General features: G+C 41.9%; 2 protein-coding genes and 1 long non-coding RNA gene across 3 annotated transcripts; 1 reads left to right on the top strand and 2 right to left on the bottom strand.

Annotated features, from left to right (window-relative positions):
- Nucleotides 1–2,424: 2,424 nt before the first annotated feature.
- On the top strand, nt 2,425–4,063 carry LOC145424052 (uncharacterized). The gene is made up of 2 exons (XR_013905004.1): nt 2,425–2,786; nt 2,818–4,063. It is a non-coding gene; the product is annotated as an uncharacterized LOC145424052 (long non-coding RNA).
- Nucleotides 4,064–5,170: 1,107 nt separating this feature from the next.
- LOC113017356 (neoverrucotoxin subunit alpha-like) lies at nt 5,171–36,909 on the bottom strand. The gene is made up of 5 exons (XM_080294563.1): nt 36,861–36,909; nt 36,185–36,257; nt 22,539–22,585; nt 21,782–22,390; nt 5,171–13,252 (listed from the first exon to the last, which is right to left on the bottom strand). The coding sequence occupies exons 1-4, from the start codon at nt 36,907–36,909 to the stop codon at nt 21,843–21,845; spliced, it is 717 nt and encodes a 238-aa protein (XP_080150689.1). The 3' UTR covers nt 5,171–13,252; nt 21,782–21,842.
- Nucleotides 36,910–49,401: 12,492 nt separating this feature from the next.
- Nucleotides 49,402–53,230, bottom strand: LOC113029020 (G2/M phase-specific E3 ubiquitin-protein ligase-like). Its single transcript, XM_080299711.1, has 6 exons — nt 53,097–53,230; nt 52,785–52,999; nt 52,387–52,654; nt 52,088–52,242; nt 51,633–51,871; nt 49,402–50,357 (listed from the first exon to the last, which is right to left on the bottom strand). Exons 1-6 carry the CDS (start codon nt 53,220–53,222, stop codon nt 50,107–50,109), a joined length of 1,254 nt encoding a protein of 417 aa, XP_080155837.1. The 5' UTR covers nt 53,223–53,230; the 3' UTR covers nt 49,402–50,106.
- Between the last annotated feature and the right edge of the window lie 18,859 nt (nt 53,231–72,089).

The raw sequence follows: 72,089 nt of genomic DNA on the forward strand, positions 1-72,089 counted from the left end.
CCTACAGGGTTCAGGACTGAAGCTCGTGTTTGCTGCAGTGGAGAGCCCACAGTGTACACTGGGAATGCTCAGGTCAGGATTCAGTTTTTTCTGCTGATGACTATTTAAAGCCTGAATCACATCAATAAATGGCTTACTCATATGATTGTCAAATCATCTTATATCTAACCAAAAGGTCCTGTATTTTATTACTTTGACACCTCCTAATAGTTACCCATCGAACATATATGTTCAAGTCTCAGCCCAAAAATATGAATCTGATTTTTTTTCCCCTGAATCATCTGTGTACCCTCCTGGTTGGAGCGCTAGCAGCCTTTATCAGTGAATGCAGCTTTAAATGAAATTGCTCCCCCTGAGGGCACTGCATGTCTAAGAGACCAAACAGATACAGACCTGAATGAGACACTTGCTTTCTAACTTTCTTTAACTGTCTCTGAGAGATACATTTTATTATTAAATACACTTCATTTCTCATAGAAAATGTAGAGTTGTGCTATATTAGAAAAATCTAAATTGTATTGATTGACAAAGAAATTGTTTTAGAGTTTTTATGGGTCAGCTATTGGTATTGTTGAAATAAACCTCTAATTTATACAGAAATGGCACAAGTGAGACTTTTTCATGGGACTTCCAACTAAGCTTGTTCTGCTAGACCTGACTGCAGCATTGAAAACTGTTGATCACAGTAGAAATACAGTGAACACAGATAATATATTAATACAGTTAACATTCTCACACATTAACATTAGTCATGTAGTTTCACAGGGTCCTCTGCTGGGACCAATCATTTTGATGTTACACATGTTTTGTTTCATTTCTGCAAACTAAATGTAGAAAGTGACATTAAAACGTATTCAGTTGAGTTACTCTCCAGAGTCTCAGAGTCAGATAAATGGAGACTAAAGATTTAGTCTATATTGATAATAAATGTTTGTTACATAATGATGAAGCAGTTAGACAATGAAGGACTTAAATCATCCCGCAATTCTTCAGCTAAGACACCTGAGTTAGAAAACATAAACGCTGCAGTTGTCTTTACACGCATGAGCAGTCAATGTGCGACCTGCGTCTCATCACTGCCTGCATACTTTATTTATGTGTGTGTGTGTGTGTGTGTGTGTGTGTGCGTGCGTGCGTGCGTGCGTGTACAAAAATAACAACGTCACTCAGAGCAACGGGTTTTTCCCTTTTCTACATCTGCATGTTCTCGGAAAGAGCTGTGGTTTTTCTTCTCTAAATCTAACTGTTCTCTGAAAACAGGAAGTGGTTTCTAGCTGAATAAGTTCATCACAAAAGTTATTAGGTGAAAAGTCACGTAGACATGTAGATTGCTTAGTGATCAATAAAAAGCACATTTCATGAAGCTGATCACATTATATAAAAACAATTTCCCCTTGACAAGGATGTAGACTACAGACCATAACTGTCAGGCTCAGGAGAGACTCGGAGGCAGACCGTCACTAAGGTTCACAATTTTATTTACACATAGACACCAGGTGCGGGTATATACAAGTGAGGGGGCACAGGAAGAGGGTCTCCGGGGAACACAGGCACGGGAAGGGAACGGCTATATACACAATCCACTGAAGCTCAGGTAGCTTGGGCTCCGGTCTTTAGCTCACCGAACGGCTGTCCTCAGGCTGGCGAGAAATCTGGCACAGAGAGGAAAGGCAGGTAAGTAGTGGCACGACAGAAACTCGGAAAAAGGCTCAGATAGGTGATGACACTGACGAGTGTTACACAATAATCCAGCGAGGAAGCACTTTCAGCAGCCGCCTTAAGAAGTGAGTAAGATGATTGTTTGCAGGTGTCCGAGCCAGGCTGGACCCCAGTGCTCCATTATAAACCAACATTAAGACAAGACAGACAATACACTAACTAAGAATAGTACAATATATACATATATATACATATATATATATATATATATATATATATATACATATATATATATATATATATATATATATACATATATATATATATATATATATATATATATATACATATATATATATATATATATATATACATATATATATATATATATATATATATATATATATATATATATATATATATACATATATATATATATATATATATATACATATATATATATATATATATATATATATATATATATATATATATATACATATATATGTATACATATATATACATATATATACATATATATACGTATACATATATATACATATATATACATATATATATGTATACATATATGTATACATATATATACATATATATATGTATACATATATATATATATATATATATATATATGTATACATATATATATATATATATATGTATACATATATATATATATGTATACATATATATATGTATACATATATATATATATGTATACATATATATATATATAAGGATGCCACTTTCTTGGTTGCTCTTTTTACCCCACTGGTGGATGAGCTGCAATGGTCTCCATTTGTCCCATATGTGTTTACTTCTTCTTCTTCTTTTGCATATTAAACACATTATTCTGTTTCTATGTATTTGCTATGATTTGCTATTTGTTAAGTAACATTGCTTCACTCACTATGCCGGGTTTGTGTGTGGAAGCATTCAGTTGCTGGCAAATCAAACATTCTGCAAATGAAGCTGAATACTCAGTTACATGTTTCTTTACATTTTATTATGTTACAGATTAAGTCATTTGTTCTTACTTTGTTTGTCTTTTCAGTCTTCATGAGGGTCAGGTGTGGGGAAACGCCCGCCCGGCATTTCCTCATTTTAAAGTCCTGATGATGTCACACATGACATCAGCAGGTCAAACCAAGTGGAGGGGTTTGTTTGTCCATAGAGATGCTTCCTTTTGTTTGTTTTAAGGTTTAAATGGATTTGTTGAATGTGTTTCTTTTCATCAATACTGCCATTTAGTTGTGTAAATGTGCATGTTAGAAGTGTGAAGAGGTTTTGTGTTTAGAAATGTATAGAAACCAATCATTTACTGACAGCATGTCTGATGGAAACAAGTGCAGATTATGTATGAAGTCTAACTGCACACAGTAACTGTGTTACAATAAGGACTTAACAGCGCCCTCTGCTGGAGTGTTTCAGTACTGCGCTAACTAGAATACACCACCTCCTCCTCACACCACCTGCTACAGCTCTACTCTTCTATGACTACAGTCATCCACAGCACTGATGTGAGGTCACATGGTTCATATGTAAGGAGCACAGCTGACCTCAGGTCAGTTTAATGACTGTGAGCAGCAGCTGTGTTATTGTCACTGTGACAGGGAGACACTCTCAGACACAGCACTCATGTCAGCTTGTTCTCATGCAGGAGGATCAGGAGCTCCATGTTTGTCTTTCTGTTTGAATCATGATGTGTTTGTGCCATCAGAGTCTGTCATGAGTACTCAGGGTTTCACAGCAGCTCTTCTGGATGCTGACGAGGACTCCAACCTCATGTTTCACCTCTCTGAGCTTCTGATGTCTGTGAACACTCGTGTTTCTTCTCTGGGCTCATCTGGACAAAAACACCTTTCTGTGTTTGGCTGCAGCCTCATTCTGACTGACAGGAAGTGTGTTATCCATGAGCTGCACTTCTGTGAGGAAGTTTCCTGCTGTGTTTCCTGTATGTGGACAAACACGAGTGTTCCAGCTGAGGACTTGGTTCCTTCCACCTGTCCATACAGGACATCACGCTGTCTGCAGCTCTGTAAATGCAGCTGCAGGTCCTTCCACGTGCTGCTCTGTATTTGTGCAGTTTGTAGTGTGTCCTGGGAAACGTAGCACACATGGTGTTCTTCTGCTGTTTCCTCCTTTCACTGAGTGTGAAACACTGACGCTGTGCTGTTGTTCACAGAGGGGAGCTGATTCTAGCTGCAGCTGGACTCTGTCATCTAACTGAATGTGTTGGTGCTGATCACGGGGCTCTGAGGGGGGAGCAGCAGGAGGACTCTGGATGCTGACGTCAGTGTATCTGTGGAAGCTCCCACAGCGTGTCTGTCATTCAATATTGTGCTGTATATTGTATCTATGCAAAGATGAACAGACTGTGTGTTCACTGGTCTCTGTGCTGCAGCTCTGATGTCATCATCACTCCCTCCTCCACCCTCAGCAGTCCCAGCATGCTGCTGTGGTGCACCCCACCCTCACTCTACTCCTGAGCCACAGACCACACCCTCCACCTCAATATACACCACAGTTTTCTCTGCTGTGGAAATGAGATCAGGAGGAAATCATGATTATTATTATTTAATAAACGCTCACATTAATGTGGGCTTATTTGTTTCATATTAGAAACATTAGTTGAGTGTTTTTAGTATAAAATGGTGAAAGTCCCTCTTTTTGCTCCTCCCCTCACCTGTGGATGGACGCTGCTGTTACCGTGGTGACAGCTTGGATGTGTTTCAGTCCTGCCTGGTTATCACTGCAGGAATCTTTCACATTTATTACAGGTAATAACTCTGATTTTTCTGTGTATTATGAACCAAATGTATCCTGATACACACAGAGATGGATGAGCAGAGGTTGTTTTTGCAGTTTATGTAGTTACTATGGACTTAATGCAGACATATTATTAAAATTAGGGCTATAACAGTTGTATTGATGTATAGGTATCTGTGGAAGCTCCCACAGCGTGTCTGTCATTCAATATTGTGCTGTATATTGTATCTATGCAAAGATGAACAGACTGTGTGTTCACTGGTCTCTGTGCTGCAGCTCTGATGTCATCATCACTCCCTCCTCCACCCTCAGCAGTCCCAGCATGCTGCTGTGGTGCACCCCACCCTCACTCTACACCTGAGCCACAGACCACACCCTCCACCTCAATATACACCACAGTTTTCTCTGCTGTGGAAATGAGATCAGGAGGAAATCATGATTATTATTATTTAATAAACGCTCACATTAATGTGGGCTTATTTGTTTCATATTAGAAACATTAGTTGAGTGTTTTTAGTATAAAATGGTGAAAGTCCCTCTTTTTGCTCCTCCCCTCACCTGTGGATGGACGCTGCTGTTACCGTGGTGACAGCTTGGATGTGTTTCAGTCCTGCCTGGTTATCACTGCAGGAATCTTTCACATTTATTACAGGTAATAACTCTGATTTTTCTGTGTATTATGAACCAAATGTATCCTGATACACACAGAGATGGATGAGCAGAGGTTGTTTTTGCAGTTTATGTAGTTACTATGGACTTAATGCAGACATATTATTAAAATTAGGGCTATAACAGTTGTATTGATGTATAGCAACTTGAAATGCTCCCACAAATGGCTCCACAGCATGTAAAAATATAACAAAAGCTCTGGCGGACTTGGTTCTGTGGTCAGTCTTAAAGGGTGAAGTTAAACTCTGTAATCTTCACTGTGTCACAGAGTTCAGTGAGTCCCGTTATTCACAGTATCAATCAGATCATCAGAGAACAGCTGATCAGCAATCAGTGGTGCCAACAGCGCCTCCTGTGGTGAGAGGATGCAATAATGCAATGTAGCATTTTTCCACTCAACACTTGCAGTCATGGAAACTGTCTGTTGGATCTGTGTGACGTTGCTTTCTTGGTTAGAGTTCCTCACAAATGTCCAGATGATTCTTCTAATGAGGCGTCGACCATGTTTGCAGCTCTTTGGAAGAAAACGTCGCCCTTTGCCATCCTTACTTTTCTTTGACTTCTTCAAATGCAGCTGAACTCCAGCTGGTATTTTCTTGGACTTTGCAGCTGTTTCTGGTCATCAGTTCATTCCTGCAAACCTCTGAAGCTGAACAACAATGATGCTGCATTGCTGGCTGATCCCAAAAGGTTGATTCTGTTCATCTGGATGTTTTCAGAAACGTTTGCTCACTGATCAGGTGACTTCTTCAGTCTCAGCTGACTGCAGCTTTACAACCTTACAAACAGCACATTTGTACAATGACTGAAAGCAGCAGCACCTGATATATATGATACTAATATAATACATATACATATATAATCCATACTAATGATGAAGGAACTGAGCTCACAGTCCATTGTTCATTCAGTGAACTACTCAGTTTATTTTGGGCCTCAGAAATGCTCACTCTGTTAGTACATCACTGTCAGCAATAGACTCATTCTGCTGTGTGAACAGGAACACATGTGACATCATTTCCTGTTTATTTTTGATGCAGCGTTTTATCAAATTAGAGCTGCATGAAAAACAAAAACAGCTTCTAAAAGTTTGACATCAAAGCAAATCTAATGTCTTTCACCAAATTCCAGCAGAATCTTCACCAGGACCATAGTGATAGATGTGATAGTTTTCATGTTTCATACAAACTAAAGTGATACACCTCATATGCATTTTATTATTATTCAGGACACCATTACAGACGACACTACATTCAGTGCTGTTTCATTGTTTAATGTTTTATATTAAAAAAATATTATAATATTAATAATATATAATAATATTTGAGCCAGCCTGGCTCGATGTGCATCCCTGAACCTGTGCAAATGTATTTTTTTATTATTTAATTTTATTCTCAAAATATTTTATATTTCCTGGGGGTGGAATTCCCCTAGGTGGCACTGTCATTTTATTAATTTAATAACCCAGCTGACCACTTGCTCACATACTTGGTGGTGGTCGACAGGATGCACATTTGAGATTGAGGGTTGGTCTTGTAAATTAATTGTTTTATTTTGGCAGAGAGCATAGTTCACCTGTTTTGAAGACCTTTTTAAAGTGATTGATTGTAGACAAGACAGCAGCATTTAGGTTTAGGAGGAATATTAACATGATTTTAGCATTTTGCAACCCTAATTTTCCCTTGCTTTTGGTTGCTCTAGCGCAAGAGGAACTGCAGCAACTTACGGACTTGGTGGCACAGTTAAGAGCAGATAATGAGCGGATGCTTCGGGATGGCAGCACTGGTCTGGTTTCTGGTGGAGCGGCTTCAACCTCCTCTGTAACTGCTGGGTGTTTGCCAGGTGTTCGTAGTCAGGCCACTGTTCTAGAGCGGTTGGTGGTGGTGCCTAGGGACCGTAAATGCCCCATGTTTAATGGAAAGACATGCATCAATATAGCCAAATGGGTTGAAGAGGGTTCAAGCATGCATGTGTGCCCAGCATCTGTCTGTTACTAGAAGAAGAGAAACAAGAAAACACCCACTAATATTCCCTAAAATGTAGTGTTTTGTTTGTTTTATTCAATTCCAAATATTGTGTAACAAGACGAAACTGCAAACATGAACGCAATTTTTTTCTCACTGTTAACTATCTGAAGCCTTTCAGTTTCAGTTTTATTTGTCATATGCAAGTTAGCACAGGGTCAACATTGCAATGAAATATATTTGACGAGCAGAAGACTCAGCAGTACAGTACAGTACAAAATAAACAGCTCTTTCTGGTACGCCCTTTCTCGCCAGACACGTGGCAGCACTTTTGCTACAATTTTGTTTGTATTTAACAAAATAAAAATGCAAGCATAAGAGTACACATTAGTTTTTGAATGCAAGTGAAAAATGTTTTTTTTTCCAAATAAATCTCCCACTGAACTAACACAGCCAATCCCTAAACGCGTTTGCACTCTCTTGTCTGAACCGTGGTAAGGAGACCTGTGGCTAATACTTATGGGTTCCATGTCGGGCTTGTAGCCGGGAACTAGCTTAACTTTGCTAGCGAGAGACAGAGAGAGAGAGGCGTTGAAAGGCTGCTCCAGCAGAACTATATTGTTTCGGAGGAAAACACGTACACAGTGTACAGTCGAGTCTTTACAGCTTACTTACAACTGGGCTCGTCGAGCACTCTTTTTGGTTGCAGTCGTCATTATTATATTCACATGCTTCCATCTCCCGTTTCTGCTCGGTAGCACCTTGTACATTTCGACTTTTCTCCCTCCCTCAAGCTCACAAGCACACACAGCGGGAGGGACAGTCTCACACAGTCTCCCTGCAGCACGGACTACACCGCCCATGAGGCTACAGTCTTAAAGGGCCATGCCTGTAACACTCTGCCGCAAGTTTGAGATCCCTGATCTAGGGGGAGAAGCAAGAGAGGAGATCAAGTTTCGCTCTAATTCAGAGGAAATGGACCCTGCTCGGGTGTTGACTATTTTGAAGGAACTGTATGGTAATGCGCAGTCACATGTCACCCTGCAGCAGGCTTTTTTTTCCAAGGAGACAGCAGGAGGGAGAGACTTTGCAGGAGTTCTCATTAGCACTAATGGCTCTGATGGAACCAGTTAAACAAAGCACACCTGATGGCATGCGCGGTGCAGAAGTGCTTCTCCGGGACCAGGTGTGGAAGATGTTGTTGACAGAACCCTCCGCAGGGAGCTCAAACAAGGGGCATGAGCTACAGGAGCTCCTAAAGCACGAGGAAGAGCAGTTAAATCAGCTTGTGCTTGTGCGGCAGGTGATTATCACCCCCCTGCTAGAACCTTGTGAGCTGCAGAGCCACCGTTCAGGTGGGGAGTTCACTGGCTCTCCAAACAATAGGATTGGCAGGTTAATACCATCTTTGTTAGATTTTGTATTGTTGATTGTCATTTATGCTTAGAAATATTTAACCATGTATGCTTAGAGGTGTATAATCAGTTGTGTAGTGGTAGTCTGTGTGATCTTTAACAGACTACAAAGCCTTGGTGTGTATTCCATACTAGAATGCACACCCACAGCCAGGGAACATGGGAGAGATCCTATCTTCTCCTTATTGATATATGGTATAGCAAACACATGTATATCTCTTTAAGTATAAGAGCCTTTTGTTCAGATGGACCCGCTAGACTCCTGGCACCAGCTTTGGGGAGTCTTCACAGGGTCACATCTTGACCACACACACACACACACACACACACGCACACACACACACACACACTGTACTCTTTGTGTGTATGTAGACGTCATATGTTAATGAACCTATGCATATTCATGTAACCTCAATAAAAGAACAGTGGTACAGGAGAACGGAAAGAGCAACTGGGGTCAAGCGAAGGAACGACGCTCTGTCCGGTCTCTCCCATGCACGAGTAACATGAAGAGCTTGCCTACTTATGTCTTGCTTTGCGGTGTAATTATATTGTCTTCAACGTTCCAGCGGATAGGTACAAGCTACAAACCTATCATCTGTGTTCAGGGCCGGCCCGTGGCATAGGCTGTACAGGCAAATGCTAAGGGCGCCATCCATCAGGGGGCATCACGCCGAAGTTCAAGCTACAAACCTATCAATCTTGTCCAAAGATTGATGTTGTGATTGGTGGGGTATCTGTCCCCTGTCTGGTGGATACTGGTTCCATGGTTTCCACCATCACCGAGGGTTTCTTTTTGGCGCATTTTGCCCCGTGGGGACAGGAACGTCTCCAGTCGTATATATATATTGGTTTTTTAGAGCTCAGTGTACTCCTGTGTGGCAAGGAAAGGCCCTCTTGTGGGATCCTCATAGTTAAGGACCCTCCTGATACCAAGCCCTCTGTCCCTGGTATCTTAGGAATGAATGTAATCCATTGCTGTTATCAAAAGCTGTTTGGGGCTTTTGGTGGCTCCTTGTTTAATTCGCCTTATGTGTCACAGGCAGCGAGACCAGTTCTGGAGGCCCTACATCAGTATCACCAGTCTGCATCCCAAGCCCCAGAGGACATGGTCGGTACCGTCAAGGCACGAGGCCTGTGTGGCATGCGGATACCTGGTGGCATCATGCAGCTGGTGGCAACCACATGTTCTCAGCAATTGTCAGGTCAGGCTGTGCTTTTAGAGCCTCCTAAGTCCAGGTTGCCGGCTGGGCTGCTAGCCTCTCCATGTTTGATCCAGATGATCTCGCATGACATGCCTCTGCTTGATGACATACCCGTCCGGCAGAGGTACAGGCGAATTCCTCCTTCTGATAATGAGGCTGTCAGGACCCATATCAACCAATTTTTGGAGGCCCAGGTAATTAGGGAGAGCAACAGTCCTTATGCCTCTCCCATTGTTCTGGTCCGCAAGAAGGATGGAAGCCTCCATCTGTGTATTGACTATCGCTGCTGAATAGCAAAACGAGGAATTATGCTTTCCCCCTAACTCGCATCGTGGAAATTCTGGTTTTCTACCGTCGATTTGGCCAGCGGGTCCAACCAGGTGCCAGTTTCTGAGCAGGATAAGCCTAAGACCGCTTTCTGTACACCGTTCAGCTTGTTCGAGTGGAATCATATATCATTTGGGCTGTGCAACGCTCCTGGTACATTCCAGCGCCTGATGAAGAGGATGTTGGGGGATCAGCAGTGCCATTGTGTTCTCCTCATCAGTCTCTCGGTATTTACAAAGGTTTGAGGTGGTACTTGCATGGCTGCAGCAAGAGGGACTCAAGGCCAAGCTGGAAAAGTGTGCCTTCTTCCAGCAGAAGGTCTGCTATCTGGCCCATGTCATCTCCCGTGAAGGGGTTTCCATCGATCCGGCCAAGGTTGATGCAGTAGCCAAGTGGTGACGTCCTTGTTTTGTGTCAGAGCTGAGGTCATTCCTGGGCTTCACTAGTGTTAGAGGAAAAATGATTCTATGTAACTTTACCTTCTTTTAAATGTACAAGCTGTGTTCAAGATAAGTAGTTTAGAAGTGTCTTTCAGATTTTCCCAGCAAGGACATATTGTTTCAGATTGTTTTATCTTTCTCCCAGCTCTCTGCTGACGAGACTAGCGCCACATATGGAGTTGTTTATTTTATCTGTTTATTATTTTCTTATCCTGTTCTCACTGTCTTTCCTATAAAAAGTGCCAAGCCTCTGTTCACGACGTGAGTTGTTCTCAGCAGCTCACCCGTGTACACGTTTAGCAAAGAAAGTAACTTTGTCTCATTGTGTCTTTATTTCTCCTGGGTTTTTTACAGAGTTTTCCCCCAACATTTCTTGGTCCTTCGGAGCCGGAGCGCCTCCATCGTGTCCCATCTCCGTGACCAGTCCACGTTGTTCGCCTGTCGACAGCTCACACACCAGGTGTGTGATAAAAGACCAAGAGCGTTAAATTCGGGTCTTGGCCAACGTCTTAGAAAGCGACCCACGGTGGTGGGGCCCGATCGAGGTGGACCAGACCCGGCGACACTGACCAGGTAGATACAGACACACTGACACAATCTTGCGTAAAAGCGCATTTTAAATTCAGGGAATTTAAAATAGCGGAAGTAGCTCGTCGACTGGTAGCTCTGGGAGCTCGTTGACTGGTAGCGTAGCTCGTCGACTGGTAGCTCTGGGAGCTCGTCGACTGGTAGCTTTGGAGCTCTGGGTAGCTCCCCTAGCTGGGTCTAGACTGGGTCTAGGGAGTAAGTAGCTCTGGGAGCTCCCCTTATCATTAGGGTTCCGGTCGCGCGCGCGTCGAAGCTGTGAATGTGTGTGTGTGTGTGTGTGTGTGTGTGTGTGTGTGTATTGTTTTAATTTACGGAGCAAGCTGAATTTTCACGGTCCAATAAGAGACTGAGCTGCTTCTACTGTGTTTTCTTTTACTGCTGTTCACTGACGTGCTGGTGAGTTGAGAGAACGGTCGAGTTCCGTCTCGTAAAGTTCACACCGCTTTCGGAACTAGTCCGAAAGTCAAAGGGCGTGTGAACAACCACTCTCGTCTCTAATACCAGCGAAGGTGATAGCAGCTGTATCGTGTATATATACACGATAATAGTAATATGTATATTACTTAAACAAAAATAAGTAAATACATAAATAAGATGGGTAATCAAGCAAGTGAAATTAAAACTCACTCCTGCTGACGAGCAGTGGTGAGAAAAGAAAAGTCCAGACGCCGGACAAAAACAGTGTCTGTAAATTGAGAGATTTAAGAAAACAAAATATAAACAGTCAGAAGAACAGAACTCAACTGCCAGTTTAGTAAAACCAGAAGACGAGACACTGTGCAGTGCCCACAATCCTTTTAGTAAACCATCACTCACTCCTGCAGCCGCATCTGCAGCACCACTCATATCAGGAAGAACATAATAATCCCTTATTAAGTGAAAACTAGAGATCAACGTAGTTTGAGGTAGTTTAAAAGGGTTGAAAACAGACCCCACTGAGTAGATATAAATATAAAAAGTACGAAATAAAGATAAACAAAGGGAAAATTACAGTAGAAATTATCTTTAGAGTATTTGAAATTAATAATAGCAAGGATAACAACCTGTAAAGTGATATTATCAATGAAACACAGTTGGCATGATGACCATGCCCACAATGTATAAAATGAATATAAAGCAAATAATTCACACAAATATTTTAATAACATAAATAAAGTATATTAAGGCTGTGTCACTGTTCAGCCAAGGACAGTGTGTGAAAAGGTAACTGTCTCCACCTTGGGAAAAGGATGATACTGCAGATCACCTGAAGCCCTTGATGGATACAAAATAAAATATAAATAATATAATAGAACTGCCTGGTCCGCCATGCAACAGAGAGAACAAATGTGACCGCAGATTGGATGAATTCTAAATGATCTGTTTGCTGAATAAGATGATCATAACTAACAAATTGGCTCAGTAGTAGTATAATGGTACACACTAATAAAATATTATAATATGCTATTGCTGTTATATAAGACAAAGAGGATAATATTAACAATGACATAATATTAATATGAAGAGGCACCTTAGTCGGTTATGATGTGAGGTGGATAATTGTTAAGCAGTAGTCTGCATCAAGCTTAAGGTTTGCTGAAACTCAGTGTAATGACATGTGAGATGAAGACAATACAGAGAATAACTAAACTAATGAAGTGCATAGAGGCACTTGACCAGCTTGAAACCTATCATTCTAGCATGACACATTGCTGAGATATAGAGCACACCTATAATAACAACCAATAAGCAAAATCCTGTAGACAACAGCTAAAACTACAGGATTGAGAAGCTGAATTAAATATGTAGACACTGCTAAGCATGTTACACATTTTCTTTTCTTTTTATTTATCTGTTTCTTTTCGAGCAGAAGCTGCTGTAACACACCCAAAGAAAGACTCTAGGTCTGACCAACCGTTTCAGTCGTGGGCAAAAAGATGTCAGTCAATAAAATTCTAAAAGATAATTTATTGACGAAAAATATATCAAGAGATAAAAGATAAAACAGTCCAGTGTCCCACTTATGAATTGTATAAAAACACACAGTCCCAAGGCCAGAGCCAGCTATGCCACACAGCCAAGTTACACTCCACATGTTGCCTTTAACAGGGTTAGAAGTTGTCCTTGGAGACCCACCACCCTGCAAGCATATAGTCAGTGGTCACTCAAGCCTCTGCAATCCTGCTGCCTTTAGGCTGTGGCATATAATAGGCCCTGGACTGCACAGAAAGACAAAACGACACACTTAATATAAAATTCATAGCACAAAACCCATCCATCCCAAACATATCTGATTTCATCACATTACATACCTGCACAGAGAGACAAAACGAAACAGCAGTGTTTGTAGTGTGGGCTATAAGTAGACCAGTGTATCAGTGCAATCAAGTACACCTGCCTCTAATTAGTCCAACCCCATTCCAGCCATTGGCTCACCAAAAATGTGACACACACAAAACCACTCCCAACCCAGTGCAACTTGACACAATAATATGGAGCTGAATTAACACAGGCACATTAGTCTACCATGTTACAAGCTGCATGCTATTACAAGCCAACATATGCAGACTTCTGCCTTGTTCGGGTGGCAGCATTTTTTCTTTTTTCTTTTGTGTCCTGACACGTTTATGTTTTTGTTTTTGTTTGATTATTTTGTTGGTTTTGGAAACAAATTTAAACGAACTTGTGACAATACTTGAGAATCACACTGACACAGTGATTAGGCATATGATTGGAAAATGCCTAGGTTTAGAGCTGTGAGCAATGCAAAGTTAAATATATATATGTATAAATGGGAAACAACCCTGACTTGAAAGTTTGAAATGTGTGAGATCCATGACTTGTTTGAAAAACTAGAAATTATCTAAAAATGCCTTAAGTGAAAATGTAGTGTTGCATCTATTCTCCCAAACCAAGACAAAAAAAGAAGCAGCATTCTGTAACTTAAAAATAAGGCTGACGTGTTGACAATAGACTAAAACACTAATTCGCAGGTGGCTATCAGGAACAGAGAGGCGAGCAAAGTCACAAACACCAAGGCTGCAGACAGCCACGCAGAAACAGCAGATAACATAGAGACAACGCCTGCTAGAACCGTGGAGAGGAAGGTCACTTCACACGAGATTGTAGGAGGAGGCCACAGAGAAATAATGCAAAACAGTTTTGAGGCAGCCACTTAAGAACTTACAGTTTTCAAAGGACAAATTAGTTGTAAAGTCAGCTGCAGGCCACACAACTGTACAACAATTAACTGCCCCTTTAGAACTAGTACATACAGCAAGTGGCCGCAGGTGCTTTATTAAATGCATATGACCCGTTGTGTCCAGTAAATTTGCTAGGTAGAGACGCTCTGACAAAACTTAAGATAGCAGTCATGGCATTCTTTTTTGGTATTACACCTGAGTGCATGCTAAATGACACCCGCCACATCCACTTTCCAGAAACCGACCGAGTATCACAACATTCTGAGATTTAAACAAACTCCAGGCCCAGATCCACCTTATGATCAGCAAGTGTGGAAGCTAGGAGAACAGCACTTGACCTTACAGCACAGGCCGAAATTGTGTAGGTTACGCAGTGACCACAGATAGTAGAATAATAGAAGCAAAACCACTTTCTTGTTCATATTCTGCACAGAGCGCTGAGCTGTCAGCTGTGATTTGCGCATGTGAAATACACAAAGATAAACAAATAACCATTTATATAGACAGCCAGTATGTTTTCTCTGCTGTGCATCATTTTGCAAAAAATTTGGAAAACCAGAGGAATGATTACACCAACCGGAAAACCAGTTCAGCATGCCAACCTCTTACAACGCCTCTTTCATTGCTACAGGCAATAACTTTGCTGACAGAGCAGCAAAACAGGCGGCACAAAAGACAAACTTCACATTGATGGCAGTAAACACGCATCAGATTCCACTGGATGTGTTGAAAAACGGAGCAGTTCTGACAAACGACTTAATGATGTGTTGTGGCAAGCCAGTGTTGCCAAAATTCCTCCACAAAATGGCGGCATTAGTGACTCATGGCTGTACGCATTTGTCATCGGGGGGAATGACCTGTATTGTCAACTCTCATTTCTACACTGTAAATTCTACACTGTAAATTTTGAAACATCAGCAAAACAATTTGTCAGAACGTGCATGACGTGTCAAAAACCTCACCCTTTTCACACAATCCACATGGACCTTATTGAGCTAAATGAATGCCAAGGGTAAAAATACGCCCTAGTGGTTATAGATGTATTCTCAAAGTGGCCAGAAATCTACCCAGTGAAAAAGGCAGATACATTTTCAGTAGCAAAATGTATGTCTAAGTTGTAGGAAAATAAAGAGATGATTGTAAATGATGTCTATCAAGTGTCTTGCAGATTACAGCCCGGTGACTGGGTTCTGATAAAGGTGCTCCAAAGAAAAAACTGGAGCGCACCCAGGTGGGAGGGACCACATCAGGTTCTCCTCACCACGCCCACCGCTTGCAAAATTGCGGAACGACCATCTTGGATCCATCAGAGTCCCTGCAGGCGAGTAAGTGAAGCCATCTAAACTCAGCCGACACAGGCTCGCCCAACTGTTGTGATCTCGCCCGGTGGAGGGAACAGCCTTTCTGGCCGGGGGGTCTACTCACGACAGGAGGGTGTGTCCTGTTGTCATGAGGTGGTGGCTCCTAATAACTGCAGCGGCCCTGACCCTGGCCGGGCTCCTCATCTTTGCTTCCGTGAGGGACAACAAGTCACGCTATCTGAAGAAACGGCAGACACTGTATGACAAAGGAAAGTACACCACGTTTCCCCATGGCTACGCCACTAACTTCTGGTGGCAGCTTATGAACACTACAGCTCACCTGAATAATAAAACTGACTGTTATGCATGTACCCATATGCCCCTATCCTCACAGACGTCTGGCCTGTGGCCGTACAGCATACCTGAAGATCGCAGTTGGTGCCTGTTGGGCCTGGCAACACATCCAGGCTACGGTACTCTTTGGTCCAAGGCCAACTACAGCATCCCAGCAAAAGCAACCTGGAGGTCATCATCACTCACGAATGTGAACTGTTCCGGACAGACCTACCTACTGACCTGGCCCCAAGTCTCAGACCCACTGCCTGATGTAATTCTACTGAACAAACTGAACGCAGCACAACTGCCAATATGTGTGATGAACAATGGATCGCGGGCAGTGGGGGAGCTGCCTACTCACCTATGTAAGTACATATACACTTTCTGCCCACCGAGGAATGAGAGGAAGTGTATGGCCTGTTCAATCAACGAAACCTGTGCCAGTAACGCGACGCTGATGAGCCTCAACTGTCGCCCCGACTACAGCTACCGAATGCCACTACAAACAAAGACTCAGTACCAGACAGGATGTGCACGGACGGCACCCAGCAGTAGAGGAACCAGAGTTTTGGCTGACTGGTACTTCCTATGTGGCAATAAGGCTTATCTGTCACTCCCTGAAGGTTGGGGGGGTCTGTGCGCCCTGGTGCAATTATCAGATCACGTCTTCTTCATGCAAAGTATTGCACATCACCCAAGCAGCCGACAGAGACGTGAAATGGACATCGCCTCACCCAATTCTTTCGGCATTACAGTGGACACTGGAGTGCCGGGAGAGTTTCGCATCTGGGGAGGAGGAGTGAAATTCTTACAGAGCTTGATCCCCGGCATTGGAGTTGCCGAGGTGCGGGATCACGTGGAAATCAACCGATATGCTCTGCTACGACACATCAACTTAACTAAGACCCTGGGAACGGCCTTAGCAGGAGAACAGCAGGCCATCAGAACGATGGTGCTGCAGAACAGACTGACCCTGGACCTGCTAACAGCATCACAAGGAGGAGTTTGCAAGCTGATCGGGGAGACATGTTGCACTTTTATCCCTGATGGATACGAAGCTGGAGGAGACATTTATGAAGCTTTGCAGAATTTGACCGTTCTGCAACAATATGTCACTGACCACACACCTGGAGCAGCTACAGCACAAGGCTGGCTGGACTGGCTGTTTGGCGGTCCATGGCTGGCTGCTGTAGCAAGACCGTTTGTCCTTCTAGGTCTCATCATGATAGCACTGCTCATATTACTGTTGTGTGTGTTGCCATGTCTAAGAGTAATGATTTCAAAGATGATAACAACTACAATGACTGCTTATGTTGCCGTGCCTCAAGAAGAACAGCATCCCGTTGCCATTCTGTTAGAGGAGAACTTGTAATAACTGCTAATGAATGACGTGGTGATTAAAAATGACTTGTCAAGTGATCATGCACTGATTAACACATTAGTAGTTTATACAGGTACAACATAAGGTTTTCTTATTCTTTTATTTTATTTTTTGTAGTTTTAGTTTTATTATTTTTCTTCATTATTACTTTTATACTTTCTTTTATTGTATTTTCCTTAATTCTTTAATTCTTTTATTTGTTTCAGTCTTTAGACCACATGATTTACATTTTTGCTAGGCTCACAATTTAAAACTTGCTAAACGTACTTAATCAATGACTTTTTTAGATATTGTTGTATACATTTAAAATAAGTTAAAACAGGAGGGAATATGTTAGAGGAAAAATGATTCTATGTAACTTTACCTTCTTTTAAATGTACAAGCTGTGTTCAAGATAAGTAGTTTAGAAGTGTCTTTCAGATTTTCCCAGCAAGGACATATTGTTTCAGATTGTTTTATCTTTCTCCCAGCTCTCTGCTGACGAGACTAGCGCCACATATGGAGTTGTTTATTTTATCTGTTTATTATTTTCTTATCCTGTTCTCACTGTCTTTCCTATAAAAAGTGCCAAGCCTCTGTTCACGACGTGAGTTGTTCTCAGCAGCTCACCCGTGTACACGTTTAGCAAAGAAAGTAACTTTGTCTCATTGTGTCTTTATTTCTCCTGGGTTTTTTACAGAGTTTTCCCCCAACAACTAGTTAGTACCAACGCTTTATGGAGGGATTCCCCACGTTGGCGTCTCTCTTACATCAAGTAGTGGGTAAATTGGCTGGCACAAAGTCAAAGATAGGCTTGGGACAGGCTTTATGTGATGCCTGGACACCTCAGTGTGAGGGGGGCTTTAAGGCTTTGAAAGCAAAGCTGGAATCCCTCCGGTGCTGGCATGTGCCAACTTAGGTGCAGTTCTGTCCCAAGAAACAGAAGGTGGTGTTAGGCCCGTGGCTTATGCGAGCCAAGGTCTTTGACCCCATGAGCGCAACATGGATAACTACAGCTCCATGAAGCTGGAATTTCTCACACTCAAGTGGGCCATGGGTGAAAAATTCTGAGAGTACCTGCTGGGACAGAAGTATGTGGTCTTCACTGACAACAAGCTAGGTGCCACTGAGCAGATGTGGGCATCCCAGCTGGCGGCCTTTGACTTTGAGATCAAATATCGGTCGAGCCACAGCAATAGGAATGCTGATGCTCTCTCCCGACAGTATGAGACAAGCTCCAGCTTGGCCGAGGGGTGTGTTGCCTGGGATTTCCGTTTCGATTGTGCTTCAGCAGGCTCCGCGTCCAGTGGTGTTGCCCTCAGCTACTCAGCTAGAAATTGGGTATTCCCGTCTCATTCTCCTGGGGATATTTATTCAGAGGTGGGTAGTAACGAGTTACATTTACTCCGTTATATTTATTTGAGTAAGTTTTTGAAAAAAATTTACTTTTTAAGTACCTTTTTTGCACAATACTTTTTACTTTTACTTGAGTACATTTGTGAAGAAGAAACGGTACTTTTACTCCACTACATTTGCAAAATTTGACTCGTTACTTTTAAAAAATAATTAGTTTAACACATTAGATAACATGCCGCCAGTGGAGTTTCCGGTAACTTTTTTACCAATCAGATGTGGCCATGCAGTCACATGACCAGTTTGAAACTGTGGCGGGCAGAGCGGCCCAAGCGTTTCAAAGTAGTGGACACACGGAAAGAAGAAACATTAAAAACATGGTAGAGCCAGTCGTCTACACTAGAGCTGAAGAGGACACCCTTGGCCTTACATACAAAGGATGTTTCGCTTAAAAGCAGTACAAAAGAACAGCTGTCTTCAGTGAGAGCCAAAACAACAACTTTTCAGCATGAAACAACTCAGCTCGTGTAACCTGAGGAAACAGTAAGTTTTCTCTAAATATCTTTAAGCTGTGGTTAGCTGGATGTCAGTCTTATGTTGCAGACGCTGTGTCGAGCTGGAGCTGAGAGTCATATTTTCGGCGCTACGTTGTAGTGAGATAAGTTTGTGGGTATTTTGTGCAGCTTCGGCTGTCTTTTTAACTGCTCGCTGGTTAGCTAGCGTGAGCTATAAGCTAACAGCTAGCCTGGTTAATGACGCTAGAGCTCCACGCACATGCAAACAGCTCGTCTCTACTGCTTTAACTGTTAAAACAGAGGCAATACTACGGGTGACAGGGTTTATTATGTCAAACAGCAGCTTGTTTAGTTTAAACAGTCTACATTAAGCTGGGCAAACACTGTGCGATTTTTTTCAGTCGCATTATTCAGCTCTTGCTCAAACTGTACAATTGAATCACAGGGGTTAGAAGTTCATAGGTCACGATGCAGGGTCTCACACTATACGGCCTGATGCTCTGATGCGACCTGAGTGCTCAAACTGTGCATTCATAACATGAAGCTTATCATACAAAGTCTGTCTCTCGTTCTTCCTCTCTCTGTCTTTATTATGTGAAACGGCACTCTTTCACTCACACAGACACACACACCACCGCCGTCAACTTTGCTAAATTACTAATGACAAACATTGACCAGGCAGCTGTGATTGAGCAGCAATGTCCATCCAACTCTTTTCATGGTTGTTGTAGTCGTGATAATTTTGTGAGGTCACATTGAAAAGCCTCGGATACAGAAGCGTAGAGCTGCCATCCAGGCAAAAGAAAAATAGAAAAGTGAAAAGTATATTGTTCTAACAATATACCTTTCACGTTTGAACAATATAATATCACGTTATTACAATATACCGAATTATCATGTTCGTACAATATAAATATTATATAGGCTACATCGCAGCTCCAGTCACACTTCCATCACCGTCTTTCTCGTCTTTTCCCAGAGTAACAGCCAAACAGGAGGATCTATTGGAGAGCACTGCTTAGCTCGGAACACATTCTTATTTTAAACTTAATGTGGAATTCATTGCAAACTGTTTGTGCGGGATATGAATGACAAGATTTTGTTTTTCTACAAGAGTTAGTAAAAACCATCCCCAATGTGATCAAATCTTCTTGCCAAACATCTGCAGCTTGGCAGTGTATACAGCACTATAATGACCAGAGCTAATTCTTTTGAAAACCATACATCTTTCCACAGGTCTCAACTTCATCAGACATCACCTAGACTCAGAGCTGGATGAGGCCAGCATAAACAACAGCCTAACCGACTAAGATGATGGATCCATGGGGTCAGGAAAGCCTGAAGCAGGGGAGCTGCAGAGGTACCTTTCAAGTCCATTCACTGGAGGTGTGGCTCTATTGCATGGTGTTCCTCACATCAAGAAGCTGTTGATCAAAATCAATACAGCTCTTCCTGCATCAGGAGCCTGTGAGAGACTTTTTAGTCATGCAGGACTCCTGTTCATTGCCAAACGGTCACAGCTTCACAGCAAGAAGCTTGAGAGCCAACTGCTGCTGAAGCTGAACCACCATTTCACTGACTGAAGAAACGATTTATGGTAAAGTGAGCCATACACATATGTACATCCACATAGTGGAACTTTGCATTTGTCTTTTATAATTAGTTTTACTCTCTTTTCAGTGCTTATTTGTGAGTGTAGTTTTTATTTGAAAGATTTTCATTCTGATGTTTGTATCGCATGTTTTTAGTGTTTTCATATTACATTGTGTTAATCCGCTGTCTATACTTAAGGGTATTTTAGTATACAAAAAACATTTTATAGTTTTGTTAGAATGTCTATTCCTGTGGAACTTTAGCACAGATGTTTGTGGGTTTTTTGTTTTGTTTTTTTAAATTCCTGCTGTCCACCTTGGGAATAAACTTTTCCTGATTATACCTGTTGCATCTCTGTGTCATTTGTTTCTGATTTACTTAATCCCTCTTGTATTTAAAAGAACCACCCCTAGTATGACATTCTGACGCATCAGCTGTAGTTTATTGTGTTGAAGTTGCCTCGTTCTAATGTTTTCTCTGAGGCTGCTCTAAATGCGAATATATTTACTGTGGGTTTTGCTTGAAAAAGCTTTACGTTGTGAAAAACTGAAATCTTGAAATCAGAATTGTTGTGCCTTATTTTGTGGATCTTTTTACATATATTCCTTTTGAAAATACTAAAATTTGTATATTTATTTATTTTTGTTTGTCTGATAGCATTTATTTATGAAATAAATCGGACATTTCAAACAGTTACTCGCTACTTACTCAGTACTTGAGTAGCCTTTTCACTAAGTACTTTTTTACTCTTACTCGAGTAACTTTTTTGACAACTACTTTTCACTTTTACTTGAGTAATAATATTTTAAAGTAATGATACTCTTACTTGAGTACAATTTTTGGATACTCGACCCACCTCTGTATTTATTACCACGGAAGCACTAGCTGGTAGTCGGGCCATACGCATGTCCTTGTGCAGTTGAACATAATCCACGCTTTTAGTTGAAAAACAAACAGGCAAAAACCTCCCAGAAGTTCTGAAGCCAAATGGGCTACTTTCCTCTCTCTCACTTCCTTTCTATCGCTCCTCTCTCTCTCTCCGCGCTTGCCCTTCACTGGTACGTGACTGGGTTAATTGGGAACCCACCTGCACATTGATTGTAGGGCGGCACTGGTCCGTATAAAGGGAAGACGGTCTTCCTTCTGCTTTATTCCTCCCACTTCACTGACGAACCATGAGGATAATAACTGACATAAAACCCAGGATAAAGAGTTTGAGTGAATGTGGTGTTGAAGGTGTGGAGGTGGATCAGAGTGTCAGAGGAGACTCTGTAGAAGGACAGAGTGCCAGCAGGACAGTCCACATACACTGCTGCTCTGTTAGAGACAGAGGAGGAGGAGGAGGAGGAGGAGATGGATGTTTTTATCTTATTGTGCCTGACACAATGAGGACGTTCATCAGAGCAGTACAGACTCCAGGACTGATCATTCCATCCAAACACACAGTCATCACTGTCTCCTTTCTTTCTGATGCTTCTGTAACTCACTGATATATAAACGTTTCCTCTCCACTCGACCTCCCAGTAACAGCGACCAGTCAGACCATTTCTACACAGCAGCTGAGGATAAACATCAAATCTGTCTGGATGATCAGGATATGACTGAACCTCCTCCACATGTGTCACCTTCCTGTTGTTGTCAGACAGTTGGAGCTTTGTGTTCACTGTGTTTGTGTTGATTGTGAGTTGACAGGAATCTGATGGAGAGAACAAACACAATCCAGCTGCAGTTATTGATCCATCATCTGTTCATTGATTGACACTTTGATGATGACTCCTGACATGATGAAGATGGTTGAATGTGTGCTGCTTTGTTTTCATGAATCCCATTAAAAACACACTTACACTTCCTCAGACCTGGTCTCAACCATCGGACTCCAGCAGGCTCCACCCTGAAAGGAGGAGGGGGGTCAGAGCAGCACAGTCAGCATGCACACATGGACATTACATGGCTCTCATACACATACTGTTCAAATCAAATCAAAATTTATTTATAAAGCACAAAATAAAACAACAGTGTTGACCATAGTGCTTCACAGTCAGTAAAAACAGAGACAATTAAAACAAACAATAAAAGGGGACAACAAACAATACGTAACAACACAACAAGCTAGACCAGCCAACTAGTCAGAATCGAAAGCCAAAGTAAAAAAATAAGTTTTAAGACATGATTTAAAAGACTGGATAGACTCGGCAGTACGAATATGAACAGGGAGGTTATTCCAGAGTCTAGTTGCCACGGATGCAAAGGTCTTCATTCGAGACCTAGGTTGTGCTAGGAACCTGTGATTGGACGATCTAAGTACTCTGTTGGGATTGTATAAATGGAGTAGTTCAGAAAGATAGCTGGGCGGTAAATTATTCAGAATTTTCAAAGTGAAGAAAAGAATTTTAAAATCTATGAGATATTTAACAGGGAGCCGATGTAGTTTGGCTAAAATTGGAGTTATGTGTTCATGGATTCTCGTACCTGTTAAAAGATGCGTCCAAAAATACTGTTGGACACTGACAAAGGAACAGTCCAACATTTTCACAAATACACACTTCAATCCACATGTGGATCACACGGCTGTTGTCTAGGAATAATCCTGGATCTGTCACCACTTTATTGAATGGAATAGGACTGATTCAAACTGTGCCCTTCATTATGTTTATATTCCTCTTCTGTTTAGCTGGACAGGACACTTCCTTCCTGCCTTTGCTACCAACTGGTTTTCTCCTCTTGGAAACACACACATTCAATATGGCTGACACTCAATTAGGTGCACATAGGCCACTATCTCAGGTACAGTACACCTGAGGCCAGAGGTGGAAGTACTTCAGTAGAATTTTCATGTATTTGTACTTTATTTATTTTTGTTTAGATGCAAAATCACCCTGTAAACAACTCCTTGGTGGCGGAGCCCCTGGTGTTGATGAGGTCCGCCCCGAGTTCCTGAAGGCTCTGGACGTTGTAGGGCTGTCCTGGTTGACATGCCTTTACAATGTTGCGTGGAGATCAGGGGCAGTACCCCTGGACTGGCAGACCGGGGTGGTGGTCCTCATCTTTAACAAGGGGGACCGGAGGGTGTGTTCCAACTACAGGGGGATCACACTCCTCAGCCTCCCTGGGAAAGTCTATGCCAGGGTGCTGTCTCTGGTTCTGTTCATAATTTTTCTGGACATGATTTCTAGGTGCAGCCAAGTGGCGGAGGGCTTTGGCTTTGGTGGCCTCACAATCTCATCTCTGTTTTTTGCAGATGATGTGGTTCTGTTGGCTTCATCAGGTGAGGGCCTCCAGCTCGCACTGGAACGGTTCGCAGCCGAGTGTGAAGCAGCGGGAATGAGGATCAGCACCTCCAAATCTTTGGTGTCATCCTTTTGATGAGCTGCACATTTGCATAGTGCTAATTCTTTTGGCAACGTTATTACTTCTAATAGCTCTTTTAGAAGGCTTGCATGTTGAACTGGGTTGCCTGAGGAAGTTGTCATTCCTCTGTTATGCCATATTTTCGCGAAATGATGAACTGCTGAATAGACATATTGGCTGTCTGTGTAAACATTAACACTTTGACCTTCGTACAGTGTACATGCTCTAATGACTGCGGTCAATTCTGCGCTTTGAGCAGAGTTTGAGGAACTGAGAGCTTTTGCTTCTACCACTGTATCAACAGTTGTGACCGCATAACCCACACAATTTCTACCGTAAATGTCTTTTGACGCTGAGCCGTCCACAAAAACATTACTGAAACTGCTCTGGGGGGAACTGTGTATATCAGCGCGAGGCTTTGTGTCTTCCTCTAATTTTTGAAAACAACAATGTTGTTCTCCATCCAGAGGGGTCGGCAAAAGTGTTCCTGGGTTCAGCTGACCACATTTCTCTATTTTTATGTGTGATTGCGAAAGTAAAATCCCCACATAAGAAAGTTGTCTGGCATGTGTGAGGAAAGAGAGGTTTGCTTGGAGCAAAATAGAGGTCACTGCATGTGGGACTCTAATGATCAATTTATGTCCTAGAACAATGTCTGCACATTTTTTAACTGCCTCTGCTGCTGCTGCGCATGCCTGAACACAGGTAGGTAATCCAGCAGCTACAGAGTCAAGTTTGCATGAGTAGAAAGCTAATGGGCGTTGTTTTTCTCCAAAAGCTTGAGTTAAGACTGCTTTCATGTACCCTCCTGCACCATCAACATGGAGAACGAAAGGTTTTTCATAGTCTGGTAATGCTAAGACGGTACATGTCTGCAATGCTATTTTTAACTCAATGAAAGCTTTTTCTGCTTCTGGGGTCCATTGTACTTTGTCTTTTAATGCTAGGTCTTTACCATAGATGAGGTTCTGTAGTGGTTGAGCTAGCAGTGCGTACTCTGGAATCCAACATCTACAGAAATTGCACAGACCTAAAAAACTCATCATTTGTTGTTTAGTAATTGGCTTTGGAGCATTTTGTACAGCTACTTTTCTGCTGTCTAATAGTTGTCTGCCTTGTCCTGTTAGTTTGTGGCCAAGGTATGTTACTTCCTGGCTCCACAACTGTAGTTTATGCTGTGATACTTTGTGGCCTTGCTCTGCTAGATGTTGCAAAACTGTTAGTGTGTTTTCTTTGCATTCATCCTGTGTATGGCCTGTGATCAATATATCATCTACATACAGCAAGAACTGCCCTGGAGCAGGGAGAGAACAAGATGACATTGATTTTCTCAAAGCCTCTGCATAAAGAGTGGGGCTATTCTGGAATCCCTGAGGCAACCTTGTATAGGTATACTTTTGATTGTCAAAGGTGAATCCGAATAGCTTCTGTGAGTCAGGGTGCAGAGGTACGGAAAAGAAAGCATTGGACAAGTCTATTACAGAGAACCACTGTTCTTTTGGAGTTACTTGATTTAGAATTGTGTGTGGGTTTGCAACCACTGGAGGTATTTGCTCTGTTACCTTGTTTATTGCTCTTAGATCATGAACTAGGCGATATTTTCCTGTATTAGCCTTTTTTACTGGAAAAATTGGTGTATTACACGTGGCTTCATTAGTTTTCACGAGAATACCTGCTTTTTGCATATCTGTTATGACTGGTCCAATTCCTTCCTTCTGCACTCAAAGGATATTGTGGTTTCACAGGCCTTCTGGCCCTTATGCTGACCTAACTATCAGAGTGTCATTAGAGAATTTCATTTTCACTTGAGGCAATTTTAGATACCTTCTAGTTTTTTAAAGAATTCACACATCTTACATATTTCAAACTTTGAAGTTTTTTGTTTTGTACACACATATATATATATACATATATATACATACATATATATATATATATACATATATATATATACATATATACATATATATACATACATATATATATATATATATATACATATATATACATATATACATATATATACATACATATATATATATATATATACATATATATATATATACATATATATATATACATATATATATATATACATATATATATATACATATATATATATCTCGGTGGGACCTCCAAGCAGCTGGATAGCGTAGTGGTTAAACTACACGCCTTTGGAACAGAGGATCGCAAGTTCGATTCCTGCCTGGGGCGTCTGTATCCAGTAAGGGTCCTAAGGCTAGACCCCCTATGCTAAGCAAGCCTACCGCAGACATGAGCGAGACAGATAAATATGAAGGCATGCCGGCTCGGACGTCGCCCGGATCAACAAGGTCCGCGTCAGGTGTTGAGGAACCAGGGCACCCTGACGAAAAGTGGGCTACTGGAACAAGAAGGCATCGGTGGGCAAGGGATGAAAACCGGGCGTTGTTGGAATGCTACTACGCAAGTAACCCCGGCGGAAGGGGCTACATGAATAGGATGAGGGACCTATGGATTCTTCGATACCCAACATCCACAATGACGGCGAAACAACTAGTAGCTCAGTGTTCCAACATTCGAAAGAAGGGACTGCTCTCACAGCTAGAGATTGACGAGGTACAACACAAATGCTACGGCAAGGAGGAGTCAGGACGCCAGGTCAGGGGGGAGATATCATCACCCCCACCCGAGATTGGGTACATAGCCCCAAGTGCGATAGGAGAGTTGAGTGCGAGAGGAACTGACCTGAAAAATAGGATCATGGCCAAGCTTGAAACCTGGATCCCCCGTAGCCGGTTACCAAGATTACGTGAAGTACCCTCAGAAGGTCTGCTAGATGATGTTAATGCAGCACTACGGGCAATACCTACAACCACGATTACCGACACTAACAAGCTGATCTACAATACGGCAGCAGTGATCAGTGAGATGCTTGGCTATAAGTTGAACAGCCACAAGGGGCAGTACCCTCCATGGAGAAGGAGGCTAGAGGGCAAGATCAAAGTAGCACGGAGGGAGGTTAGCCAACTAACGGAGTTGCAGAAAGGTGCGACAAAGAAGGTGCCTAAGAAATACAGCAAGCTGTCCATACCTGAGGCCTTGGAAACTGCCAAGCAAAGACTCACAGCCTTGGCCAGCCGCTTGAGGAGGTACACCAGAGAGATAGAAGGTAGGAGAATAAACCAGCTGTTCTCCACAGAACCAGCAAAGGTGTACTCTCAGTGGCAAGGGAACAATAAGAGAACAGCACCACCAAGGCTGGAGACGGAGCAATACTGGAAGAGCATATGGGAGAAGGATGCAACCCATAACGGCAATGCTCAGTGGCTAGAGGATCTGAGGGCAGACCACAGCGACCTCCCTGAACAGGGTCCAGTAACCATCACAGTGGCAGATATCCAAGAAAGGGTCTCCAGTATGAAGAGTTGGACAGCACCAGGGCCCGACATGGTTCACGCCTACTGGCTGAAGAAGCTGACTGCACTCCACGAGCGTCTGGCAGCACAAATGAACCAGCTGCTAGTTAACGAAAGACACCCGGAATGGCTAACTGAAGGCCGGACGGTCCTGATCCCCAAGGACCCCAAGAAGGGACCGGTCCCCTCCAACTACCGACCAATAACCTGCCTCAGTACTACATGGAAGCTCCTGTCAGGCATCATATCGGCTAAGATGAACAGGCACATGGGTCAATACATGAGCGGGACACAGAAAGGAATTGGCAAGAATACCAGAGGTGCAAAACACCAGCTACTGGTAGACAGAACAATTAGCCGAGACTGCAAGACCAGACTGACCAACCTGTGCACTGCCTGGATTGATTACAAGAAGGCCTATGACTCAATGCCCCACAGCTGGATACTGGAATGCCTAGAATTGTACAAGATCAATGGGACCCTAAGAGCCTTCATCAGGAACTCAATGGGGATGTGGCGTACAACACTAGAGGCCAACTCCAAGCCCATAGCACAAGTTACCATCAAGTGCGGGATCTACCAAGGAGATGCTCTGTCCCCACTGCTGTTCTGCATAGGCCTGAACCCCCTCAGTGAGATCATTAACAAGACTGGCTACGGATACCGACTACGGAACGGAGCAGTTGTCAGCCACCTCCTGTACATGGATGACATCAAGCTGTATGCCAAGAGTGAACGAGACATTGATTCACTGATCCACACTACCAGGCTATACAGCAATGACATCGGAATGTCGTTCGGACTGGAGAAGTGTAGTCGGATGGTAACAAAGAGAGGGAAGGTAGTCAGAACTGAGGGGATTGAACTACCAGAAGGCAACATTGCAGACATAGAGGACAGTTACAAGTACCTGGGGATCCCGCAGGCAAATGGGAACCATGAAGAGGCCGCTAGAAAGGCTGCAACCACCAAGTACCTGCAGAGGGTCAGGCAAGTCCTGAGGAGTCAGCTGAATGGTAAGAACAAGATCCGGGCCATCAACACGTACGCCCTGCCCGTGATCAGGTACCCTGCTGGGGTAATAAGCTGGCCAAAGGAGGAGATAGAAGCCACTGACATAAAGACAAGAAAGCTCCTGACCATGCATGGAGGGTTTCACCCCAAGTCCAGCACCCTGAGGCTGTACGCTAAGCGGAAGGAAGGGGGCCGGGGACTGGTGAGTGTCAGCACCACAGTCCAGGATGAGACAAGGAACATCCAAGAATACATTGGGAAGATGGCCCCAACTGACCGAGTGCTCAGTGAATACCTCAGGCAGCAGAAACCCAAGAAAGAGGAGGGAGACGAGGAACCATCATGGAAGGACAGGCCCCTGCACGGTATGTACCACCGGCAGATAGAGGAGGTGGCTAATATCCAGAAATCCTACCAGTGGCTGGACAAAGCTGGACTGAAAGACAGCACAGAGGCACTAATCATGGCAGCACAAGAACAAGCTCTGAGTACAAGATCCATAGAGGCTGGGGTCTATCACACCAGGCAAGACCCCAGGTGCAGGCTGTGTAAAGATGCCCCAGAGACAATCCAGCACATAACAGCAGGGTGCAAGATGCTAGCAGGCAAGGCATACATGGAACGCCATAACCAAGTGGCCGGCATAGTGTACAGGAACATCTGTGCCGAGTATAACCTAGAAGTCCCGAGGTCAAAATGGGAGATGCCCCCAAGGGTGGTGGAGAATGACCGAGCTAAGATCCTGTGGGACTTCCAGATACAGACGGACAAAATGGTGGTGGCTAACCAACCGGACATAGTGGTGGTAGACAAACAGAAGAAGACGGCCGTAGTGATCGATGTAGCGGTTCCGAATGACAGCAATATCAGGAAGAAGGAACACGAGAAGCTGGAGAAATACCAAGGGCTCAGAGAAGAGCTCGAGAGGATGTGGAGGGTGAAGGTAACGGTGGTCCCCGTGGTAATCGGAGCACTAGGTGCGGTGACTCCCAAGCTAGGCGAGTGGCTCCAGCAGATCCCGGGAAAAACATCGGAGATCTCTGTCCAGAAGAGCGCAGTCCTGGGAACAGCTAAGATACTGCGCAGGACCCTCAAGCTCCCAGGCCTCTGGTAGAGGACCCGAGCTTGAAGGATAAACCGCCCGCAGGGGCGTGCTGGGTGAAAAGAAAATATACATATATATACATACATATATATACATACATATATATACATACATATATATATATACATATATATACATACATATATATATATACATATATATACATACATATATATATATACATATATATATACATATATATATACATATATATATACATACATATATATATATATACATACATATATATATATATATACACATATATACATATATATACATACATATATATATATATACATATATACATATATACATATATATATATATACACACATATATATATATATATATATACAGTGGGGCAAAAAAGTATTTAGTCAGCCACCGATTGTGCAAGTTCCCCCACCTAAAATGATGACAGAGGTCAGTAATTTGCACCAGAGGTACACTTCAACTGTGAGAGACAGAATGTGAAAAAAAAATCCATGAATTCACATGGTAGGATTTGTAAAGAATTTATTCGTACTCGGGGCCTTCAAGTTACACACTATGAAAGGCAGCAACAAGTTTAATGTTCAGAAACCTAAAGTCTGTATCAGCAGCAGGATGGAGCTAAAAATAAATGTTGGTTTCAGTTCTATGAAGCTTTGAGTATTTTGGATCAGTAGCTGCTGTGTTTGTTGCATCATATTGCTGTAACTGTTTATATGCTTTATATATTCTGAGCTAAGTTGATCTATAGTGTTACATGATACACTCTCAGAATATAAATATAATATACATATAAATATATGTATAAATAACTGTTAGTATCATGGTTGCTAGGCAACCTGGGCAGCGCGACGGAGGCTAGACGTCCCATTTCACGAGCCTACGAGCCTCGCACTTCGGCCTTAGTGGTCTTTGAGTACGCGGCCCTTGAGGACTTTAAAGCTGCAGAACCTGAATCGGGATACAGCCATGATGATCTCCAGCCTCGTGCTCGCCAACATTCTCACCTGAGTTAAGAAGACGATCACTGAAATGGTCTCAGCAGGTCCTTTGATGACAGCAATGAAATGCAGTGGTAAGGCTTTTTGGGGATTAAGTTCGTTTTCATGGCAAAGAAGGACGATGCAGTTCATCTGATCACTCCTCATAACATTCTGGAGTGCAGGCAAAATGCTATTATAAAAACTTCAGCAGCAACTTCTCCAGGTTCCAATATTTATGCAATTCTCAAACCTTTTGGCCACGACTGTATAACCTCTTCTGAAGTTTAGTGGATATTATACATGGTTATGCTCAGGATGTGTCGGCCAGTTTCCACTGGAAACGCCTTTTGGTTAAACTGTCAGTGAGGAATTTGCATTTGCACTGTTACATTTTTATATAACTTTAATGCACATAAACAACAGCTGCTTGTTTCAGTGAAAAAACATTGAAAAAAATCGTGATTCTCATTTTATGCAAAATCGTGCAGCCCTAACATTAACACAAAACTATTGTTTCACCAGAGAAACACACATGAAGAGAGAGAGACAATAACAGCTACCAAACAGTCGTCATAATTCGTCACACAATGAGAAAAGGACAAATCAACAAGTAACAATGACTAATTAATATTAAAATCTGTAACATAATGTATTGTTTGGAGTTTAGTCTGATTGGTTCAGGATGAGCTGCCATTATCCAATCACACGTCTGCTTACCTGCATCTTTTCTCTTTTTTCTAACCTGAGCACCTGATGGCTTTGAACTTTTGTTGTCCATCTTCCATTGGTTTGAATTTTGTGCTCCAGTACAAACACAAATCCCCCAACCCGAGGATCAGCACAATTAACCTAACAGACCTACACCTTAGTTCACAGATTCACTTTGTCTAAGGTTGATTTCTGGGATTTCACACAACCCAGGATTCAGATGGTGAATCCATGATGGGCTTGGATTTACATCATTATAAATGAAATGTGCTCTACTTGGAAGCAGCCGGCCCCGCCCCTTTTGACGGGTTGTGTGAGACTTTAAATCATCAAACTGTAAATTATAAATTTAAATTGTTATTGATCCTTTACCCCGAGTCCTAAAGTGTAGATTTATTTTCTTACTCTTCTTATATTTATTGTTTGTTTACTTGCACCGCTGTAACTGCAGCCTCGTCGTCTCGTCTCTCTATATGCTGGACTGTCTGTAGCGGAGATGACAATAAAGTTTACTTTGACTTCAGCAGCGCGCAGGCGCACCGAGGGCTCTCGCGCTCACTTTATAGAATTTAGAAAAAACATGGGTGCAGATTATAAGTCTGTATCATAATATCTGTTTGTTGTTTTTATTTTGTTTTGCGAGTTGGTTATTAGATGCCGCTCCAGCCAGCCAGAGACTCCCCGCCGCCCCGCCCTCTCCTCCCTGTGCCGCCAGCAGCAGGCGCACCTCGCAAACGGAGGGCGCCCTTACTCCCAGCAAATGGCTGATAGAAAACCGATCGGTGCCTACGAATTTCCCAATATGCGCTGGCATGACGTCGGGGAAGCATGGGTACGACCGATTCTTTTATTTGTTTCTTGCCCGTGATCATCCAGACTGTCTTCCAGGTGATATCTGGAACATGTCGGTTCCAGTAAGATATTCTATATATGGGAGAGACATGATATCTTCTTGGAATAAACTACGTATTCTCTTATTGCTGTTACCAAGTTCCTGTGAAAAGCAGATTTTTCCCACTGCTGACTCAGCTGGATCAGGGAGAGTGACTGAGGCAGATATTGAGCTGTCAGTGTTTTTATATAACATTAAAGTCCCTGAGGGTATGGCACCAAGCACCATTGAGAATTCCCCAACACTGTTTGACAAGTTTGACGAGCATCTTGACTTTTGGTCTTTGGATATTAACAGTCCTGGATATGTGACTTCTTGTTTAACAGAAATGTTACAGAGAGCATTTGCAGTGCAGCCTTTAATTGCTAGTAATTCACATTTTTTTAGATTTCGACATAAAGCAGATGCCTCAGAGAAATCACTAATAACACTAAGGGCTGGACGGATTTGATTTGCATTCTTCAAGAAGAGTGTGGTGTCATCAGCTAGCTGGCTGATGATGAGCTCCTTATCAGCTGTGCTGATTCCTTGTATAACAGGTCAAATCTCGGGGTGGAGTCTTAATCATTTTAATTGAGCTATTGCCATTCGTGTACAAGATTTTGATAGCTTTACAGAAAAATGCCAAATTTTTCCAAAGAGTGGAAAATAAATTGATGTTCAATTGTATCAAAAGCCTTTTAAAAATCCAGGAAGAGAATGAAGCTATAGTCAGATACCAAATCAGAGTAATCAAGTAGATCTAAAACCAGTCTCATGTTCTTAGAAAGGTGTCTGTTTCTCATAAAGCCTGATTGTGTCTCATCGATAATTGTGTCCAAGAACTCTTTCATTCTGTTAGCAAGTACTAAAGCCATAATCTCATAGTCATCATTGAGCAGGCAGATGGGTCTCCAATTATCAATAAGAAGTAAGTCTTTGTTTGGCTTTGGAATAAGTGTTATGAGACCCTGAGTAAGAGTAGGAGGGAGGATGTTATTCTCTACACTTCCTATGAAAAGCTGCAGTAAGAACGGAGCCAGGAGATTAGAAAATGATTCATAAAACTCTGCAGTTAAACCATCTGTGCCGGGAGATTTGTTGGCCTTAAGTGCAGAAATAGGATTACAAACGTCCTCCACAGTCAGAGGGCTGTCACAGTGACTTCTATCTTCCACAACAATAGTTTTTAGGTTTTTAATATTATTGAGAAACAGCGTTGAGACATACATATATATATATATATATATATATATATATATATATATATATATATATATATTCTACTTTTCTAAATGATTGACTATTTCAATGGAGAACCTAAATGACACGGACCCGTGTTTGTTATTACATATCTCTATTTTGAATGTGACAAGTCTATCATTGCCTGTTATTCATAGGTATTAACAGAGTTTTTGGCCTTTTTTTCCTCTATAACAGTTAATTGACTCTTTACAGTGGCCTGCTATGGTTAATAATAACATGTTCAGTCATGAGTGAAATCAAAGCTTTTCTTCACTTTAGCATTTAACATTCCCAACAATATAATGTGATACCTTAATTAAAACACAGCTAATAAAACACAATTTTCTTAATGCAAACATCAGTGACTCAACATTAGCAACCAAAGGGTTCAGTCTGCAGCTCACACTCATGTGAAGCTACAGCCTCCCCCTTTAGTCTCTGTCATCCTTCTGCTCCTGCACAAACAAAGCAAGACAAAACCTCCACCCTTCTTGTACAGGCTGGGTGAATTGTTGTGGACATTCACTAATCCTAAAGTCGGCACCGTTTTTGTCTCAGTATCAAGTCAGTTAAACTTTTAGTCGTCAGTCCATCACAGTCCAGTCACATGCATACATCCACACACATTCATACCAGATATTGCTGATAATGGAGTCTCACGCGCAGCCTATTCGAGCCTCCATCACCAGCAAGATGACGTCATCATTTTAAAGGAAAACAGCTCCTTGTTTTTGGACTGGATTGACTCGCTGCAATCCTTTTAGGCTCAGGACTTCTCATGTGATCAATGTCACATATAAGTGAATTTCTCCCAAGCCCATTATAATCATGGAGAAAAACACTTTGCCACTGTTTCCAGTAAGAATATTTTATAGCGCTTTAAAGTTCAACCTCTCAGGCCTGGATTAAAGAGCTGATTTGTTAAATCGGGAACTCACAAAATACCAAAATATCACCACCGGTGGATCACACCTCTCTGATGTTCTTATCTCAGTGCACTGTAACAAAAGCACAAACAAACGCAACCAATAAAATACTCATAAAGTAACAAATACTGGGGCCCATTGCAAACATGTCCAAGCATAAAACCATCTTTCTCTCTCTTAGAGAAAGAAAACAATCCAAACCTCACTGATAAAATCAACCTAGTGTCAAGCAAAACCCAAAAATCAACCAAAACTTCACCAGAAAGTTTTCCTCCCTCCCGGGACAATATTGTGCAGGAATACAGGCACCGTAACTCCTTTTGCACTGACAAAAACATGTTGGATTTACTTGATTCAATAGTGGACACTGGTTGCACACAAAGGTTTTGCTTTGGCAGAAACTTAAACAACTGAGTTAAATCAACACAACCTTTTCATATTCAGTAAACCTGCATGTTGTGTTCATAAAACACGATTGAAACATGTTCAGATGGAGTAAGTTGAGCTCCTGGAACATTTTAATCCTTCAATTGAAATTGAATGGGTCTACAACAACTACCATCCTCCTATCTCTATCCTGGTTGCAGCAGGGCTGGGAAATAACCCTGAAGTGATAGGTTACCAGGCAGGGTACACCCTGGACAGCTCACCAGTCTATCAGATAGAAACACACAGCCGTTTACATTCATGGATAATTTAGCCCAGGACCTTCTTACTGTGGAGCAACAGCACTAACCAGCATGCCAACAATGGAGGAAATACAGGAAAGCTATGATTTCCTGTATTTGAGGCAGAATTCTTTTGTTCTTGCCCTTGACAGGTTAATCCACAATAAATAGCAACAGCATGCATGTGGTGTGTGTGTCGTTGTCTGCCTCTTATAACTCCAGTGATTTTCCTGTAGTTTGAAATCTTATGCGGTGTTGACACAATAATTTGTTGTAAACCAGGAAATTCCCAACTGTGGTAGAAAGCACAGCTTAGCCTGAGCAAATGTTCAAAGAAAAGTCGTCACTTCCTGATTTCTGCTTCACTGATAAATATTGTCACACTGGGGTTTTTGCAAATGATATCAGTGAGCACTGTGTGGCAGCTGGAGTCAGACAACTGAAGCTCCCACAATCAAGACCACAAACAGCTTTCAAAGGAGATTTGAAGCTTTTCTGGCAGCAAGCTTCATGATTTATGGGACTGGAACTGGAACAGAAACTACCTGATCACCAATGGTGAGCTGGCATGGAATTATTTTTATGACATTTTATCAAAGTTATAAATAAGCATGCCCATTAACACATAGTGAGTGAGCATGTTGTCTTCCCACGCAGTGAACAGCGGATGCTAATGTTTTTGTCACTTTTTACAGAGTCAAACTCAAAGTAAGGTCAGTGCTTCCACGCTTTAAACGCTGCACGCTCACACTCTCTCCACACTCGATAGATTATCCATTGTTCATCTGCACACAGCTGCGGTTTTAGTAATGCAGTGTGCTTACGGGAAAGTAACAGTAATCTAATTACCTTTTTTGCAATAGTAATCCCTCACTTTACTCGTTTCTTGAAAAAAGTAATCGGATTACTGCCCATCTCTGGTTGGAGCTGTGCACTTGTGGGTTCCACCTTGTGTACACGTTTATCTTTGCTGTGTGTACTTGTACCTCTGAGTGGAAGCTGAACTCTTGAGTTCGAGTATCGAAGCATCAGCTGTGACGTTAAAGTCCAAACAGCTCGTTCATTTGACGTGCAAATGAACGAAGGTAACGCCGTTTTCATGTGGATGTGTCACTGAGACACTTTCCACATCCACAGCTCACAAAATGGGAAAACTATAGAAGTATAACAATGAAGAAGTTACTATGTTACGGGTCCCAAGGATGAAGACCTCGATGACAAATATGTTACCTGTAAAAGCAGGTGAAGAGCAGAGTAAGGAAGACACGATGCGTCTCTGCTTTCCTCCAGAACGTGTCTGAGTCTGATTTATTTCACACAAATAAATGCTATAAAACACTAAACATGAGCTTTCAATATACTGTTCAGCTGGTTCCTCATTCACATCAATGACATTTACTTATTTCACAACATCAGTGAAATATACTCTTTTTAACTGGTTCAGTTTCTCAAGTTCACACTTCTTTCCATAACAGCTACATCCTTTTATCATATCAATAAACACATCACATTGTCTTCTGCAGTGTCTTACTGGCTAAACAGTTCTATTCAATAACAGCATTGGTAAATACATTACATTTGTTCCCTCCAGTAATTTACTGGCAAAATCACTATTTAGTGCATCATGAAACACAGCTTGTTTAATCAACCCATGAATGCCTCTGTTAGCTACACAGAGTTGCTCAGAGTGCTTGTGTTACACTAGCTAATCTACTCAGTCACTTTAACAGAACTATTAACATTCACATCTCACAGAACTGATTTGATTGGAGCATTACAACACGTTTGCACAGAGCATAGGAGCGCACTGACTCTGCTTCACGAGCGCTCCACCTAACGAGCGGGCTCGCGGTGCGGTCGCGCGGGACACTCCTCTGGTTTTCTCCCGTGTTTACATATAAATAACTTTGGCGGACCGCCTTAACTCTCCCATTCACATTAACCTGGGTAACCATGGTGACAATAAACAACATTTTCGGTGCGAGCACCATGTACCGACCTGTAAAAGCAGGTGAAGAGCAGAGTAAGGAAGACACGATGCGTCTCTGCTTTCCTCCAGAACGTGTCTGAGGAAGCAGCGGAAGGTGGGCTCCACTTACTGCTCCCCGAAACCCCGGAGCAAGCACCAAAGTTCCGCCCTCACTGCTTTCTAACATAAAATGAATCCCTGTTACATGGATTTTCTATCCTCTTAAAGAAACTGAAAATAAATACATATAGCAATGAAAAATGTCCCGTTACATGAGTGTTTTACACAAAATAATATTCATGTGGTCATTCCCTCACAGGGGTGCCACAACTACACTGCTGTTTTGACAGAGACACAGTGTGTTTATCTAACTTGGCTGAAGCCAAAGTTCTCCAGACAAATTCAGTCTGTTTCTGCCAAGTGTGAACTCACTGGATGAGCGCCAGATACACAGAATCAAAAAGGGATAAATTACTTTTCTTATGTCATGTTCCCGTCACAAACTGGCTCAAGGAGAGGGGAAGCAGGAGTCCACAGATGAAATGTTCCTATAAATAAAGTGGAATTTATTCAAACTTTACCAAAACTTCAACACATCAAATACAAGCAGTTCAGCAGGGAGTGGATGTGTGTTGCATGTGCCAGGTGGATGCAGAGAGAGGCCAGGGCCACGTTCAAACCTGAACACGCTGCACAGTGTTTTGTTCCATTTGTTAGGGATGAATGAAATGCTTCCTTGAAAGGATGTGTGCAGTCACCAGTGGGCGTGGAAGCATGTGCGCCCTCATTTGGTGGGTGTGCAAGAAAAGTCATCCTGTCACACAGCAATGCCTACATAAATCACAGCACTCTGCTTAAAATAATAATGTTTAGTGAAGCAGGTGAAGCAAAGGGCTGCTTTTAATAGGCTGGGAGACCCAGGTGTGCTGCTTTAGCTGCTGAGCCTCTTATGACAGAACAGCGGAGAGTGGTAAGAAGGGAGGAGGGGGTCTGGCTGTGTTTGTGAACGATAGATGGTGTAACTCTGGGCATTTCTCTATCAAAGAGACGCTATGCTGTAAGGACATTGAGCTGCTAGCGGTTAGCATGAGACCGTACTATCTACCACGAGAGTTTACACACGTGATTATGATAGCTGTGTATGTCCCGCCCTCTGCTAACGCTGCAGCAGCCTGTGAGGTCCTGCACACTGTAACCAGCAGACTCCAAACACAGCACCCTCAGGACTTTTCCTGATCTCTGGGGACTTTAAAGATGATGTAACCATTTAATTATGGTTACATCATTAATTATGTAATTAATTATGCAAAATGCAAAACGCTCAGCTGTGTCTCCAATCAAAGCTCTGTAACTTCAGAGGTGATGTTCATATGTTGACTAATGGTTTTCTTTCATTTTTGATGTACTGCAGAATATTTGTATAAAATCCAGGCCAGAAAATCTCCTTCATGTGTTTCTGTGTTTTGTCTTCAGCTACGTTGACACAAAGGCCTCTGCTGTGACGCTCACACCTTTGATAAAGTCTGGAGAGTGTCAGCTTCCTGTTTATAGATACAAAAATATGTAATGTTGTGAACTCTGGCCGCAGCGGCGCAAGAAAAAGGAGAATTACGGGAAGCACTCACAACAGGTAAAATCAAAATAACAAAGTAAAGTAGGATAAAATAAAAAACAACAAAAGAACAACACAATATACTTCCCCGTACTGTTACTGCTAACCTCTGTTAACCTAGTAACTCAGAAAAATGACAGCATTTGACATCCCTTTAAAAACACACATACCTAGTAAATATATAAAACTCACTGTGACACATACTTTAATATTTCGAATCAAAAACAGTTCTTATTTAATTCAGTGACAGCAACGGGGACAAAGCTGTTTTTATAACGCTTTGTCCTGCATCTCAGAAATAGAAACCTCCGTCCTGAGGGAAGAAGCTGAAATTCACCCCTTAGAGGATGGGAACCATTTTTAAGGATTGATAAAGCCATCCTCTGTACCTGCTCAGAGTACAGGGAGGCTAAACAAGACTGTGGCTCACCTATCAGACGACTGGACCATCTCACTCTCTGATTCAGAGAGTTTTTCTCTGTGACAGAGGTCTGACCGAACCATGCCACCAAACAAAACGATAAAACAGACTCAATAAAAGAACGAGAAAACAAAGTTAACATTTTTTGGTCAATGTGGAAATGAACAAGTTTCCTAAGACAATAAAGGTGCTGGTGACCCTTTTTACAAACTGATTTGCAATTTTGATCAAAGTTCAGTTTTTCATTGATTATGGTCCCAAGATATTTATATGATTGTACTTGCTCTATTTTCTGACCTTTAATTAAAGTGACTCCGTGCCCATTTTGTTGTTTCCTAAAATCAACAACCATGTCTTTTGTTTTAGATATGTTCAGCTGGAGATAAGACTCCTCCCACCACTGAACAAAGTCATTAATGACTGGGCCGTGGTTAGTTTCACCCTCTTTCAGTAAGCTGACAATAACAGAGTCATCTGCATATTTAATAATGACCCTGTTTTCATGTCTGCCCTGACACATGTTTGTATAGAGAGTGAATAATAAGGGCGATAGGACGCAGCCTTGAGGAGAACCTGTGGAGGAGAACACTGGGTCAGACAGAACCCCATTTATTCTCACTCTTTGTGACCTGTCAGTTAGAAAATCTAAAATCCAGCCCAGCAGGTTTTTCCTGATTTCAAACTGTTCTAAAAGTCTTTTAATTAAAATATGGGGCTGTGTTGTATTAAAAGCCGAAGAAAAATCAATGAAAGGAAGTCTTGCAAAAGTCCCTTTACTCTCTACATGTTTAAGAATCAGATTTAGTAAAGTCAAAAGTGCGTCCTCCACTCCTCTGTTGGGCCTGTATGCAAACTGCATTGGATCCAGCTGACCTTCAGTCTCTTCATAATCACATTTCTGAGGATTTTTTCAAAGACTTTCATGACAACTGAAGTGAGGCAACAGGCCTGAAGTCGTTTAGATTTAGGGACAGGAACCACGACTGCTTCTTTGCAAAGAGAGGGCACATGTTGTGTTTGCAAGGATTTGTTCAAAATAACCTGAAATATAGGCCTGAGTTCATCAGCATAAGATTTAATTAGGCGGCCACTAATATTATCAGGACCTGGCTCTTGTTCACATTGACTGTATGAAAGGCCTTTTTAACATCGCTGAGGTCAATGATAAAGTGCTGAGTATCTCTCAGTTTCTGTTTCAGTTCCCAAATATCCTCGCTGAAATCAGAAGAACTAAAACGAGCATAAAACATGTTTAAAGCATTTGAAAATCTCTGTCTGTATTAAAACATCTAAAATGACCTGACTGCTGCTCTGGGGAGTTTGAAACCCTGCTATGGTTTTCATACAAGTCCAGGCAGACCCAAAAGTTTTTGCAGCAAATTTGCTTTCAAGAAGGTTTTTGTCTGTTTTGCTTTCAACATCTCGATTTTCATTTCCTTGGTAGCTGTCTGATAATCGGTAACAGCCCCTCTTTAAAGGCCTGTCTCTTTTTCCTTAAACAGACACTTTTAGTGACCCATGGCTTATTGTTAGCGTACATTTTAACGCGCTTACGGGGTATAATCATGTCTTTACAAAATACTGCACAGGAGCTAGTAACATCCACCAAAGCGTCGAGATCATCTCCACAAGGCTGAAGACGGGGCTGTACGAAGTCACTTTATCTCTACAGGACTGTGAGCTGTCGTCTGTGAGGCGTGAGCGTGTTTGTTGGAACACAGTTCACGGTGGAGAACAGCTGCTGACATAATGTGGATCCAAAGATCCATGACTGGCCTACCTGGGGCTGAAAGTCTCCATAAATGCAGGCGTTTCGGCGGCTACACCGGCTTCCACGAGTGTGACGCTTATTTTGAGAAAATAATAGAATATAAATGTATTTTTATATTTCAATATCACAATAATCTTCCAATGTAGAACTACAAGTTAAAAAAGAACTAACATAAATCAAATCCACTTCAGCTAAATCCTTCTCATTTATTTCCATCTTACATGCTGTGACTGCAGCCATTCCCACATCTCTGTGAATGGGACTCATGGACATGGATCAGTGGTTGTTGATCAATGGTCCTGAGAATCTGCATAATTAAGATGAAGGAACGGAGCTCCCAGCCCATCGTTCCTGCAGCTGCAGGTTTCAGTCTTTATGCAAATGTCCTGTTTGTAAGACTGAAACCTGCAGCTGAGACTGAAGACGTCACCTGATGATGACGACACGTTTCTCCCACAAAACGCTGCGTCCAGATGAACAGAAGCAACAGACTCACTTTCCTGGATGATTGAGATGCATCAAGACTTCATTGTGTGTTACTTCTCATTCAGCACAGACACATTATTCCTGTCAGGTCATGTCAGCTGTCACTCAGTACAACTGTGAACAACACAAACTTCTCTTCAATGTGTCACAGAAACACTAACCGTGTGTTCACACCGAACGCGATGGGCGCGAGAAAAAAGCCCCAAACGCCCCTAACTTGACGCGTGCACATTCGCACCTCTACGCGTGTCCAAGAAAAATCCATCGCGCCCCAAAATATCATATTTTAACGCGCGTGAACCGGAAATGTGGGAGGAAGTTTTGCCAGACCGGTATCTTTGCAAGATGGCAGCTGTCGAGCTAGCGCTTGAGAAGAGAGTCTCCCTTCTCTATTTACTGTGGAGAGCAGAGTAGCGGCGTAAAGGACGTCCTCGCCGTACCTGGGTCCATCAGGTCCTCCAGAGGCGTGAGCAGTTTGGTGAGTTTCACCACTTGCTCCACGAGCTGCGCCTGTTCGGCCAGTTTGAGGACCTGCTTTCCCGCGTCGGTCCCAGAATCGCCCGCCTAGACACCAATTACAGGCGCTCAATCCCACCTGCAGAGCGCCTGTCCGTCTGCCTGAGGTTAGTAAAAGTGTTTAATACGGTAGTCCTTTATTGATACCTGTGCTAATATATGCTAAACCATCCATTTATACACTGCTAACATGGATGTGCTATGCTAACAGTGAATGCTCTCTGTGTTTACCGATAGCAAACTGGTACGAGACGACTTCATAATATTTGTAGTGATACTCAGACGGTCTCATCAAGTCCCGATTTAATTCGATTTATGCTGTTATCAGTGTTTGAATGATAGCATGGCTGTGGTGTCATAGGTATGCTCTCGGTGTTTGCTGATATCAAACTGTAGCATTAGGACCACTGTGGGTTAATCTTTGCAGTGATACTCACTCCTTTTTTCATTTAGACCTGGTTTAATTCTGGGATAGTTGAATATTTGTGTATGATCACGGCAGATTGTTCTAGATTATATCAAATATATATCATGTAATTATCCTTATAATTACAAAATGTTTTATGTAAGATTTATGTTTTGTAATTTTGTAATTTCTATAATGTATTTTGGAACTGCAGTACACATAATACTCATTTTAAACACTGTTGTCCAGGTTCCTTGCCACCGGGGACTCCTTCAGGACCATCGTGTTCAGTTTTCGAGTCGGTGTGTCCACGGTGAGCCAGATCATCCCCCAGGTAGCGACGGCCATCTGGGACTGTCTAGTGGACGATTTCATGGCTGTGCCTTCAACTGAAGACTGGCGGTCCATCGCAGAGGGATTCCAGGAGCGCTGGAACTTCCCTCTCTGCTGTGGAGCTCTGGATGGGAAGCACGTCCAGATGAAGGCACCCCCCAACTCAGGATCCATGTTCCACAACTACAAGGGAACTTTTTCCATTGTTCTCCTTGCGGTTGTGGATGCAGAGCATCGCTTCCGCGTCATTGATGTTGGGGGGTACGGGAGGATAATTACGGGAGGTGGTATTCTGGCCAACTCCACCTTTGGTCAGGCTCTTCGGGCTGGGACTCTCCATCTGCCTCCAGACCAGCCTCTACCTGGTGGAGAACACCGTGGAGCCCAGCCCCATGTCTTTGTGGCTGATGAAGCGTTCCCGCTGCGGCGTGAGCTCATGAGACCTTTCCCTGGACGCCTCCTCCCTTTAGAGAAGAGGGTCTTTAATTATCGCCTTTCCAGGGCCAGGATGATAGTGGAGGGTGCCTTCGGTATCCTCTCCTCACAGTGGAGGTTGTATCGGCGCGCCATAGAACTCCGTCCTGAAATTGCGGAGAAGTGTGTGAAGGCAACGTGTGTTCTCCACAACTTTCTGCGCTGTGTGGACGAGAGAGGGGCACCTGCTGTGGTGGAGCTGTTGCAAGGCCTGGGTCGTGTGGCAGCAAACAACTCCTCCAGAGAGGCTGTCCTGGTGACGGAGAAGTACATGGCTCACTTCTCGGCAGAGGGAGCTGTGTCTTGGCAACCAAAGGAGTAGCCTGTTTGAAGTCTGAACGACTTCCCCACAACGGCTCTTTTAAGAGCCACCCACAAACCTCTAAAGAGTGTTCCTGTCTTTTTAACATTTTCTTAATGAATGGAGCTCTACTCCAAAATAAACTAACCTCTTTTTACTCTGCAACTTGTCTTCACTATGTTCCTATATACAGTGTGGTGCAAAAGTTTGGGCAACCTTATTAATAGTCATTATATTCCTGTATGAATCGCTGTTACAGTAAAAAATGTCACTTATATATATCATATAGGAGACACATACATTGATATACACTACATATTTATGTTATTTCTCTTTTTTTGTGTTGCCAATTTATGCACCTGCTTCATTTAGTTTAAAGTTATTGCACTTTCTGTAAATCCAGTGAACTGCATTTCACTTCTCAAATATCACTGTGTGTCTCCTATATGATGTATTTAACTGACAATTTTTATTGAGACAACCAATTTGTACAGGAAAATAATTACTTTTCACAATGTTGCCCAAACTTATGCATCCCACTGTATTAGTATGTTTTGTTATTAGTGTAATATGAAATAAATTCTACTTTTGTCAAGTCGGGTGCCAATATTTGCTGTGTAGTAGAACAAAGACATTTGTCATTATTAATGTTTATTTGATAAAATATATAAATTCAGTAACAAAAGGACATAAATAACATAAATATATGAGATCTAACTATTTACAGACAGACAGGAATAAAAAGGACCCAGCTTGGAGTGGAAGAGCCTCAGGGAGAAGGAGGAGAAACATAAGAACATTGTTTCTGCCCTGGAGAGCTGCTGCCTTATCAGAAAACTACTGATCATTAGGGTCCAATGTTTCCAAATTTAGCACAGCTGTGCTGTTTTCAAAAACTGATTTATAAATTGTGTATTTCACGAATTCTCGTGTCTGAGGCGGCATGCTCTCCAGAGCAGGAACAAGGCTGAGGAGAAAATATTCTGTTGCAGACGGGCGTGGCCTCTTTAGGCACTCCAGGATAGCCAGCTCCACCGCCGATGGACCGTCCTGGGACCCTTCCCTCGCCCGCCTTCGAGCTGTCCTCCTCTGTGGGCCTGTAAAACACAGAACAAAACACCACAAAGAAATGAGAAGGCTGCTACTAGATTTTCATTTTCAAAATTGAAGAAAACCAGGATATGAACAGATTGGTTGTAGATATTTAGTAAAGGTGATCACAAGGGGATTCAAGCAAGTAAAAAGCTGTCAGTGCTTGATGTTCATACCTGTGGGTGCAGCAGCAGGAGTGGAGGGACCAGGGACTGGGGAGCCAGGAGAAGCAACAGGGGAGGACTCTGCATGATTACTTGACTCTATCAAGACAATATTAAATGTTAACAGGTTGAAGACAATAGTCATAGAGAATATTATATTATTATATACTTATTATTATATACAGTGGTCTCTCGTTTATTGCAGCACATGAACAGTAGTCACAGTTCTCACAAGTTGATTCTCAAAGTGCAAACCAAGTCAATTTTAAAACGTAAAAGTATGTCGCGCTTTTTCTCCGTCTGCGGCGCCACTTTTGTGCGCCTTTTTCGCTCCCGGTGCAGGTGTCTATTTCGGAATGAGGGTCATAGTTATGAGTGTTTTTGTGCTGTTTTTTTCTATTTGAAGTGATGGTTATCAAAACCAAACATGATAAGTTTGGCAAGCGCAGGAGACACGACACGGAGATTTGTCATTTCGGCTGCAGAATGTAATGTGCATTGTTGAAAGCTGTACAAAAAATCAGCGAAAAGGCGAGGCAGTGACGGATGAACAGCAGGACTACTGTATACTGTTTATTAATAAACAAAATATATTCCTGTATGACAACATGCATTAATTAACTGCCTACATTAATTCATTGTAAACATACCTTCTGACTGACACTCCCCTGCTGCCTCTTCAGGCTGTCCCTGGTCCTCGGGGGAGAAGTTCTCCACAGTCCGCACCATATTTCCGCTAGTCTCCCGCGGGGTGAGGAAGGGGTCCAGAAACCCCATGACCGCGAAGAACTTCCATCTCCTCCCCGATCCTGCTGCAGACCCACTCCTCTTCTCCTTCTCTGTCCTCTTCTCCTTATTATAGGTGTCCCTGAGGCTCTTCCACTTTCTCCAGATGTCCTCTGAATAAAAGCATTATCTGGTTAGCGGAAAGGTATTTGTACAACAGTGGGAAAATCGCGGGACAGTAGGCGGGCTTGCTAGCTTTTGCGCCGCTTCATCGGGTCAGTCTGAAAATTAAAAAGAAGGAATGAACTTACCAGGTTGCCCTGGTAAGTTTCTCCTCACTGATTTGTCTCCAAGCTAGGTCCTTTTTATTCCTGTCTCGGTAGAAATAGTAGGTAGCATCGTATAATTCGGGATGATTTGCCACAGCACTGATTAGTTTTTCCTCCATGATGAATGCAGAATGAATGGCTTTGGCGGGATCTGCCCCTTTGAACTAGGTAACAGCCACGTCACCAGGCTCCTGATTGGTTGTCGCGGCGCGATTTGACGCTGGAGTTCAGATTTTTCCAACTCGAGCGGGGGACGCGAAACGCGTGTATGCACAAAATGCAACACATGAACTCACGCGCGTGGTTTTCTTCGCGAGTCAAATGCCTGAAACGCGCTACACTCACGCGCGTTTCAGGCGTTTTGGCGTTTTCGCGACGCAAATCTGCTTCCGAATTTTCGCAGGAGCCGCAATCGCGGGTCAGCGCGCCTTTCCATTGACTTTACATGTAAGCCTGACGCTCCGCCCGCCTCTATCGTGTTCGGTGTGAACACACCGTTAGTCTCATCTTTGTGAGGCTTCTCTGCTGCTGCTGCAGACCAAGTCCAGGTCCCAGCTAAACACTGAGCAGGAGCTGAGAGCTGCAGGATCCTGCTTCAAAGCTGCTTTGAAAAGCTGTGCACTGCAAAACGTGCTCGTCGGAGCCATTAATGCTGACTTTGTTATTTTGATCAAAGAAAGAAATCAGCACAAACTGTTTGATTCGTTTTTGTTTTGTAGGTTAAAGTGTTTCATATATTGTGCTCCTGAGTTAATGTTGCTGATCAGTTTGAATTCATTTTGATTGTTTATGGAGTTTATTTCATTTTATTTTTCAGTATCAAACGGTTCAAATGTTTATAGTTTTATTAAGGATGTAATTTATTTTTTATTGAAGGTAAATTGTTGCACTTTACTTTGTTTCCATCTAAAAGTGTTACATTGTTTCTCTTCCAAACTAAAAAGTGTTTCTGCTGCAGCTTCCTTTCACTCTTTATCATTTTCCAGTCAGTGAAAGTCTTTTTGTGTCCTCCTAAAATCCACCGTGCTCACAGTGAACACTTGTATGCTTAGGGATGGGTACCGGTGCCGGTTCTGACATAAACGGTAGTAACCAGACCGAAAAGCAGCGCACATTTCGGTGCTTTATTTCGGTGCTTTTTTTTCCCTGAGCTGTGATACACTTCTAGCCAATTATTTTACGTTTCCGAGGATAGTAGGCGGGGCCAGGTACGTACGTTCTGTTAGAGAAGAGCTACAGATTAGAAATGCCCAAGGCGAAGCGGTCAAAAGTCTGGCTGTACTTCACAGTGTAACCGTGGTAAGATTTACAGCAATCAGAAGTACAGGGTTCTTTGAATGCATCGTAGTACTTGTTTGATAGTTTAATTTCCGGGCTTGCCCTGAAGGCACCATCTGCGGCTCCGTGCGCATGAAGGTGTGGTGTAGATATGGCAAGCCATTAGTGCCAAAATTCGCCACTTTCCTAACCCGTTTGGTTAAGAAATGGCGTAAAAAACGCCGTTTAATTATTCAAAACGCCGAAAAAAACGGCGTTCTGTTCCGACAAACGCCGCTTTTTCCGCCACTCGGATGGCGCCCTGAACGCACCATCCGAGTGACGTAAAAAGCGGCGTTCAAAGACAGACGGAAACGGCGTTTTTTACGCTACTCGGCACAAAACGCCGTTTTTATGCATCTTTGAACGGCGTTTTTTACGGCGTTCTCTGCCAGCTGTAACGGCGTTTAAAACGGCGTTTTATTGAAATTATGCAGGGCACTCCCCATGGTTCCCTCATCCAATTACTTTCAACTCATTTCACCCAATCAAAGAAGAGGAAGTGCAGACCACACTAATGCATCACCGATTCACCTTGCTGCTAAGTGATTGCCTATTCAGTACCAGTGCTTGTCACAGTATTCACTTGTATTATAATCCCACTATGCATTTTGATGTGTTTAAGGCATGATCGAGCAAACAAACGACAGAATACTTTTTCTGAAACCTTAACTGTGTTACCTGTTATGGCAGCTAACAGGTAATGAGCAGAGCTAGCTCTGCTCATTTCTGAGCTTCTTTCTTATTTTCCTCTTTACTTCTCTTAACCTTAAACTTATGTCTTAGCAATCAGATCCTGCCATCTTGCATTACCGCTTCGTGCTAGTTATGTTGACTTTTCTCTTCTTTTGTCTCCACTTTTTTCACCCGTGTTTGGACACTCGGCGCATGGCTGCTTTGTTTACATTAGGGATCAGCTGTTAGCGCTGCGCCCTGCCGCTGCGCTACTGGCAGACAGACCCTACATCCCCAGTGAGGGAAGAAACGGGGGTGATGTCTCCCGAGGACACCTCACACACCATCTCTCCTTCCTGTAATCACTTTAAATGTGAGATCGCTCCCTGATATGATTGAGGAGCTAATGACGCTAACCCGGTCACAGTGGCAGTACCCCGGCACTGCCCGGTACTCCCTCGGTGAGTAGGCTGCCCGGCTTCCAGCTGCTGCGGGCGGACAAGACGAGAGACAGCGGTGAGAGGAAAGGAGGGGGACTGGCGGTGTTTGTTAAAGACGGTTGTGGTATCTCTGGGCACATCGCTGTGAAAGAACAACTCTGCAACACAGACATTGAGCTATTAGCCGCTAGCATCCGTGGAGGCAGCCTGTGACTCTCTGTGGTCCGCAGACTGCAAACGCAATCTCCGAGAGCTCTTCTTCTAATATCAGGGGACTTTAATCATGTCTCGCTGGACTCCACACTGCCCACCTTCACCCAGTATGTGACCTGCCCCACCGTAGGCAATAAAACATTGTACTTAATGTATGCCAATGAAAAAGTGGCATACAGTTCATCACCTCCCCCTGCCCAGGGAAGATCCGATCGTAACCGAGTGCGTCTTGTCCCTGTGTGTGCAGCCCTTCCTGTGCAGGGAGCCACTAATCACCCACGCAGTGCAGAGATGGTCCGCGGAGGGCATATAAATAAATAATAAAAGCAAGTAAATGACAGTATGCTCTTTTTTCTTTTCGAAATAAGTGGAGACATTAACTTTGATCAAAATTCTTTCCCCCGCCATCTCCCTCCTAAGTGGTTAAACTGTCACACTGCTAGACTGCAACTGCACTCTTTGGTATCAACTTCTGTAATCCTGTAATTTCTGTGTAAAAGAATTAGATTGTGTATTATATTGTTAGTTTATACACCTGTGTGCGTGTGTATTTATGTATGTCCATACACATATGGATTGTGTTTTACTTGTTTGTGCTTGAAAGACGCCCTCAAATGGAACCAAATTCCTTGTATGTGTTTGCGCATATACTTTTCCAATAAATGCGATTCTGATTGAGATATTTCCCTCTGTATGGCACACACGAGTAAATTAAGTAGAAAAAATGTCATGTGTATAGCCTCTTTTAAAATTGTTTGTTTTTAGGCTTGTAGAGATGACAGTAGGCAAGCAGACAAGTTTCCTGAGGTTGGGCTGAATGAACCTATAACACAGAGATAAACCTAAACAAGCAGAAGGAACTTTAGCTAAATATATTTTCACGTACAGCCAAATGACTGTAATAAAGTAGGTAAGCCGTGACCATAGAAAAAGCAAAGCAATCACTGGATATAGTGTCCAAATTGCTACACACTTTTTAAGCATCGTTCACCAACAAACTGAGTCTAACAAATCATTTTCTTTACTTTGGTAATTACAGTTATTGCCTTATGTATAAAATATAATTTTAATACCAGTGTTCATTATCTTGACGTGATTCTTTTTTTTTTTTTAACAAAAAAAGCTTTACAGCCTCTTACATAATTCTTCTACAATTACATAATTGATTTTTAACCAGGTTTTAGTGAAAGGCCAGGTGTCAATCTCAGAGTTAGCGCCGGAGCTTAAAGTCAGTTTGTTAAAACTGCTTTGTTCTCGAAACCAGTAAAATTAATTCGTAACTTTTAATTCTGAGTTGAGATTGATTCTTCAGTTCTTGGTTTGAGAACAGATGAGGGTAAATTCATTTAACCTTTTACCTTGACTTAAGCACATAATTGTACTACATAGCCCTCGTCAATGGAACCCAATACCAGTATTTGACAGTAACAGGTAAGCCTCAAATTTAATTTTTAAATAGACAAGACATCATGAGAACTGACATTACAATATTTTATTTTACAAAAGTCAGTGTCTTTTAGTTCAAAGTTTGTCTGGCATCTCTTGTACATCTTGAAAATAAAAAACAAAAACCACTCTATGCAGTGTACTATAATTGAACATAAACAACAATCTTTCAAAAGAATATTTCTAGATGAATTGTCATTTGAACCATTTCCTGGAAACTTTCTGAACACCACTTATTTTGCATAGCTTGATGCATGAATACCCTAGTTGTCTTAACTGGACTATAAATATAACTATATACACAATGAACAGTCATTTGTAAAAACACTTTTAAAATGTAAAATCTTTAAGAAGCCTGAGTGCCAGGAGCAATCCCCTTTAAGAACATTTACAATAAGAACTTCATCCCAAAAGCCCACATGTTTTAACCACAGCTTCCCAGCATCAGTTCATGTATGCAGCTACACCTTTCCAAATCCCAGGGATCCTTTTAAGGCATCATTCATAAGATCTTTGAATTGATCTTCATCTGCAACACCTCTTGGGAGATACAGGGATAAGCTGCACGTTGATGTGTACGGGATACGCCGCATCCCTGACTCCTGATCGTAGAAGTCGATGTTGCAGGACTGTGGGAACCCCAGTGGTGGAAGTAAGTCAGCCCCAGTTATAAAGACGAGGAGCTCTTCAAATGTGTGGTCCACCTCTCGCTCTGTTAAAATACATACAAGTGTTAAATAAGGTGCAATGTGTAGATTTATAATCAGTTACACTGACTGCATAGTAGAACAGTTGCGTTAATGACTATTTTGGAGTCAAAAACAGGTTGTTAGGCAAAACAATTATTGCAAAGCATTGCATTAAAAAAAAAAAAAATAATAATAATAATAATTACTCAAAGCAATCCTGCCCTGCTAAGACAGGAAATTAATTTTGTCCTCCGAGTCAGACCTATATGTCAAGGACTGTTTATGCAATGTGTATTTTTTTTTAAAGAAGTTATTCATTCTGTCCTTGCAAGAGTACATTGGCTTTCTAGTGATGTCACATTTGCGTGGGTGTTGTCATTGCACCACTCGATTACTCTAAGACACTAATATACAGGAGGTTTCGTTATAGTCAACGTAATACCTGAAGGTTCTTCTAGTTAGGCAGTGCATCTAATTAACAAATGACCTTTGTCTCAAAGGGAGACAAGTTTCAAATTGTGTTATTCTATCTTAAACACTGCAAAAACACTGGGGGTGATCGTGGCTCAAGAGTCTTGAGTCTTGTAATCGGAAGGTTGCTGGTTCGAACCCCGGCTCGGACAGTCTCGGTCGTTGTGTCCTTGGGCGAGACACTTCACTCGTTGCCTACTGGTGGTGGTCAGAGGGCCCGGTGGCGCCAGTGTCCGGCAGCCTCTCCTCTGTCAGTGCGCCCCAGGGTGGCTGCGGCTACAATGTAGCTGCCATCACCAGTGTGTGAATGTGTGGATGACTGCTTTAGTAAAGCGCTATACAAATACAGGCCATTTACCATTTACTTAATTCTCAGATGTGCTAATACAATTGAATCATAAATTTTACCATATTTTAAATACAAGTATGTAATATAACTATTTAATATTTTAGTGTTAGGAGAAGTTTTCAGTCATGTAATAAAATTAATGTTTACCAGAAATCACAATGAAAATCAAATTACATCCTATCAGTCTAAACAAGCAAGATCTGGTAGAAATGACAGAGGATAAAAGAAATAATCTTCCAAAAATATTTGTTGTAGGTGGTTTCCTTTCAAATACCTCACCTAAAAAGGTAAAATAATCAAAAACTTCCTCATATGCTCTAAGAAGGGGTGGATTTTGCAAAGTTCTAAGGTTTTATTGCACCCAAGTGTTGTTTCGATTTAGTTGTCTGTATTTTGTATTGTGGACACTGTATTTAACATGAAATGCCTTAAGCAATTCAAACAGAAACAAGACATGTGTTGTATTCTATGTACTCACCCTGAATGGCCATAAGCCACCATTCCCACTGAAAGATGGTTGCTTCCTCTTCTTCACGTCTGTTACTTCCAGCTGGACTCCATCCAATGGTGAAGAGATCCTGGAAGCTGTTCCTTGTAAGTTTATTTCCTGCATTTGTAAATACAGGAAGGAACTGCTTCCAGCATCTCTTCACCATTTGCCAGAACCGACCACACGAGTCCATACCGGCAACAAACTGCTGAATCATGCTGGCAACCCTGTTGACCACAGATTGTACTCTCAATTCATACAACATAGCAAAATTGTGAAACAAAACAAAAAGTTTTGTCAATTTAAACACCACCTTAACTGCAATACAGATATAAACTCAGCAGATTGATGATTTGTTTAAGTGTTAACTATTAGGGGGGAACACAATGGGAAGACGAGCACTGACCAGGAAAGTACTTTGTAATTTTCTAACAAATTCTCACCTGTGAAACGCAAAATGAGATACAATCTCGCCCCTTATCCTCTTAACATCAAGTAGTGTGGCAGTGTAGATGTCAGGGATACCACAGCCTGCAATCCAGTCCCCAAGGTGACTTTTCAAGTCTGCCAGGTCTTCTGGGGTGCTGCAGCTGGAAACCTTGAAAATTAGGCACCTCCATAAATACATACGTTTAAAGCATTCACTAAGTGTACTTACATTTTGAGACGTTCCACTGATGAGTTAAGCTATGCATTGTGTTTCACTGAATTTAATTACACCTCAGCATGCACACAGTTTTACCTTTTCTATGTTCTGTTTGATGTCTTCGTCCATGAAGACCTCTACATCGAAGTCATCAAGAGATGTCTTCTGGCCACACATCATACAGAACAGGTGTCTGTTGATACACCGTGGCCCTGGCCCATTGTGCGCTATCGACCAAGCAATCAGTTTACCAGCCGTATAAAACTTGTTGCTTGACAGCAACTGCTGGCTATAGCTGAACAACAGACTGCCAGGCTTCCCCTCAAAAATCCCTAGGGAATTCTGAGTTTCGACCATAAGTAATCTGCAGGAAAAGATAGTAAAAAAAAAAAAAAAAAAAAAAAAATTAAGTCAAATTGTGATTTCATCTTTGCAACAACAAAGAACACATTCACGCATTCTATTATTGTGTGGGAGAGATGGGAATGGGTTACCGAAAAAATTCCCGCCTTGGGCCTCCATAATCATCGGCCATTTCACCAACAAATTCAATATTTGGCAATTTATGCCAGGCAAAATATGACTTGGAAAGTGCCATGCAGGCACTATGTAGGATTTTCCTACGTCGGGCTATTATTGCACAATAATTGCTGGTGTCAAGATGCGTTTCCTGGAAATCTTTCAACACAGTCGCAAGGTCCATCTCGTCCTGAAGAAAGGGGGGGGGGAGGGGGGAGAGAGAGAAGGGTCATGACTACATGAAACACATACACAGCAGTTCTGGCAGTGTTGTTCATGAGACATACATGCGAGTCATTTTGTTCAGGGGAAGCCAGGACAGCCTCATCCAGGTCTGATACTTCTGACTCTGCAGAGTCGATGTAAAATTCTTCCCTAAACAGAACAAATGCATTTGATTTTTTTAATATCATGTATACATACTGAAATGGAATGACTCCTCTGATAAAAGAATCTGATTTCACATTCTTTTACTGTATAGATACAGGCACTTAAAATGGCCATGGGGTCCTTGATTGCATCTGTTGGAGCCATTTGTATTTTAACAAATTTCAAAATATTAAAATTTAAAGTTTGTTGTTAGTTTACTTCCATTTCTGGGTTAATCATTTTTTTATTTGTAGGTTAATGCTCACTTCATTGTTTTGTTGTTTATCTTATCAAGTCAGCCAGGAAGAATTTCAGGGCTATTTTTGATAACTTAAGAGTTAAGACATAAGACCAGCATGCACTGAGATAGGCCTTTTGTTTTGTTTGTTTGTTTTTTAATTTGAGAGACAAGCAGCATGAAGGAACAAAAATGGATCTTGTTATTGGTTGCCAAAATGGATCAATAAACTATAAAATGCAACTTTCAAGTTTTGACAGTGCAGTTTTCCTGCGCACAAAAGATTATCACAGGCCAGCAGTGTCTTCTTTTCCTTTTTTGTGAAACATAAGGAACTGCCCATTTACTGGGAATAGTTTGGGTGATTTGTAGTTCCAAGTGTCTGAATGGTCAGGCTGACTAAAGTGTTATCGATGCATTTTCAGCAATTAAAAATACCAATATCACGACATCAACAAATCTGAAAAACATGAAAAAGCAAAACAGAAACCGAATGAGGCAATTAAACCATTGGTCTATATTCAGAGCACATAAATGTTATCAGTTCAATACATGCAACCTTTCAAATTTTAATATTCGCTGGTCTCACCCCGTATATTGTACTTATTGAGTGTCTATTTACCTATGGTGTGTGCTTTATATGTTCCAGTTTACACTTAAGTTTTGGCATGTTATTCAACAACTACCACTTGCCTGTTAACCTCGGGTTCCTGGAGACCATGCCTACTAGAATGAGCTGTATGGTTTTCATGCAGCCCACTGCAAAGGAATAGCAGAAATATTTCATAGCAGGAAGAGGACCCCAATGCAGATATTTATTGATCTAGACTACACAAAATGATCAAAGTTATAATAATGATATAATTAGTTTGTACCAAACTAGTTTTCACCAAAAAAAATAAATGAAATTGTGCAATAGTTTAAGATTAAAATTCCAACTCATAAACAAACAGAGTGCCATTTACCTGATAACCTCTGGCTCCTGTACATTGTGCCTGCTATGGTCAGGTGTCTCGGTGTCATGCAGCACACTGCAATATGGTAAATATTGTTGATGAGAGGGTGTAATGCATTTACAGTGCTACAGTCCAAAGGCAGTTGTCAAAGACTTACATTGCCATCTCAGACTGCACAACTTCTCCACCAGTTGAGTCCTCATTGGCTTCTGTAATCTAAAACACCAGATTATTAAAATATAAACGAAATGGAACAACAAATGACAAACAAGAACCGAGGACAACGCGCCAACTGGCAGGGAAACACACAAGGCTTAAATACATACTGAGGTGATTAGGGAATGTGAAACAGGAGGAGAGCACAGCTGGGACTCATCAGACATGACGAGGCAAAACTCAACACATTGACATAGTACACAGACTTTCAAAGTAAAACAGGAAACTAAACAGACGTGGACTAACCTAGGGGATACGGTGACAGAACAAGAGACACACTGACAGAGACGACTGTATACTAACAGAACACAGAACCACGACCTAAGAAGGAGAACACAAGAAATGCCCAGGACCTAGGAAGTTAGGAATACTAGCGACAGAAATCAAACCCAAGAGAATCAAAACACATCATGAAATCAAAGCTAACTAATACAAACAGAAAAACACCGAGTCCACAGACTCAGGACCGTGACACTTTGGGTAGGTAGAACTTAGGATAACTGAGGGGGAAAAAAATAAAATAAATAAAGGAAAGGTTAAGGACATTAACAAAAGACAATGAAAAAGCCAGAACCCAGGAAACTAAGATTACAAGAACAAAATGACCCTAACCCTAAAATACTGTTAGACCACAGTTGAAGCTTGCTCTACTGCATTTCTGTTATTAACAGTGAATCAATTGGCGGGGCATTATTTAAGCATAACCATCTGGCATAGTGATCAGATGAATGTCTCAAATCCTTTGGGGAAAATCACAGCATTTATTATTCTGAGCAGTAACATGTTAAAGATGTCTTATACAATACTAGGGTGACTGGAGTGCCACTGAGTTACAGTAATAGTGACAATTATGCCATATCAGCCACCCGAGTGGAACATTTGAATACCTTTGGACGGATATAAAGATTGGAGCGACCCAGTAGGTTTCTTGCTCTAATTTCTTGGGGCGTCTCCTCTTCAAGAGGAAGAATGAGCCGCTGTCCATTCACTTTGCATAGATCGAACTGCAAGGGTATGTCTGCAATATTGTCCCGTAGTGCCTGCCTGAATTCAGCTGCATTTAGGTTTACAGGAACGACCACCCGAGTAGCAGGAGTGGCATCTGTAATCAAATTTAAACCAAATTAGCTTTCCCTAAAAACGGAAAAGGGTAAATTGTCACATTGTAGTGTCTCAACATCAACTTATTGGTGCAAGGAAATAAAGATTACAAAGGTGCTAAAAATCTAATGCCAAATTCTACAATTTGTAAACAACTGACACCATGATGTAATTCTCATTTTTCAAACCCATCACTCCGAATAATTAATATTAATATAAATATTGATTACCCCTATGAGATCGGTAGTGTGTCAGTGTGGGATTCCTTAGTACTGACACCTTAAACGTTAACTGGCGATGTCTGGTTCTCCCGCCTCTTGGTCTGCGCACTGGCCCACCTCCGTGCTGTTGGCGGAAAACTCCAAAGCTATCATTAGACCATGAGATAATTTTAGTGAAACTAATCACACAGAGACACCCCCCCCCCCCCCCCAAAAAAAAAAATAAAATAAAATAAAACCACCCAACACACTCGGAGTAAGGAATGAGTGTTCAACACATCGGTGTTTATTGCATGCATTTTTCGATTGTCTCGCAAATTAAATGCTCCCTGAAAATATGGGATATGCTACATTTATAAACTAAAATCTTTATGCATAAATGCACATAACAGGGATTAAAATGACTGTCATTTGAAGTCGTCAATCTAGGATAGACATTTATGATTACAGAATTTGTTGTTGAATTGTAACAGATAATTAGTAAACGAGCCATTTATTATTTAAAAATGTAAAAGTTATTTCCTTTTGCAAAAACAAAAAAGGCGCAAAGCTAAAAGCTTGCCAATAGAGTAACCACCACCAAAGCATTTCACCTTTGTAGAAGAGATGTCCCCTCTTCACTGTCATCTTGATTCAGTAGCCGGTTAAATTGGGCATTCATTCTGTCTCTGATATCAGTGACTCTCCGTCGAAATGCAGCGCTCCGTTCGGACATGACTGTTCCCAAAAAGTCCGCCAAAAGGCTGGGCAGATATATATATATATAGCATCCCTAAAATTCAAAGTACGGCGGGAGAAGGTACATTGTTTGTGATTGGATCAGCAAGGTTGTGTTTTTTTTTAATCCACCCCTTACCACAACCTGTGATCAGAATTTGTGTTAACCAATCACAGTCAACCTCATGTTTGTGTTGTCTCAATCAAGCTATGTGCGACAAACTACATACAGATGAATGCATGCGAAATCTCTGCGCCAACAAAAAAACACCGTAAGTACCCTAGTTAATCTCAATTATTGTTCGTCTTTGCTAACTAAAAGCTAAGCGATGATTCAAACACATTGCTTTAAGCACATGTTATATGTTAGCTTTGTATTGTAGTAAGCGAAAAAAAAGTCATGCTGAGAACCTTCACAGACAAGTCATGCTAACCTTTGTCCGTTAGGAATGTTGCCAACATGCCATTTTAGGTGAGGCATGTTAATAAGGTCTTTAATATGGTACTCCGTTTAGCCACTTTATATTATTTAAAATACGGTTTTATATCACTTGTTACATTAGCCGGATTAGGCTACACGGTACTGCACTGCCATACCAGATAGCGAGACGACATTGAATTGATGTTGATTTTTTTCTATAAAGTACCGGAGAAAGTAGATTGAATGTTCTTTTGTTATCACTGATTTATGGTCTAGTTACAGTTCACTAGCTATGTCGACGTGCAATTTAGGTATATCTGACCGGTAAATTAAAGCAGCGATCACCTGGACTGTTCCGTATCACCCCTCTCACAGTGGTACATCCCTCCAGGTAACCATTCACAAGTCTTGTACAGTAGAGCGGGAATTAATCTCAGCGGAATTGAGAGGAGAAAGTGGATGCAAGCTGCCGTTAAACTTGACTGAAGAAGAAGAAGAGAGGAGAAAGTAGAGAAATGAATAAAGAACAGTCAGTATATGCAGAAAAGAAATAATAAAGTTAAAAGACAGCATGGTCTTCATGAACCCAGGGTACAATACAAAAATGTCGTTTTATTTAAGTGAGCATAACAATGTAGACCATGTTCATTTTGGTAATTAGTTGGAAAAAAAACAAGTAATGACAGCATTTAAAATAAACAAAGATGAATAACATGGATGGGAACATTTGACAATGGAATTGGAACATTATCAAAAATGATTTTTCAGATCTGCTGAGTAGAAGATGCGGAGATTCAAATTTTTAACTTGGGTGTGTGTTTGAAATATGAAAATATTGGTTGACATCGTTGACATACTGCTATTAAAGATAGGAATATGTATGAAACGTAGATTCAAAAGCTCTATTAAGCTCTATGTCACATTTATTTCAGATGCATTCTGTAACTGTTCACAGTCCCAATACTTAGTGATGACAGAGTGTTTCCAAAAGTGCTCAGTCACAATTTTCAGAAGACTAACATAAAATGTTTTGATTTATTTAAATATATAAACCTGTTGAAAGCAATAATTAAAATTTTTGTCTTTGTAGAATCACAGTACAAAGTATGGCCTGGAGGATTTTCATCTCAAGGTGCAAGAACATTCTTAATGACTGTACACGGCGGCTGCTGATGGACGATGTTGGGCCAGATGTGCTACAGTTAGCGTTAAGGAGGTATGATGAAAGCATGATGGAAAACATTTAACATTTTAACTTGCATAAAATGTTTAAGGGGAATATGGCCTGAAAATATAACATGAATTAAGAAGTAATTTTTTGATGTCTTTGAGGTTGGAGACAATGCAGAGAAGCCTTCGGTGGGCAAGAGGAAGACTGATCAGTGTAACTGCAGCAGATCAACTTCTGCGTGACTTGGCTGAATTGATTCAGGAGGTCGAACTCTCTACTCAGCATGGCCAACAAGGTAAGCACATATTGTGTCGATTCCTTGACTGATCAAAAGTGTGAAATAAATTATGACTCTGTCTTAACCTATTTTCCAAATACACCAAACGCTTATATATTTTCAGGCTCTTTTGGATACCAGGCACCAGTGGTTTTCAACAGAGGTAGAGGCAGATCCCTTTACCTTATCACTCGGGAACAGCTTTCATTCCTGAAGTCATGTGGATTCACTGCACCTCAGATGGCTGATATTTTGAATGTTTCACTTCGTACAATTCGAAGACGTCTGCGGTCAGTGACTTTTGAAACCAGTGTGACTTTCAGTTCTTTTGTGACACACACCCACTGTTTATTCAAATTAAATGGTATTGTGAAATTGTAAAAATTAGTATATTTGAATGTGCACTAACTAGTCAAGTAATGATGTGTGTTGTTATGGCAGTGATAAAATACTCGTGTTCTTTTTGTCTGATTTCAGACAGTATCATTTCACCTGTGCATCAATGTATGCGGAACTGACTGACAGTGCGCTGGATGAACATGTGCAGGACATTGTCGCTGGCAATGAACAAATTGGTCCTGAGGCTGTCAGAGCCTCCCTGCGAGTACGTGGACTACGTGTACAGCGAAGGAGGGTTCGAGCAAGCATGCTACGGATAAATCCTGGAGCAGCTGCCATAAGAGCAGTTTTGCGGAGACCAGAACGAAGAACATATCAGGTTGCAGGTCCAAACTCATTGTGGCACATTGATGGAAATCACAAGCTGATAAGGTAACCAAGCACACTGATTTGTTGAACACCTATTTTGACCAAAGTGAAATTCAGCATTCCATCAAATATAATTGTGGAACAGTAAGACACATCCAATAGAGCCAGGCCCTGGGATGGGCAGTCCTCTAACACAACTGGTTATGTTTAAAGGGGAAGATCAGAGAACACAGAGAGCGCAAGCAATGTACAGACAAACTTGACATGCAATAGTGCCATGTAAATCAATTAAGAGTGTGTGTTTCCATTGTTTCAATAACAAAGCAGAAATAAGATTTTTCTTCTTATGGACCACGGTTTTAGGTGGAGGATAGTCATTCATGGGGCTATTGATGGATACAGTCGTCTTGTGGTCTTCCTTCATGCCTCAAACAACAACCGTAGCAGTACTGTTTTATCAAGTTTCATCAGAGCCGTGGTATCCTATGGTGTACCCTCGAGGGTCCGGACAGACAGAGGAGGGGAAAACAATGCTGTCTGCCTGATGATGAACATTTTCAGAGGCTTTGATCGTGGAAGTGCCCTAAGAGGAAGGAGTACCCATAATCAGAGAATTGAGAGGCTCTGGGGTGATCTGTGGCGAGGAATGACCAATGTGTACTGTGATTTATTTCACCACCTGGAGGAGGAAGGCATCATTGACATTGACAATGAAATGCACATTTGGGCTCTCCATTACATCTGTCTCCCAAGGATCAACAGAGATTTGAAAGACTTCACTCAACAGTGGAACAATCATGGCTTGCGGACAGAGAGACACTTGAGCCCATTACAGATTTTTGTCCGAGGCAGCCTCCAGCAACAGGGCCGAGCCTCAACTGCCATGCAGGACATCTTTCAGACCAGAGCAGCTGCTGCTGCTGGGACTATTGGTGGGACAGCTGATGGTGGTGTGACAGCCACTGAGAGTGAGACGACTGCTGCTCAGGGCTCAGGTGCAGATTCTGGTGGTGGTGCTGCTGCTCATGGTACAGATGAGCTGGGATTGCTGGTCGACTGGCCTGAGAGGATTACTGTGCCAGACATTGAATTTACTCTGGACCGAATGGTGATGGAGCAAGTGGTAGAACTGTTTAATCCACTAAGTGGCACCAGAGGGAGTCATGGTATTGAGCTCATCACTGGCCTAATATACTTTCTGGACTCCACATATCACTGAGACAGTCCAATTAATGACTGAAACATAATAGCAGCAAGTGGAAAGACTTCAAAATATCTAGGTGACTGGATACATATAATGTGAAAAGTTATGATACATGTTTACTATGTACCATTGAGTAGTGGTGTAAATGCTGTTAAAATGTTCTGTCTGGATTTCATGATGTAGATGACTGATTTATAATAAGTTACATAATATCATGAATATATATAGTTTGTGTTGAAATGACTTTATTTGAAATGTACATGTGTAAAGTGTAAGAGCTAGTGTCTCGTGAGAATACCCTTAACGAGAGTACACGAGACTTTGCATGGACTGCGAGGGAGCAGATGTCTCTCATGAAGCGATTTTAAGTTAAAAGTTTACTAAAAGAAAAAGCAACACAAGGACTTAAGGACCTCTTTTCAGGACAAGCAGCCAACGAGGTATTTGTCATTTGAGAAATGTTGTTATTTGTGTTTGGACTTAATATGTGTACTCTAAAGTTGCTAATTGATTTGTACTGTTCGCTTGTGACCAGTTCTCATGGTGTATCGGCGTACTGGTGATGGTGAAGCCAAGGAGAGAAGGCCCAAGTAATAAACGCCTGTTTCAAAGAACCGACCTGTGTCTTTGTTGTTGTGAATTCTGTCATGGAAATCAGTGCATTTCCTGTATCCTTTGGGGCAACAGACCTGAGTCACACTTTTAGAGAAGTACCTGGTGAGGTGGATTGAGAGGAATATCCATGATGCATGGCAGTTTGTTCACTCACTTCCTCTCCACCACAGCTTCCGAAGTGCAGCCAATCACAGAGCTTGCTCTCCTGATCCAAGAAGAACACATCAAAGTGCGCTGCACAAGCTTGCTCACAAAAAACAGCCTGCCCATACACTGCTTGTGTACAGCTTCTGTTTTGATCTTCCAGTTCAGCAAATGTATATATGTGGGTGTCCAGGTATTTGTGCTCCTCCACCACATCATATCAGTGGGTTCAGTATCTTATACTTTTGTCAAGATAATGCACACTGCAGCCGACAGTTATCAGAAAGAAGCCATTACCAAGTTACATGGATTATTTTTTTTTTATAACTTCATGTCATATAAACTAGTTATGTTATGTGCAACACTGTCATGTGCCACTCTGGTTTTATGTTTCAAATTCGTGTAAGACATCCAGAGTACTCTGATGACATTGACAAGGACATCTCCAGTTTACATGGGAAACTATTATTTCAGGTTCTTGAGATTACTTATTTACGTCCCTTTTGAGAAAACGTACATACAGGTCTGATTCAAAACTGTATATCTATTTTTTTTAATGCATGTTGAAAGGGCAAAAATATTCCTGAGATACTGTTAACATTATTAAATTTGAAGGCTATTATACAGTGGTATTACTTTAAACTGAGTAAAACGGTATTTTGATAAAAGTTAAGGTCTCCGTTTGTTTCAGAAAGAGCATACTGTCATTTACTTGCTTTTATTATTTATTTATATGCCCTCCGCGGACCATCTCTGCACTGCGTGGGTGATTAGTGGCTCCCTGCACAGTAAGGGCTGCACACACAGGGACAAGACGCACTCGGTTACGATTGGATCTTCCCTGGGCAGGGGGAGGTGATGAACTGTATGCCACTTTTTCATTGGCATACATTAAGTACAATGTTTTATTGCCTACGGTGGGGCAGGTCACATACTGGGTGAAGGTGGGCAGTGTGGAGTCCAGCGAGACATGATTAAAGTCCCCTGATATTAGAAGAAGAGCTCTCGGAGATTGCGTTTGCAGTCTGCGGACCACAGAGAGTCACAGGCTGCCTCCACGGATGCTAGCGGCTAATAGCTCAATGTCTGTGTTGCAGAGTTGTTCTTTCACAGCGATGTGCCCAGAGATACCACAACCGTCTTTAACAAACACCGCCAGTCCCCCTCCTTTCCTCTCACCGCTGTCTCTCGTCTTGTCCGCCCGCAGCAGCTGGAAGCCGGGCAGCCTACTCACCGAGGGAGTACCGGGCAGTGCCGGGGTACTGCCACTGTGACCGGGTTAGCGTCATTAGCTCCTCAATCATATCAGGGAGCGATCTCACATTTAAAGTGATTACAGGAAGGAGAGATGGTGTGTGAGGTGTCCTCGGGAGACATCACCCCCGTTTCTTCCCTCACTGGGGATGTAGGGTCTGTCTGCCAGTAGCGCAGCGGCAGGGCGCAGCGCTAACAGCTGATCCCTAATGTAAACAAAGCAGCCATGCGCCGAGTGTCCAAACACGGGTGAAAAAAGTGGAGACAAAAGAAGAGAAAAGTCAACATAACTAGCACGAAGCGGTAATGCAAGATGGCAGGATCTGATTGCTAAGACATAAGTTTAAGGTTAAGAGAAGTAAAGAGGAAAATAAGAAAGAAGCTCAGAAATGAGCAGAGCTAGCTCTGCTCATTACCTGTTAGCTGCCATAACAGGTAACACAGTTAAGGTTTCAGAAAAAGTATTCTGTCGTTTGTTTGCTCGATCATGCCTTAAACACATCAAAATGCATAGTGGGATTATAATACAAGTGAATACTGTGACAAGCACTGGTACTGAATAGGCAATCACTTAGCAGCAAGGTGAATCGGTGATGCATTAGTGTGGTCTGCACTTCCTCTTCTTTGATTGGGTGAAATGAGTTGAAAGTAATTGGATGAGGGAACCATGGGGAGTGCCCTGCATAATTTCAATAAAACGCCGTTTTAAACGCCGTTACAGCTGGCAGAGAACGCCGTAAAAAACGCCGTTCAAAGATGCATAAAAACGGCGTTTTGTGCCGAGTAGCGTAAAAAACGCCGTTTCCGTCTGTCTTTGAACGCCGCTTTTTACGTCACTCGGATGGTGCGTTCAGGGCGCCATCCGAGTGGCGGAAAAAGCGGCGTTTGTCGGAACAGAACGCCGTTTTTTTCGGCGTTTTGAATAATTAAACGGCGTTTTTTACGCCATTTCTTAACCAAACGGGTTAGGAAAGTGGCGAATTTTGGCACTAATGGCTTGCCATATGTAGAGGAAAAAGGACGGCAAGGAAAAACTCCATGCTGCCGCGGAGCACGGTTTTTTCCAGTTGAAAGAGAGAAAAGAGGTTCAATTAACATTTGTGAGAGAGCTGTCGTTAGCGGTGAACCACAGACGGGTACCTATCTGAAAGGAGTCGGAGTATTTCTTCGAACTTTTTGAACTATTCTGACTTGGTTTTTTTTGAGGTACAGTTCCATGGGTGCCAAGTGAGGAGCTGGTATCGTGGGTCTAAGACACTGTTGCTGCTGTGGAGGCCTTCTCTGTGTCAGGACGCTACACGTTGATGCCTGCCGTACCAGGAGGGCGGTAGGGAAAAAAACAAAAGGAAGCCCACCTGAGAGACACCTTACCATTTTCTTTGCTACTTTTTCTCCGCCTGAGATTCAGGTCGTTTTCAGTTCTTAACCCAGGACAGTGGGTAACTGAATAAACTGACACCATAAGGAACTGGACACTCACATGCTATTTTCTTTTCTTTTTTCCTTTTCTTTGGGGTGTTGAGATATTGTGTTTCTTGTCTTACATCTATTTTGATTGTTTCAATTATTTTTGTGATGCATTTGGGATGGTTACTGCATTTGAAGGTATCCCTACATTGAGGATGAGCAAAGGGAACTGATCCAAAAGGAAATATATAAAGCAAACTTTGTTTCACAAACCTGTGGTCGTGCGTGTTATGTGGGTTGGAAGTCTTATTGCTCTTACAGAGTTGCTACCGCCAATCTCCTTCCCAAACCTAGATTCAGATATTGTAGACATTGCACTTGGGCGAGCAGTATAAATCATCTCTTTATAGATAGAGGGACACACGTCCAGGTTACAACAGCAAGACATGCAAACTCAACAGCCTGCAACAAGTGCTTTAAGCTGATACTGTGATACTGTCAAAGGAGGTAACACCTCGAATGTGATGAAACACCTGGCGACGCATAACATTTTTTTTTTAAAAGCCGAGAAATGCGCCGTATTTGATGGCAGCAGCAGCCGTTCTTCTCTGTTGTTCGCGTGTAATTTACGTTGAGTAGGCTAACCACGTTATTACATTAATGCATGTAAGGTGAACTAGCAAACATCATCATAGCTACATGCGGCTGTCTTCTTGTTTGATGGCAGATACTCCCTTCACCCTGGCCAAAAAGGCTAAAATGACCAAAGAAAAAGTGGAAAACAGCTAAACATGAGAGGTTTTTGGACAAAGTTTGTATTTTTTCCATTGTTTAAGCACTGCTTCCAGCCAAGAGTGATACCATATATGCCCCATAGCTGCAGAAAAGGCTAACATTGTTATCTTTTTACATAAAACCAGCTGAACATGAGAGGTTTTTGGACCAATTTTGTGTTCTCCATTCTTTAAGCACCGGTTTGAGCACCGGCACCGTTTCAAAAGTACCGATTTGGCACTGGTATCGGATAAAACCTAAACGATACCAATCCCTACGTATGCTGTTGTGCTGTCACAGACTGTTATCAGCCGTGTAGCCGCTCATACCTCATTTATTCTTCTTGTTCTACCGTCAGACCCAGGCGCACAGCTTTGGTTGAAGTTCTTATGTTTGATTTCATAACAGCTCTTCAGACTTCCACTCTTTATAACTTCATAAGTATTTTTGACAAAGCCATCTTCTTTTACTCATCCACTCAGCAAGCTCCCAAGATAGTAACCTATCAACCCGCACACCCACATAGCTTGTTCTTCTTTGTCGTTTTATTGGCAGTTGGTGGTGCATTACCGCCAACAGCTGGCTGGGAGAGTGGACCAGCATGATGCTAACCTGCATAGCTGTGTGTCGCGCCACTTCAAAAGTGTTTTTAGAAAAGTTCTTAGAAAATGTAGTTTCTCTTTAAGCTTTTAACGTCTCTTTTACCCCATTTGTCTAAAACTACTTGACAGCCCTTCATGTCAGAGGTTTATTATCTGTGCAGGATGGAGCACATGGTCTCAGTCAGGCTGGACACGATCACTCCTACAGGAAGTAAATGTGATTTTATTTCACCTGTGAAATGATGAAAAACAGCAGAATAGCTCACGCTAACAAACGGGTGTTGAAATGTTTCATTTTCTGCTGTTTCACAGGTCAAAAAGGGCGTCGAAGCAAACTGAAGCTGAGCTGCTGCTACTGTTGTAGTGCAGCATCTGCTGTGTGCTTCATCAGAGAACCTTCTGTACACAGCAGACAGAGGCTGCTGCCACTGAAGTCCATCTGCTAGAGAGCTTTAAACACTGGTTATTGAAGTGGCTTTGATGATACTGATACACAGTCTTTGCTGCTGTCACAGGACAGGGATCCACCAGGGAGTAGTTGTCAGGATAAAGAGCCTTCGCTTCTCTAAATATAAACTGGATACTTGTAGGAAACTTTGGGAAGCAGCATTTTTCCTCATATCATCTAAACTGAAGTTAGCTCAGGTGCTTCTTCCATACTTGCTCTGCAGAAAGCCAAAGAGTTTGGAGCTCTGCAAACATTTGCAGCACAGCTGGATGTTTGTAACTTTGGTCACCTCTGTATCATCCCTCAGATTCTTTCTGCACAGCTTTGAAACCACGACAGCACGAGTGATGCTGAGGAGACGTCCAGTTTAAACAGACCTTTATTCCTGGAACACAAACACATGAAGTGATGCTGCTAAAGAAGAACATTTAATCGCACTAATGAATCAAGCATCTGTTTGTCTGTCAGTCTGTCAACAGTTCCTCTGATCGACTTCAGACTTGGTGGGTGTTTTGTTTTTGCAGCGGTCAAAGTCGATCAGCGTGTTGCTTTGTCTGCTGTAAACCTGCCTGTACAAAGGGAAACATGCATGTTTTAGATGCAAACTCACAACATGGCTGCATTTTTGTGATTATGTGTATTTTATATTGATTTATTCTATTATGTTTTGTATATGAATCTTTACAAGTGTGTCGATACAAAGGCTTGATTAAAACAAAGGTCTCAGCTGTGCTGTTAGGGATGCTCTCATATTTGTTTCAAATGTAATAAATCAAAGGATTTCAGGCTTTTCATCCTTTTTATTTGTTTGGTTCTAACAGCAGCTGGATAAAAACATGCAGGTGATGAATATAATTGTGTGATATTATGAGCATTGTGAATAAAGAAAGAGCAGAGATAGTAAAAAGGAAACAGGTGATGGACGTGAGATTTTCAGAACAAAAGCTCCTCAGTGAGACGATCACCTGGACACAAGGTCAGGCAGCTGGGACTCATCTAGAGAGCAAAATGGAAAAGTGATCTGTGCAGAACATCACTGTTGATTGCAGTTATTTCCATCAGACTTCTTCTCTGAGATAAGAGCACCATTTGTGGGAAAGATGACAGTATTTCCAGGCTGGATGCTGTTTGCAGGGAGAACTGAATGAAAGTCTCCTGCACCTCAGCGCTGAGGTCCACACCTGTGAACACAGATGAGGTCAATCTGCTGCAGCACGTAGAGCTTTACTGATCAGCAGGTTCAAAGGATTCAGCAGAGCGTAGAGTCAGAGCTAAATGCCACATCACCATAGAGTTTGTTAACAACAGCTTTCTTTGCCCTTTGTCTCCATGGACTGAATCAGGGATACTCGTCATACTTCACCTCAACCACGTCACTGAGAGACCCCAGCCTGACACAGCAGCAGAGATGATGAAAGCAGAAACAGCAAACAGATGCTTCAGTTGTGTTTCTCTCTGTGTGTGTGCGCTCACGCCCACTTGTGTGTGTGAACTTTCCACGTACCTCAGCTTGTTTCTCCAACATGAGCCATCAGGGCTGAAAAACATCACTAACACATGAATTCTTTCTCTTTTTGTTATCACCTGTGATCATGTGTCTTATGTTTCTGTCATTCACCAGTTCTTGTATAGTTACGTGTAACTAGACTTCTGTGGGACGTAAATGATTGTTTTGTATGCAGATCTGTACAAAGGATGGAAACACTTGATTACAAAGGAGATCTCAGCTGTGTTGTTGTGGATGGACTTCAACGTATTTGTTAAAAAAGAGAATAAAGCAAAGTGTTTTAGCTGTTTGGGAGTTTTTGTTTGATTCCATTCAGTTTTATTTCTATGGAGTCAAATAATAAGAAAGGCTCTAGAACAGCCCTGAGTTTGTCCAGGTGACACTCCTCTGAAGAACAAAGACAAAGAGGAAGAAGGGGACTCGTTTTCAAGTCTTGTTTCTTTCAAAATAAAAGCTGAAATGTTTTGGAAGCATGATAATATTTCAGCCAGGATGCCGTCTCCAAGGAGACCTGCACCTCAGCGCTGAGCTCCACATCACGCCCTGTGAAAGCACAGATATAAATCTGCTGCAGTGAGAAGAACTTTACCCAACACAAGTGTAGAAGTAGACATTTGACTTTACCTACAACCTGTTAACAACAAAGCTTTCATTGCCTCTGTTGTTGATGTCATGTAGGACTAATCATACTTCACATCAGCCATGCACACGTCAGAGGATCTCCAGGCTCTCAGTGATAAAGCCAAGCAGATGATGTGAACATAGCAATAGTAAAACATGCATCATAATCAGCTGTATGTGTCGACTATGTGGCACCTCAGTCTTGTTGGCATGAAGAAAAGTTGTGTAACATGTAGCATAAGGGCTGCAAAGACATCATGTAGACAGCAGTCGTCTGTTAGTCGTAACGTATCTCCTGTTAAAGAGTTAAATGTGCGTTCTCCATCTCTGTCCTCTCACAGCTCGCCGTATACCAACTCCAGCTGTGGTAACCATGGCTGTGCCCATCAACACGCTGAAGCTGAGACGCCACCCGTCACTATGGCGACTCCAATAGGGTTACCTGTCAGCTGTGGACGCATGAAAGGAAAACAGCAGAAACACAGACATGTTTACTGGAACATTTCCTATTGACAGCTTTATGGAAAAGTGGGTTTAAACACTTTTCTATGTTTTATTTTGTTTATTTGTGGATTTATTGTGAAAGGAATTTCAAAGGTTTAATTTGACCTTTCCCCTGTTTTTCATACAGACTGGAGACGAATGGATGGTGCTTTCTTTGTTTGTCTAAAGATAATGAATAAAACTCTACAGACATCTTAAACTGTGGTTGGCTCCTCGTATAGAGCAGAGTGAGGTTGTGTTTGCACATTATTATAAAACCATGTTCACCATATATTTTAGCTGCAGACAATAACATTATTTCTTTGCTGTGGTGATTTTATTCCACTTTGGTAAAATGGAAAACCATCATTTCTTGCTGTAATTCACACATTATTCCAAGAGCCTCAACACAAGCCTTGTAGTCCGACCATATATAGACAAATCAATAGTTGTGTTTGTAACAGCTCATGAACATGAATCATTGCACATTACTTTGAAATCATTGTAAACTAAACTGGAATAAATGAGTGTTTATATATAGTTTTGTCTCAGCTGTTCATACACAGTGTTTCAGTTCTTATCAGAGTCCCACCGTCTCACTGTGGTGAACCTTTAGCTCTGTTGTAAGCGTGTTGTTAGACCAGCTTTCCCTCATTTAAAAATAATCTCTCATTAGAAATGGACATGATGTCTAAGACATAGAAATGCTTATTATGGGTTCACTTGATGTCACTGAAAAGATGCACATGGGTAACGTGCAGGCCATCCAGCTCCAAGGTTTATCTCCTCACCTCGAGTCTGCGACACTCTCTCCGTGTCCTCTCAGATAAGGGCGCGCACATTTCTGCACGATCTTCTAAATTACAAAGAGCGATTCACAAAACAGAAGCTCACAAAACACTCATCACAAACCAAAAATGGCTTTTTGGTTTTAAACCAAAAATTCTCCACAAAACTGGCGCTCTGGAAAGCTCAGCTCTCTCAGACAAACCTTTGCCATTTCCCAGCATGCAAGGCACTCGTGGATGCAGGCACACCATTCAGTGCTGACGAGTATGTTGATGTCATTTTGAGGCTACAGGAGGAATTTGATCACAGCTTTGCTGACTTCAAGACACACAGAGCCACCTTTCACATTTTTGCGGACCCCTTCTCCTTTGATGTGCAAGATGCCCCTTCTGTGCTTCAAATGGAGCTCATTGAGCTGCAGTGCAACTCTGAACTCAAATCAACGTTCAGGGAGGTGAGTGGAAAAGCAGACAAGCTTGGACAATTTTTGAGAGAATTGAGCCCTAGTTTCCCTCGGCTTTCCCGAATGTTCAAGCGGACCATGTGCCTTTTTGGTAGCACATACTTGTGCCAAAAGCTCTTCTCCACTTTGAACTTCAATAAGTCCAAGTACAGGTCCAGACTTACGGATGATCATCTTCAAGACATACTGAGGGTCGCAACTGCTTCCTCCCTCAGGCCAAATCTGGCTCGGCTATGCGAGAGGAAACGCTGCCAGGTCTCTAGCAGCAAGGAGTAGGCAAGAGAAGCCATGTTCAGAAGAACAGTTCATTTTCTACAGTGTTCCATTCATGTTCAGAAGAAGGTTATAGAACTGTTAATACAGACATTTCAATCTAAATACAGCAGATATAGAAAACACACAAGTTCACTGACTAAAAATATCTTATTATTGTTTTATTTATGTATTACAGATTGATTTATTTTCTTATTAATTCTTAATTTGTTTATTTATTTTTCATATTTTGTGTTAAAAAATAAAAATAAAGAGATTTGAGAAGATTGGAATTTTTTAACCATGCCTTTCTTGTGGAAAACCTAATGCGGCCCAGCCTCACCCAGACTCTGCCTGCAGCGGCCCCCAGCTAAATTGAGTTTGAGACCCCTGTCCTATACCATAAATCAGTAAGAGAGGGTACGACCTCTCTCATGGCCCCAAGTGGTGTGTGCATGCCAGAGCACTCTGGAAGGCACACAGAGTCTTTACAGACTACTGAGGATCAAACCTCTATCATCATGCAATCGATTATAAAACTCATATATGAGTAAATATTTCTAAGCAAACCTTACAGCTGGTTTTAAAAGCAGAATTTATTTGTTTCACAAATGAGAAAGAGCTATCGAGAAACACTCCTAAATCTTTAGCAAACAGAGTTCTGAACTTTTCCAGTCACGGTTGCCACGGTCAACATTATTAGATAATGCTAAGTCTTTTCCCTTACATTATAACAATGTGAGGAGTTAATGCTAAGTAAGCTGCCATTAGTAGCTAATAATATTTACTTAATACTTGATAAAAAGCTATGTATTGCAAGTGTATATGGTCCAAATGTTGATGATCCCTCATTCTTTCACGGTTTTTTCAGTGCACTCTCTGAACACTTAGATGGCACACTTGTTCTTGGAGGTGACCTCAACCTTGGACTAAATGAAGACATGGATAGGCTCAATACAGCGGGAACTCAGCGTAATTGGCAGTCCACAAATATAATCAAACAGTATATGAGCGACTTTGGTCTTTGCGATGCATGGCGCTCCCTTCACCCCACCAGTAAGGAATATACTTTTTTCTCACATGTCCATCACTCCTACTCTCGTCTGGATTATTTTTTGGTCAGCAGCTCACTGCTGAACGACATTTCAGACACTGAGATTCATCCTATAGCTGTCAGCGATCATGGTCCTGTATCTTTAACACTAATGTACAAGAATAATACTACGCCAAGAAAAAACTGGAGATTTAATATATCACTACTTAAAGATGAAGACTTTATTAAATATTTTAAAAAAGAGTGGACTTCATATTTGAACTATAATGACACTCCCGAAACATCAGCTTCTGTTCTATGGGAAGCAGGGAAAGCTGTGATGAGAGGTAAAATAATTTCTTTCTCATCACATAAAAAGAAAAAAGAAAACAAAAATATTCAGGAATTAGAAAAAAACATCAAATCACTAGAAGAAGCCTACGCGTCCCACCAAGATCAGGAAACATTGAACAAAATACGCAAAACAAAACTAGAATTAAATGAGATAATTGATAAAAAAACAAAATTCTTAGTACAAAGACTACGCCTACAAAATTATGAACATGGTAATAAATCCGGTCAATTTCTAGCAAACCAGCTAAAAATAAATAAAGAAAAAACAACTATATGTGCTGTTCAAGATTCATCTGGGAACACATTATATGAACCGATACAAATAAACAACATCTTCAGGGATTTCTATAAAACGTTGTATTCACCACAAATAAACCCATCTAAAAAAGAAATTGATCAGTTTTTGGACAACATAACTCTTCCAAAATTATTGGACACTCAAGCAATGGCACTGGATTCACCACTGACACCAGGTGAACTCCAGGAAGCCCTGATAAGTATGCACAATAATAAGGCTCCAGGTCCAGATGGCTTTCCTGCAGAATTCTACAAAGAATTCTGGTCGATTCTAGCACCAGTTTTCTACAGAGCGTTGTTGGAAATTAAAGAAAAGGGCAGACTTCCATCAAATATGAATTCTGCAAACATTAATCTCCTGCTAAAACCAGGCAAAGACCCTGTATATCCCTCAAGCTATCGTCCAATATCCCTTATAAATGTAGACCTTAAAATAATCTGCAAAGCTCTCTCAAAGAGACTGGAGAAAATAACCCCCCTCTTAATTCATCCTGACCAAACTGGTTTCATAAAAGGTAGGCACTCATCAACAAATACACGTAGATTACTTAATTTGATAGACTACTCATACAGTAAAAACCTAGAAACTACAATATTCTCTTTAGACGCAGAAAAAGCATTTGACAGAGTTAACTGGA

Source organism: Astatotilapia calliptera, chromosome 3 (genome assembly GCF_964374335.1).
Source record: "Astatotilapia calliptera chromosome 3, fAstCal68.1, whole genome shotgun sequence".
NCBI classification, from domain to species: Eukaryota; Metazoa; Chordata; class Actinopteri; order Cichliformes; family Cichlidae; genus Astatotilapia; species Astatotilapia calliptera.

Coding starts and splice junctions, on each gene's coding strand:
- LOC113029020 (XM_080299711.1), bottom strand. CDS start 53,222: ATGATATTAAAAAAATCAAATGCATTTGTTCTGTTTAGGGAAGAATTT. Junction 52,243..52,386: donor TCAAACAGAACATAGAAAAG/GTAAAACTGTGT, acceptor CTAATTTTCAAG/GTTTCCAGCTGCAGCACCCC. Junction 51,872..52,087: donor TCTCATTTTGCGTTTCACAG/GTGAGAATTTGT, acceptor TGTGGTCAACAG/GGTTGCCAGCATGATTCAGC.
- LOC113017356 (XM_080294563.1), bottom strand. CDS start 36,909: ATGGTTACCCAGGTTAATGTGAATGGGAGAGTTAAGGCGGTCCGCCAA. Junction 36,258..36,860: donor AGTTAAGGCGGTCCGCCAAA/GTTATTTATATG, acceptor GAAATAAATCAG/ACTCAGACACGTTCTGGAGG. Junction 22,391..22,538: donor GAGACCAGGTCTGAGGAAGT/GTAAGTGTGTTT, acceptor TCTCTCCATCAG/ATTCCTGTCAACTCACAATC.